Consider the following 64,790-nt stretch of genomic DNA (forward strand, 5'->3'; position numbering starts at 1 on the left):
ACAGAAAAGTAAGTTTGAAAATATATAGTTCAATACATCTATTTTTCTTTTAAAGCCCATACTGTAATATATTAGGTTATTCTAATTTCATTTCTGCTGTTAATTTTACGGGAAATCAGATCAAGCCTTGGCAAGGATTAGAGTGAATTCAGATTATCTCCAATTGCTTGAACTTACTGAAATCATTAACTTGATGGGAAGCTATATTTCCAAAACACAGACATTTATCTGGTAGCTTTAGCCATTTGTTCCCATTTTAGTTAGTATGTGGTTTAAACAGTACGATCAAATAATTGGGGCGGCAAGGTGGCGTACAATGCTTTATCGTGCAGGCGACCCAGGTTCATTTCCCGCAGCTGCCTGTAAAGAGTTTGTATGTTCACTCAGGCGAGTGGTCCCAGTAGGAATCCAGCAGGCTTCTTGCACACTTTCCATTCGTCCATCAAGCTAGTGTAACTCAGCTTCATAAAACACAGGCAAAATGCTAAAGAATTGGCAAGGTCACTGGCCGATGCACCACAAGGTTGGTAGATTAATTGTTCATTGATTAGGCAAGCATTAAATCAGAGATTGCTGGGCACCATGGGCCTACTCTGCGCTGTATCTCATTAAATAAGTTAAAGACAATTGAAAATATTAAGTGCTGGAAAATCACAGCTAAACTCCCAGCTCCTATAACGCAAAGATAGACATTAGGTTTCTTTTTTTTTGTTTGTTTATTTATGTTTAAATCCCAAGGGGGGATGTAAAGCATCAAATGAAACAAACACATCTGCATTCCGGTATCACCACACAGTTAAACACTGCTTCTGGCATGTTACTGCACAACGATTAGAGAAGGGAATCAGTTCTTAAAGGCGCACTCCAGTGGCAATAGACTTGAAGGACAGTAAGCTCTCAGTGCAATGTGGTCATGCCAGGAATGGGGTTCTGTGCACCGAGCTTGGCAGGAGGTTGTCCTCATCGGGTGTTAAAGCTGCCGCCCACATACTGGTGGGCACAGCAATGCCAGCAGATTCCAGTGCTTTGCGATACCATATTGCTCACTGAAATTGAGGCAAATGCAACCAAACTCTGAGAGTGACTTTTCTGATGCCACAATCAGCAGTGATTTGGGAATCATGCCAGAGATCCTGTGGGCTTCAAAGGTCCCACGACCAGGAAGGTCAGTCAACGCTACCTCATCCTCCACAAGGAGGAGGAGACAAGTTGAGTTGAATAGTCTAGGACTTATTTCCCTAGATGGGAGAAGACTGAGGAAGGTGTTACTGAGGTATGTCATACCATGAGGGATGTGGATGGGCATAGTCTTTTCCCCAGGATAGTCAAAATACAAGGATACAGATTGAGATGGGAAGGATTTAAAAGGGATCTGAGGGGCAACTTTTTCCACAGAAGGTGACATGTATATGGAACGAGCTTCCAGAGGAGTCGGTAGAGTTGACTATTATTACAAAGTTTAAGAGGTATTTGACATCTACGTGGACAGAAATGGATTGGAAGCATATGGGCTAAACACGGGGAATAGGACTACATCAGAGAGAGATCTTGATTGGCATGGACAAGTTGGGTGGAAGGCCCTGGCTGGCATGCAGTACGACTCTGTGACTCCAAGCAGAGAACGTGACAGTGCAGCTGAAGGTCTCTTCTGTGCTATTGGACTTGGAAAACAGAATGTATAATACTTTGCTCCTTCATGAGGTTTTGTTAGGGGTGAGATACCTCTATGATCCCCTGGAGGTAAAATCATTGCCAATGGGCATATCTTTATCTCCTGCCTGGAGGTCCTGCTCCCACCCCAAATAACCGAACAGATCTAAAGAAATGATGCCACAATAATGTATTCTGCAAGCAGCATTACTTCATGGGCCCCCATGCGTTTAAATCTCAATAGTGTATTTTGTGTGCTTCAGAGGAGTCCAAGCAACCTACAGTCAGATTTGGAGTCGTTGAGTCAGTTTTTCCATTATCTGTGAAGCATCCCATTAAACAGCAAGAAAAGCAACATGCTGATACGATTAACACTGTGCCATTGTCAGCCAGTTTGAACTCCTTTGTTGGTAAGGGCTAAATTGGGCATTGCATGATTAATGAGGTCACTTGATTCCAAAGCAAAATATCATCAAACTCCAGCACCCAGGGCATGCCCTCTTCTCACTGTTACCATCAGGTAGGAGATACAGAAGCCTAAAGGCACACAGTCAGTGATTCAGGAACAGCTTCTTCCCCTCTGCCATCTGATTCCTAAATGGACATTGAAGCTTTTGACACTACCTCACTTCTTCTTTATATACAATATTTCTGTTTTTGCACAATTAAAAAAATCTATTCAATATAAGTAATTGATTTACTTGTTTATGTATTATGTTTTATTTTATTATTATTATTATTATTTTCTCTCTCTGCTAGATTATATATTGCGTTGAACCGCTGCTGCTCAGTTAACAAGTTTCACGTCACATGCGGTAATAATAAAGCTGATTCTGATTCTGATTCCAAAGCAAAATCTCATCAAACTCACGAGCAGAGATTGCGTCTGAAAACACCCAGAACCGATATACCCGCTTGGGAGATATATTCCGGATAAAATCAAAACCAGATTGCATAATGATTTCATCAGTGCTTGGCAATCCAATTTTAAGCGTTATGATTCTGGTTGGAGATTATTCAATCACAAACCATGTTTGTTTCCACGCCTTCAGTAAAAGCAGCCAACAAACCTTGCAATAACGCTCTTGACACAATATTCCGACTGAGGCGACATCTCTTTTAGTTTTTTTGGATTCAGTCCCACTGGCAGAAGATCACAAATGAAGATAGAAACAGCGGAGTAGAACTAGAAGCCACTCCTCACATTGAACAAGACCTTTCATCTCAGCATCACTTTACTGCACTAATCATGTTTTCTTTGGTTCATTAGTATCTACAAAACCTAATTTATTTTTGTTTTTATCAGGGAAGACCTATGGTAAGTGATAACAGATCTTCTGCATTTTCCAAGCTCCTTGGGCTGTATATGGGGTGTAAACTATATGTGGATGTGGTTTATATGAGGCAAAGAAGGGGATTGCCTCTTCCCACTTGTTTAAACCTGGCCATGCTATTACTTGATCTTGGAAAATCCAGGAGCACTCTCCACTTATTTTCAGCAAGAATTAGAAAAATAAGAAAACATAGATGGAGAACTTTGATGAAGAAATCTTGCTAATCTGCTGTTCATTAGTGTGAATGGTATTAGAATTTTCAGACTTGCCTGATTGAATCTATCACAGAGGTAGTTTAGCACAGAAGGTAGCTGTTCGCCTCAGTGTCTCTCTTCCAGGGCCATCTGCACATCAAAGCTGTCACTTTAATCCTATTTCTCTGCTCTTTTTATGGTCATATTTCTCTTTTTCAAATGTTTGACTAATACCCGCACAAATGCTTTTGGAAATGCTTTCAAAGGCAAATGGAAGAGCGTTAGTAAAGCTAAAACCATCCATCGAAAATGAGGATACTAAATTCTTGCTCTCCAGTCTTGAACAATCTGCTGGAGTACTCCCAGTGATTGTTGTGCATGGTGCGTCTATCAGAGTAATTTTTGTTGCCCGCGTCGTAGAGCTACAGTGTTTAAATCGGTTCAATTAATTTAGCGTGGCCTTGCACCCTCTCAGACAGACAGACAGACATACTTTATTGAACCCGAGGGAAATTGGGTTTCGTTACAGCCGCACCAACCAAGAATAGTGTAGAAATATAGCAATATAAAGCCATAAATAATTAAATAATAAGTTAATCGTGCCAAGTGGAAATAAGTCCAGGACCAGCCTATTGGCTCAGGGTGTCTGACACTCCGAGGGAGGAATTGTAAAGTTTGATGGCCACAGGCAGGAATGACTTCCTATGACGCTCAGTGTCACATCTCAGTGGAATGAGTCTCTGGCTGAATGTACTCCTGTGCCTAACTAGTACATTATGGAGTGGATGGGAGTCATTGTCCAAGATGGCATGCAACTTGGACAGCATCCTCTTTTCAGACACCACCGTCAGAGAGTCCAGTACCACCCCCGCAACATCACAATGAGTTTGTTGATTCTGTTGGTGTCTGCTACCCTCAGCCTGCTGCCCCAGCACACAACAGCAAACATGATAGCACTGGCCACCACAGTGTCATAGAACATCCTCAGCATCGTCCGGCAGATGTTAAAGGACCCCAGTCTCCTCAGGAAATAGAGACGGCTCTGACCCTTCTTATAGACAGCCTGAGTGTTCTTTGACCAGTCCAGTTTATTGTCCATTCGTATCCCCGGGTATTTGTAATCCTCCACCATGTCCACACTGACCCCTTGGATGGAAACAGGGGTAACCGGTGCCTTAGCCCTCCGCAGGTCCACCACCAGCTCCTTAGTCTTTTTCACATTAAGCTGCATTAAATAATATTGTTAGGACTTAGACTGATTGATGTTGAATGCACTAAAATGTGCCTGTGATGGTGCTAACTCCTTTATACTGGGAATTAATCATGGGCTGGTAATCTAAAATGTTGTAGAAAATGCCAGAAGCACACAACTCATGCAGCATCAACGGAGAGTGAAACAAAGATTGAGAGGGGATGGTTGATTTTAAAGTTATCACAGAATAAAATACAATTTAACATTAACACTATTTTGCAGAAAGGATCAGAAGATTATTGCTTTTGTGGTTCCTTAAGAACACAGGTTTTTTTTAATAGAATTTGATAGAAATATAAATATGTAGGATTTAGATGTGCTGACCCACACTCCCGTTCAGAAGGTGGAGGTAATGCACCTTACAGTTGTTTGCCAACTGCCATGATGCCTCAGAAAAAGAAGAGAAATAGAGATAACATTGTAGATGATCTGCCCTTTATCAGGAAGGGGAAACAAAGGAAATGTCTGTGGGGATTAAGGTTGTGGAGGTAACATAATTGTTTTCAGTGTCAACTAGTTAACAGATGGATGAAAGCAATTAGAGAGAGAAAGAGAAGAAAGGGAAGAACACATTGGAACTTCAGTTGGTTGGACCACCTCCTGACTTTAGAAGAGTACAGCACAGGAACAAGCCCTTCCACCCATTATATCTGAGTTGACCAAGTTGCTAACTTATACCACACATCAGCCTGAACATGGTCTCCATCCATCCATTGCCTCTCTGTTCATACTTCTGTTTAAGTCCCTCTTAAAAGTTGCTGTTGTATCTGCCTCCAGCACCTCCCTGGCAGAGTATTCTGACTGCCCTGACTCTCTGTGTAAAGCAAAATGATTTGTATCTCATCTTTAAACTTCTCCCCTGTCATCTTAGACCTGTGCTCTCTCCTATTTGACGTTTCCACTCTGGGGGAAAGATTCCCACCACTTGCCCTTTCTAGGCCTCTCATAATTTTATATACTCAGCCTCCAGTGCTCCAGAGAAAACAATTCAAGTCTGTCCAGGCTTTTTTCCTGGTTAATACCCTCTAATCCAGACAACATCCAGGTGAACCTCTTCCGCAAAGCTCCATCTCTCCTTCAATTTCAAAGCATCACAAATGTGGTTCTGTATGTGATAAGAAGGCTAAGAAACTCATTTCATTGTTTTTTTCTGAATTACAGGTGCATTATAGGTGCATGAAATATGCATTTATCGATTTTTTTTTCAGATTCCTACCTTTGGAATAAAGAGTGAACTCTAAATAACCTTCACCTGTGCAGAACCCCATAACTTTTCCATATACCTCTGAACAGCGTTGGTTCAGGGTTAAGCCTTCTGTATGGGTTATTGGTCATGTCAAAATTTGAAGGCTGTTTGTACACTCACTGGACAATTTATTAGGTACACTTGTGCAGAAATATTCAAGAGGTTCAGATGTTGTTTAGGCCATACACCGGCACTGGGAAGAAATGTGATCTAGGTGACTTTGACCGTGGAATGATTGTTGGCATTAGAAGCGGTGGTTTGAGTATCTCAGAAACTGCTGATCTTCTGGGATTTTCACCCACAGCAGTCTCTGGAGCTTATCAAGAATGGAGCAAAAACAAAAAAAATAGTGAGCGGCATTTGTGTGGGTGAAAACACCTTATTAATGAGAAAGGTCGGAGGAGATTGGGTAAACTGGTTCAAGTTGTCAGGAAGACAACAGACCATACATTACAATGGTAGTGTGCAGAAGAGCATCCCTGAATGCATTACACATCAAACCTTGAAGTGGATGGGCTACTGCAACAGGAGACCACACCCGGTTCTACTCCCAAACTTAACAATGTGGCCACTGATTGTACTGTATATTTGACAGTGAATCAGTATTAATCAGGAAAATGCCTTGGGAATATCCACCTCATGTTGTGGTATCAACTCTGCAGAAACACAAGAAAGTAGTTCGTTCATAAAATAACATCACTGACCTCAACCTCAACCAAGATGGAGACACAAGAGACGGCAGATGCTGCAATCTGGAGCAACACACAATAAGCTGGAGCAGCTCATTGGGTCAATGGAAGGAAATGGACTGTCAAAGCTTTGGGATGAGATCCTTCTTCTAGACTTTTAGTGGAGCAGTGCATTCTGCGGGGGTGAATTTGCAGTGGGTAAGTGGAGTGGAGATTAGCAGTTTGAAATGAACTGCTCCACAGAGAGCAGAAGTCAAGAGGGGCAGTCCAAGAGGAAGATGACTATTCATGAGAAGGATCTAAATGGAACGTCTACCTCCCATTTTCTTTCATAGATGCTGCTTGGCCTGTTGAGTTACCCCAGTTCACCTTGTGTTTCTCACTAAAACAAGGTCTGACTCTCATCCCTCGCTACTACAGCTGAGCCCGCAACAGGAACACATCTCATTCAAATCAAACTGGCAATAAAAAAGGTCAGGCGGCTGTACTGTAAAGGCAGTCTGAGGCCTTCCCACATAAAGATTGACCAAGCTTCATATTGCACCATACTATGAAGAGCCGGGGTCTTCCAATTGTCTGTGAGCTGAAGGACATGCTGGAAAACTTATTCATGCAGAGAGTGATCCTAGGACATAGTGACATGTAGTGTTGGAAGTTTCTTCTCTGAATCCCTGTGAGCTGTTCGAGCAAAGACGTAAAATTCTGTGAGAAGTAACATCCACTGTTCCACCAAGTCTGAATACATCCCCAAAAGACCCCTCAGAATCCTAATGCTCAGTTCATAAAGCCGATCCATCAGCCTTTCAAAATTCTAATTAACCGAGAACATTTTCAATCAAAACATCTTTTTATGGTAGTGGTCAAACATGAGAACATTCCCTTGAGGGGAAAATAAACCACTCCACCAGCACAGGAGAGTGATGGGACCAGTCTGAATGACATTCACAGTTTATTCATTACGTCCCGTTTCATTTGATGTGTGTGACCGTGACAATGATTGTTCTCGCGAATCTTTCTACAGAAGTGGCTTGCCTTTGCCTTATTCTGGGCAGGGTCTTTACAAGATGGGTGACCCCAGCCTGTGGTGAACTACATATACCTGTCTGGACACGCCTCCCCCCCCCCCCCCCCCCGCTGACTGCTCCTGTGGCTCCTCCCACTGACCGTGGCTCCTCCCACGGACCCCGGTATAAAGGCGATTGAGGCCTGAGCCCCCGCCTCAGTCTCCAGGATGCAGTGTGATGGTCAATTGCTGCTTGTTCTTTCTTCCAGCCAATAAAAGCCTATATCTCGCCTCACGTCTCAGAGAGTTATTGATGGTGCATCACAGCCATTATCAATACTCTTCAGAGATTGTCTGCCTGGCGTCAACGCTCATGTAACTAGGACTTGTGATATGTGCCAGCTCCTCATGTGACCATCCACCTCCTGTTCCCATGGCTTCATGTGACTCAGGTCAGAGGGAGGGGGGACAAGCAAGAAACGATGCCTTCCCCAAGTGTGTCGTTCAGACTAGTGGAGGAAAGGATCGCTTTATACCTCCTTTGAAAGAGACATATCTCCACCCCCCCAAACATTTACAGTATTAATGTTAAAAATAGTACAATCAAAGGCAGAGTTGCTTGCCTCAATCAAATTGTCAAGCTTATAGTTTTTATATTATAAAACTAGGAGTGCTCAAGTCAAACTTTGGCATCTGGCAAAAAGATTCTGGTCGGGATCGGTCGACAGTAAACATGGGAACCTAAGGTTCTGACTGATTACTGTGTTTGAAGTCATCCAGAGCTAAAGAGAGAAATGTGCCTGTGAGTGATGTCTAAAGGGAACAGCGTGTTAAAGTGAATAACAGTTTAGATGTAAGTACAATAAACTGTTATAGAACCCATGACTCACACTGAGTTGGGAGCCTTGACCATTTTGTCCATTCGGATGAGTTCCAGAAAGCACCAGAAGAATGAGAAGCAGAAAATAAATTTATCCACAGCTACAGGAATATTATAAAACGATGCACACTAGACCCAATATTAACATAATCTAAATAACAGAAACCGGGTAGTCCATTTTATACCTTATCAATTTATAGTTTATAATTTTGTGATTTAATGCCTCCATGATTTCATGGTATAACTTTTATGTATTTAGTGAAGAGAAGAAACGTCTTCGATTGAAACTAGTTCTGATCCAAAACTGCTTCATTTACAACGGTCAGAGTGGCTTAAAAGTGAGGCAACAACAAATCAGCTGGAGAAAGTCAGCGGGTCGAGCAACATCTGCGGGTTGCAGGAATCGTTGACGTTTCAGATTGAAACTCTGAATTAGGTTTTGGTATGAAATGTCGACAGTTCATTTCCCCTTACGGATCCTGAGTTCCACCACCAGATCGTTTGATTCTCCAGATTCCAGCATCTTCAGTCTCTTGCCTCTGGGTTAAAAATGGGGCTTTTTTTTTTGCAGAAGATAAATATAGTATGAATGTTAACATTCCCTCTGTAATGTGGTAAGGAAAGGAACCTGGTGGCTTGGCTCATTACCAATCTAGGCAGCTTTTTATAAACTTGCTTGAGAAAATTATAATGCACGGCCCAAACTGCACGTTACAGAAATAAAACAGAATCTCAGGATACTCCGTATTTTTCAATTATTATGAACAATAGTTTTTAAATGACCTCACTTAGTAAACCTAACAACTCAGTTCATCAGGGTAATGTGTGCTTTAGCATGGAGCACACTCTTCCCTGTGTATACCTATAGAACTGTCCAAAAGTTTTAAGCACATACATACAGCTAGGGTGCCTCAGACTTTTGCACAGCACTGTAGTAATATTATGTATTGCATTGTACTGCTGCCACAAAACAAAATAAATTTCATGACATGTGAGTGATGATAAGCCTGATTCTGATATGGGTCTCTATTGTGGACTGAGATTGGGAAGTGGACAGGGAGAGGGAAATCATGGTTGGGAAAAGGGGAAGGAGCAGAAAGCACCAGAGAGACATTCTGTAATGATCAGTAAACCAACTGTTTGCAATCAACTGACTTTGCCTGTTGTCTCAGGGCTGGGTGTCTGCACCTGCACCACCCTCGCTTCTGACCACTCCTTCTCTGCCATCTGTCCCCACGGCACTTCACCCTCACCATTCCCAACATCCTGTGCTCCCGCCACACTTAGAAAATCACTTCCTGCTCCACATTGACGAATACAGTACCATGCAAAAGTCTCAGGCACCCTAGCTACATATATATATAGCATGTGTCTAAGACTTTTGCATAGTAATATAAGTGTTTTCAACGTGAGCCTATTGAAATGCCGAATTGAGCCGAACATAAAAATGATACAATCAAAGACAAGGTTGCTTGTCTCAATCAAACTGTCAAGGTTATGATATCTACAGTAACATAGTGGCTACCAATGTGCTCTTACAGGCCATTGCCCGAGTTCAGTTCCACCACTGTCTGTGAGGATTTTGTACGTTCTCCCCAAGACCGCACGAGTTTCCTTTGAGTTTCTACCCACATTCCAAGGATGTACTGGGTTAGTAGGTTAATCGGTCACATGGGTCTAAAAGGGTGTCATGGGCTGTCTGGATTTGAAGGGCCTGTTACTATACTGTATCTCTAAATAAATAAATAGGAGGTAAATCTTTGGTAACTGGCATGGAGATTGCACACGAGATTCATCTGTAGTAAACATGGGAACGAAATCTTCTAAATATTTACTGGGATAACGACATCCCAGAGCTGAGGAGAACTACACAAGTGAGGGATGTCTAAGAGGGAACACTCTTCTCAGCAGTAACACATCTGCTCCAAGGAATTTTATTTTGCATCGGGAGTTCAGTGTCAGGCACCACTATGGCTCAGCAGGAAGGACACCTTCGGTAACTCAGGTTACATCCTGACCTCTGCCCTCAGGGTCAGGGAGGAGGTTTGCAGGTTCTCCCCTAACCAGGTGGCTTGCTGCCAGTTGCCCTGGTTTCACAAAGACAGAGTGATTGCTGGTTAATGACTACAGCAAATTACCCCTGGTGGGAGCAGAAGAGAATGGACCAGGATGTTTCCTCTGATGGAATGTCTCAGTTACGTGAGACAGAATTGACTGGGTTTGTTTTCATTGGAGCAGAGAGACTAAATATGGACCCGATGAAGGTGTAGAAAATAATGAGGGGGATAGATAGGAGAGATAATGAGATACTTTTCCCCTCAGATTAAAGGGCAAAGTTGAAGAGCAAGAGCTCCAGAGGGAATCGGAGGAAGTTTTTTCATCTAGAGGGTGGTTTTTGTTTGTTTACTTACTTACTTAGAGATGCAGTACGGTAACAGGCCCTTCTGGCCTAATGTGCTTGTGCCAGCCAATTCCACCCACGCGACCAATTAAGCTGTGACCTCGTGTGTCTTTGGAATGTGGGCGGAAACTGGAGCACCCGGAGGAAACCCACATGGTCACGGGGAGAATGTTCAAACTCTTTACAGACAGCGGCAGAATTGGGCCCGGGTCGCTGAAGCTGTAATGGTTTTACACTGCTGTGATGCACCATCAATAACTCTCAGAGACATGAGGTGAGATATAGGCTTTTATTGGCTGGAAGAGAGAACAAGCAGCAAGTGACCACCACACTGCATCCTGGAGACTGAGGAAGGGGCTGTGTTTCCGATCGCCTTTATACAGGGGTCCGTGGGAGGAGCCACAGGAGCAGTCAGCAGGAGGGGCATGTCCAGACAGGTATATGTAGTCCACCACATGCTGTCAGGCTGACACTGCCTGCTGGGGACAAGTACCTTCACAGCATTCAAGGAGCATCTGGAATGGGACTTGAACTTCTCAGCTATGGGAGGTTACAGGCCAAAAACTGGCAAATGTGGCTAGTATAGATGGGCACTGATGGATAGCACAGACAAGGTGGGCTGATGGGCCTGTTTCTGTGCTCTATCACTCCGTGCGGGTGGTAAGGGAATCGGTGCAGCTGATCAGCATGAGAGAGAATAGGTTGCAAGAAATAAGAGGGGAATGGAATACTTGGTGTAGGCCCAATGAGCCAAATGGCCCGCTTCTGTGTCAAATAACCAGAGCCCTAACCTGTGAATAAAATGTGTGCTACCTTGTTTAAAAATGTCTTAAATATAGGTTATATTATTTGGAAGGCATTAAAATGAAAAATAATTTCCCTTAAACTCCCAAAGCAACTCCTGTCAAATAAAGCTGCAGTAAGTCTTGATTTAAATTAGTAAATTGAGGATAGGTAACACATAGGCAGGATTGTAACTATTATAATTTTGAATATACAACAGAAATAAAGAGGCACTTAGTGCATTGTTACTAAGCCATATCTTACTGGGCATGGCTTACCTCCAGAGTCATTACAATCCCATGCACACACTCTTAGCTCAGCTGATTATGCAGATTTGATCCCACTGCTATGCCAATATCAAGGCATAGGGGACATGATTCAATTAAATGTTATTCAATCCAAGTTTAAATACATTCTTCTGTTAATGAATACCCGTGAAAACAGCCAAACGATGCAGTGTTACTCCAGGACCAAGGTATAAAACACAGTACCAACAGTCACACACAGCACAAGCCACACATAACACACACAAGATAGCAAGCAGATGTACATCTCCGTAAAATACAGCCACACAAAAAAAAGTTCAGACCCTGAGTCCATGAGTGCCACAGAAATCTGCAGTCAATGGCAGCAGTGACTCGTGGTGCAGTGAATTTCTCTGATATTTGGAGGCAAAGAAATGGTATTACTTTGAAGTAAGTGTAGAAAGAAAACAAAAATTGTTTGAGAATAAAAGGCAAGGCTCAACAAAAACATATAAAAATAATCAGAACATCAAAATAATCATTATAAGTTGTCTACCATTCCATTTGCCTCCAAATTTACAACCTCGAAGCCCCCAGGTCACTAAAGCGATACCACCCCTAATGTGAATGGCCGCTTTCCGTCACACTGCTCAGGGATCCCATCACCTGACTTCATGTGGACTTCAACAGTGAAGATTAGTGGCAGATGAGTCGGTCAGCAGGCTCAGATCTTGTACAGCTTGCACAGAAGCCACAGATCTTAAGGATTTTCAAAGGAAGACTGCCAGAACTGTTGTCTCCAACCACTTAGATTGGTCATTTCCGGAACTTACTTTCCACTCCCCCTTCTCACTCTTTCTATTCCCCGTTATGGCTCCCCTCTCCTCACTCTGGTGCCGCTTCTCCCTCCCTTTCAACCATGGTCAGCTGTCCTGTCCTGTCAGATTCTTCAGCCCTTTATCTCTTTCACCGATGACTTTTCAGCTTCACATTTCATCCCTTCCCCACCTTCTGCACCCACTCACCTTCCCCCTCTCCTGATTTTGCCCGTCACTTGCCAGCTTGTACTCCTTCAACTCCTCCCACCTCCTTATTCTGGATTCTTCCCCCTTCCTTTCCAGTCCTGTTGAAGGGTCTCGGCCCGAAACATCAACTGTTTGCTCCCCTCCAATGATGCCGCCTGACCTGCTGAGTTCCTCCAGCATTTTGTTACTTTGGATTTGCCACCATTCGCGAGTCTTGCCACACCCGTTCTATCTCCCTCTGCTTCAGACAGGAACCAGATTGCCTCTCATAAAAGGTACAACCACTGCTGCCTTTCCAGCTTGGTAGAGAAAAACAAACATATAACGATTACCTATTTATTTATTTTCTTGTTCAGAAAATAAATGAAGTACAGTAAAACAAACATGATGTTAAATACATAATCACATCAGAAACCCACAATTAAGATCACAGAAATCAGACGTGCATTAAACAATGTTGTGCAGATTTGCCTTAATAGCTGGCCAATGCCACGTCCTTATTTTCAGAAACACTTTGCTGTTCAGAGACTTTCAGAGTCTGAGGTATGAGGAGATGTATTATAGCAAGCCATGCAACTAATTTGTCTGCCCACCCACTGTTACAACAATGAAATAATTCAACAGTGCAATGCAATGAAAAGAAGAATAAAACATTTTCAGCTTCTAGTCATGAAAAGGCAGCATCTTATTTGTGAAATTAAGAAGAGGAATGGCAGCTAGCGTTACAAAATAATCTTTAGGAAGGGAGATTAAGGGTGCTCTCAGCCCCTGTTTCTCCTTCAGTAGGTTTGCCTATACAACTGCACTGAAAAAAATCATTCATTGTGTTGGAAGTGCTTTGACATGTTTTGAAAGAAATAATACAGAGGCGTATGAATGTAGCTTTTGTTATCTGGCTAGGCCTTTACAACAAAGAAATGTCAGTCAACTACTTAACTACTCTCCGTAAAATCTAATGCTCCATGATGAGTTATTTTTCTTTCATTCACATTGTTTCCTAGTGATGGATATTGAACAATATATCATCCAGACTGGTGTGAAAGATCAGTTCACCCTCTTTCACAGAAAGCAGAAAATTCAGAATACCATTTCACAGGGATTATTAACAAAAGTTAACATATCGTGTCAAAAATATACCAAATAATTATTTCATTTTACTCAACGAATAGCTTCAAAATGGCTAGAAACATGGCTGATTTGAGTTGTTTTATGTCTTTCAGTAAAGCAGTGTACAATTTCCTAACAGTGCCCTCTGCTGGTGAACTACCCAATCTCCAAATGACACTCTGGAAATCATTCGTAGGAAATGTTAGGTTGGTTTTGTACTGGATCTAGATACTCCACAGCGATTAATAGAATACTGTAATTCTCTATTTTATTTTTAAAAGTACAGTTATAAATCTAGGAAGGATTCATTGCTTGTGAACTTTCTTGGTTCCTTCTACGTTTTGTGTAAAAGCATCAGCAACCCCATGAGGTTCTCAGAGGCTTTACTGGATGAGACAAAAGGGATGGCTGAGACACTGTTCGTGATTGAAAACCCTCTCAGCTCAAGCAAATTTTTTGTTGACTCAAATCTTTATATAGTTTTGAAAATTGTAATCATTCATCGTTATTACCCCAGCATAAGTGTCAGGTTAATAATCATTATTAACTGTTTCTCTCCTCACAGATGTTGCCTGACTTGCTGAGTGTTTCCAACTTATTGAATAAATCTAAGAGATATGAATTTTATTGTTTCTTGTCAGAATGTGCACACCGGAAATGCAAGCAAGTATTTCATTATATCTGCACCTCACTACATATGATATTAGATTTGACTTGATAAAAAATGGTGTTTGATTATAAGGGGAGCCAAGTCCTTTACATATAAGAATCAATATTACTCATTGGCTTGAATGTTGATAAGCAAGTGCTTGGAGGTATTTTCCAGGAGCAGGTGGCCATGGATATCCGACAGCACACACAAAATGCTGGAGGAACTCAGGGATGGATATCCGACATGTATTTTATGTAACCATATGAATAAGTTTATTTTCCTGTTCATTGACAGGATATAAATCTTGTTGACAATGTTGGCATTTAATGTTCATCAGTAATTGCCTCGGAACAATTTATGAGACATGCTCCTCGGTGGGTTTGGTGCCAGCCAGGTTAAGAATGGCAGATTTAATTTCCTGAAGATCAACTTTTTTTACAGCAGTGTACCCATTCTTGTGCTTACAATTGATTGAATAAGCTCAAGCATGAGATCAGCTAAATTCAGATTTCCTGATTAATCGTCCAGAACTCTGACGGCTGGTCACATAATTTAACTGCAATGCTATTGTGCCCCACCTAACTCTACAATTTGGAGCAATTATAAAGCATCAGTGTTTGCTGACAATGGTTGGTGAACCTAAAGAAGATTTAAGGATTAGCGTTATTTGCCACATATACCTGTATATCAGAGCATCAACACATACAGTGAAATACATTGCTCTGCATCAAAAACCATTGCAATCCAAGGAATGAGCCCTGGTCAATGATTGTTGGTGTAGTTTAGTGAATACACTAATTGCTACACTACCAAGCCATACTCGTTCATATATGACATTTTCTTTCCAGTTATTTTACCCAATTCATGTGCGTAGGCCATTGGACTGAACACACTGGTACTAGTCATTATTTTCTCTGCTTAGTGTTTTCAGGCAAGTTTCTTTGAAGTAAAAACATTATGTGACTCCCCCACCCCAGCTATTTTATTTTTCTACAACAGGAGGCCAACAAAAGAAATACTAGCTACTTATCTTCAATGTTCTTGATTATAATTTTATTGTGCAAGTTGTGAGGTAGTGTTCATGGATTCAATGTCCATTCAGAAATCAGATGGCAGAGGGGAAGAAGCTATTCTTAAATCATTGAGTGTGTGCCTTACCTTCTTCCTGATGGAAAGAGGGCATGAAGAGGCAAAGAAAAGAAGGCGTGTCCCAGGTGATGGGGATTCTCAATGATGGATGTCGCCTTTTTGAGGCATCGTTCCTTGAAGTAGTCCTGGATGCTGGGGAGGCGAGTGCCCATGATGGAGCTGACTGAGTTCACAAATTTCTGCAGCTTCTTTCGATCCAGTGCAGTAGCTCCCCCATCCCCCATACCCCATACCAGTCAGTTAAATGCTCTCCACGTTACATCTGTAGAAATTTGCCAGAGTCTTTGGTGACATATCAAATCTCCTCAAACTCCTAATGAAATTGAGCTGCTGTCTTGCCTTCTTTGTGGCCGCATTGATGTGTTGGGTTTAGGATAGATCCTCAGAGATGTTGACACCCAGGAGCTTGAAATTGCTCACTCTTCCGTTTATGTTGTGCACAGCAGATGGATAAGCCAGAGAAGCCTCTTTACTTTTGAGGGGCTGGTTTGGTTTGGGATTTTTTTTTTTTGTAAATAAGCATAATTGAACATGCTGGTTCCAATGCAAAATGGGAAAAATTGGTTAAAATCAGCCCACGCTGTAAGCATAAGTATATGGTCGACACTTATAGATCCCTTTGTTCTAGTACAGTCAGTTTTCCCATTCCTTACGCTAACAGCTGCTGTTTATTCACATCATGACACAAGTACAAAGGGGTCCAGGAGCTTCTGTTATTAAGAGCAACACCAGGAGGCTGCCCCAATGACACCTGCCTGTATTCAGCACAGTCTGCATCATGCAGATCCTGTGTGGGCAAGAGCTGTTCCAATCTCACTGACATCCTTGCGCACTTTTATTTATAAATGCTATTACAGGAAAATAACCAGATATTAAATCCAACCAAAAAGCACCCTCAGAAGACATAAACGGTTTTAATTGGATGTTACAGTGTGTAATAACTGCCAACATTCATAAGTTAAAGGGCACTTCTATTAAGTGTACTGTGTTATTGGTAATGAAGGAGCTTTCAAATGTTCCAGAACTTAAGGACTGGGGCAGGCAAATTTACATATTGTAAGCTCCCATGAACAATAATAACTAGAAGCTTAAGGTATAGAGAGAGATAAATATTAATTTATTTTAATTATTTATTTAGAGAAACAGCTGTGCTGCCCAGGAACCCAGCAACTTAACCCTAGCCTAGTCATGGGACAATTTACAATGATCAAATAACTTACTGACCAATATGTCTTTGGACCGTGGGAGGAATCTGGAGCATCACAGGAAGCCCGTGCACACACGAGAAGGGACACGCAAACTTGCTGACAGAGGACGCCAGAACTGATCTCCGAACTCTGACATCGAGAGGTGTAATAGCATCGCGCTCAATGATTCGCTACCGCAGTGCCCCGTATTGGCCAAAAAAAAACCCAGAGATGTTAAATAGAAATAAAACCAGAGAATGTTAGAAATATTATGAGAGGTATAGATAGGGTAAATGACAAGCAGGTTTTTCCCGTTGAGGTTGGGTGAGAGCAGAACTAGAGGTCATGAGTTAAGGGTGAAAGGTTTAAGGTGACCAGGAGGGGGAATTTCTTCATTCAGTGTGGACTGAGCTGCCAGCGGAAATGATGGATGTGTGTTTGATTTCAACATTTAAGAGAAATTTGGACAGATGATACATGGTTGGGGTGGGGGGGGGGGGTATGGAGGGCGGAGGGCTGAGCTCCGGGTGCAGGGCAATGGGACAAGACATTAATATTTCAGCATGGGCTAGATGGGCCAAAGGGCCTGTTTCTGTGCTGTAGTGATCTATGACTCCAAGACACTATGCATGTCGGGCAGCATCCTTGAACAGAGAAATGGAGTAAATGGCTCTTAATGCAGAGCCTCAACCCAAAAAAAATCAATTCCTTTCCTTCCACAGATGTTGCTCAACCTACAGTTTGCTTTTATACTCCAGGTTCCAACATCTACAGTCACTGCTGTTGCCTCCAGAGTTAAGGTTTCACCTTGATGGGTTTTCATTACAGGTGTCAACCAGGTGAACAGAGATAATCCAGAGCTCTTCTTCAAAATTACTGATGGTTTCATTCATGTTGATCTGATAGACCAGGCAAGACCTTGGCTGAAAGTCTCAGGTACAGTACACCAACCAGTGCCGCTCAGGAATATCAGCTCAAATGTTCACACTCAGGTCACTTCCAGGTCCTTCTGACACACTGTCATTAAAACACAGCCAGTCATTTGCATGAAGCGTAAAGCGGCACGGTAGCGTAATGGTTAGCACAGCACAGGCGACCTGGGTTCAATTCCTGCTAAGGAGTTTGAATGTTCTCTCTGTGACTGTGTTGGTTTCCTCCGGGTGCTCCAGTCCCACAGTCCAAGGGCATACTGGTCAATAGGGTAATTGGTCATTATATATTGTCCCGAGATTAGGCTTCAACTAAACAGGGGATTGGTGGGAAGCATGGCTGGGTGATCCTGCTTTTACTGGTGGATGGAACGCGCCAATCTACGTTGGGTCTCACCGATATGCAAGAGGCCACACTGGAGCACTGCATATGGTAGATGACCCCCACCAGACCCACAGGTGAAGTGACATCTCACCTGGAAGGACTGTTTGGGCACCTGAATGGTAGTGAGGGAGGAGGCGTAGGGGCAGGTGTAGCACTTGTTCCACTTACAAGGATTTGCAAAGAGAAAGAATTTCAGGATGTATATTGTATACATTTCTCTGACATTAAATGTACCTTTTGAAGTGCCTGGAGGGGGATCAGTGGAGAGGGACAAATGGACAAGGGAGTTGCATAGGCAGTGATCCTGCAGAAAGCAGAAATGGGCGGAGGGAGAGGGAAAGATGTGCTTAGTGGTGGGATCCTGTTGGATATCTCCCAGTGTCCCCCCCATTTTAATTCCACTTCCCATTCCCATTCCGACATGTCAATCTATGGCCTCCCCTACTGTCGTGATGAAGACACACTCAGGTTGGAGGAGCAACACCCTATATTCCGTCTGGATAGCCTCCAACCTGATGGCATGAACGTTGATTTCTTGAACTTCCAGTAATGACCCCCCACTCCTTCTCCATTCCCCATCCCCTTTTTCCTCTCTCACCTTTTCTCCTTGCCTGTCCATCCCCTCCCTCTGGTGTTCCTCCCTCGTCTGTCCTCTCCTATTAGATTCTTCCTTCTCCAGCCCTGTAATCTCTTTCACTAATCAACTTCCCAATGCTTTGCTTCACCCCTCCCCTTTCCAGTTTCACCTATCACCTTGTGTTTCTTCCTCTCTTACCCCACCTTCACCCCCATCTTTTTTTTCTGCAACCCTGCCAAAGGGTCTCAGCCCAAAACATCGACTGTACTTTTTGCCATCGATGCTGCCTGGCCTGTTGAGTTCCTCCAGCATTTTGTGTGTGTTGCTTGGATTTCCAGCATTTGCAGATTTTCTCTTGTTTGTGTAACGATTTAGAAAGGTATTTTCCATTGTTACTTGACATAATGAAGCAAAGAAAAATGGTACACTTTGTAATTTAAAAGTCTTTTTATTTTCTAATAAATAATGAGAAGATGCTTTATATACGGCATGATCAGATTTCACATGAACACTTTAACTATAAATATTATTCACATAAATATGGACATTGGAAAATACAGTGACTACAAAAAAATCAAATCAGAACAAAGACTTTTCAAGTTCTATGGCAAAGGGACGCAGCTTTGATATTTACTCGTGTGTTAGGCAGAATGATCCATTTTGGCAATTATTTGCTTAATTTTATTGTACAGTGTCTGCAGGTGAGGTCACCAAAGGGAAGGTTTTTCACTCAGTGCCCCTGCCAAGGCAGTGACTGCTCCTGCATTCATTGAATTCTTACTGTACTTTCTATCTGTCCTTGCAATGAAGAGTTTATCTTTGTTGATTTTATTTCATTTAGAGATACAGCAGGGTGCCAGGCTCTTCCAGCCCAAAGAGCCCATGCCACACAATTACATGCTAGAGGCCAACTATCCTGCTAATCCATGCATCTTTGGAATCTGGGAGGGAATTGGAGCCCCAAAATTAACCCTCATGGTCATGGGGAAAAAGTATAGACGCCTTACAATCCACAGTGAAATTGAACCTCAATTGTACCGCCCACATCTTAGGCCGATATTTATTGGTTTCATTTGAGTCTACATCAGGAAAACTCTCAAAATCACTGAAGAACCTCCAGTGTTCTGTTGTATGCAAGGCTCAATGCATTGTGGAATAGGCCCTTCTGCTGTGATCTTTCACCATTACTGAGATAGTGGAGTAAGCAATCTGGTAATAGGGTTGCTTGGGAGCAGATGATCCAAGGAGTTTTGCACAGATGATGGAACTGGTCTAGCGGATAATTGAGGCAGTTTGAGCCAAGCAGATGGCAGGGAGTGTTGAGGCGTAAAGGGCCGGAAGAGGATCAGCAATGACAGAAAATTAAAGCCAGAAGCCATCTGAAGGAAGATGGACCTTGGGATTTTGGGATTCTCCAACATGTTCTCAGAAATTTTGGAAGCCTGTAATTAGTTCCAATGCAGGCTTCAATTTTCCGCTTACAAGATCCTTCAGTGTTCTTGTGGGTGCATTGTAGAATATTACACAAGTGGCAACAAAGGAACATTCTCTCTCTCTCTCTCTCTCTCTCTCTCTCACACACACACACACACACACACACACACACACACACACACACACACACACACACACACACACACATACACACACACACACACACACACACACACACACACACACACACACACACACACACACACACACACACACACACACACACACACACACACACCTGGAGGAACTCAGCAGGGGCCAGGCAACATCTATGGAAATGAGTAAACAGTTGACGTTTCGGGCCGAGACCCTTCATCAGTTCCTGCATCTCCAATTCCCTTTGTGTGCTACGTTGAGTTGTTACAATTTAGGATATTGGTCTTCCTAATCAACATGAAAATAGCTTTCTAAGCTCAAAGGCTTGGACAGTCTGGAAACAGTTTCAGACTTTGAATATTATAAACTGTGCCATTTTCCTTTGGAACAGTCTGAAAACCACCATCAGTCTCTGCTAGTGAAAAGGACAGAAAATATTGGCAGTGAGTTTGGGATAGGGCACATGGGATGTATTCAGTACTCAGAAGACACTGAAGGATGAAAAGTGGAGTTCGGACAAAGACTGAACATGCTAGTATTAATTGGCAGAGTAGATTCAAGGGGTCAGAATGACTACTCAGGTTTTTTACATTCATGTATGACTTGAGGCATTAATCCAATAAATAATCTACTGATCATTCCAATTTATTAGCCAACCTCCAATCATTGCTGTATGATAACTGTTAAAATTGTTTAGCATGGACTAAATGGGTTGATGAGCCTGTTTCTGCACTGTACTTTTCTATGACTCTATAAGATTCACTATAGAACCTTTGAATAATTCCATAAAAAGTAAACTGGATAATCTTCATTTAGTGGCTTTGCCTCAATGTGCATGTGCCTATATGTGCTGGTTGTAGGCCCAGTTCAGAAGATAAATAAAAATGCAAATTTGACTTTACAGCTATGAAAATACAGGTCTTGAAAAGCAGAAACTTTCTGTGTCCTATAGAACAATGAAACTCAAAACAAACAAAATTTCAAACCTCTTCTAGCTAATCAACAGAACAAATAAAAATTATATTCAATTTTAGAAGAGTACAAAATAAAATTAACACATAACATAGCGAATAACAGACAGCTTGAGGGCAGAGCATTTACCAACATAATGGTTAGAGCTGATGTGTAATTAAATCACGTTGATATTGAATAAAATGAATGTATAGACGATGGGAGCCTTTGTTAATAAAAGCAGGTACTTGTGAAGTGACAACATGAAAGGACATAGAACAGAGGCTCCCATTCTTTTTTATGCCATAGAACAATACCATTAAGCAAGGGTTTCATGGACCCCACGTAGGGAACTCCTGATGTAGAGTAAAATGGGCAAGTTATGCTTGAGGAAGAGCTTATTAAGATTTATTTGGAGAGTAGAACTGTCTGGACTACTGCTGTTCTTAATTTTTATTTGTTCTGTTGATTAGCTAGAAGAGGTTTGGAATTTTGTTTGTTTTGAGTTTCATTGTTCTATAGGACACAGAAAGTTTCTGCTTGCTGAAGGTTTTCAGGTTTTACAAGCAGAAGGTGAAAGCTTTCCAAGTCATGTGTTTCAGGAAGTGACAGACATGCTATCCAATGTCCACATCAAGACCTGTATTTTTGTACCTGTAAAGATGATAGCCTCCATAGGTGATGCACCATCAATAACTCTCCGAGACGTGAGGCGAGATAAAGGCTTTTATTGGCTGGAAGAAAGAACAAGCAGCAATTGACCACCACACTACATCCTGGAGATTGAGGCCAGGGCTCAGGCTCCAATCGCCTTTATACCGGGGTCTGTGGGAGGAGCCACAGGAGCTGTCAGCAGGGGGAGCGTGCCCAGACAGGTATATGTAGTTCACCACAACAGGGTTTGAAGGCTTGTGTGCTTCAACGACCCAGAGAGGTATGTTGACTGGAGTCAGGGGCTTGTGCTTTGGCACTTCGTAGGGTCATCCACGCCAAAGAGGTCAAAGGGTAGAGGCCAGACTAAGAGTGGTCCATCGGTCCTCCAGGTCTGGGGCTCAATTCAGGGTTAACAATCCTGACTGCCAAAAAAACAATTGTTGTGGACACAGTAATGACGAATCCTTCTATACAGCAGAGATGGAGGACCTTCACTTCTGCCCTTAAAGCCAGCAGCAGTAGGTAAGTAAAGATGATGAAACAAATGCTTTAGGCTGAAAATAACAGAATTTTCTAGACTATACATGTACTTACTAACCATGAACATCTCAACATTGCTGTCAGTGATATTCCTAAATGTGCACTGTGTGCTGTTATGAAATTTGTTCTTATACGTCCAAAAGTCAAATATACGTACAGGGGTAAAAGTGTTCTCTGTATAAAATACTTTGAAAACATGATGCACTATTGCGTGGTTTGTAAGAAATATGCCATAATTACTGCTTAGTAATCATCTAGCTCTAAACTGCTGAATTTGTTAATGGGGATTATAAATCTATATATAACCATGTTATCTCCAAGGGCAATATAATTTAAACATTTTATTAGCTTATTTACCAAATGTTAGAATCCACCTCTATGTGTGAGTCCGTTTGTTTCATTCTCTGCAAAATGTCCATAAAGCATTGATGAATTTTACTTTTTAACTTCTTGATTTGCTGTCTGTGAGGATTACTCGTTATGATTGGCTGATCAGTTTGGGTCCCGTGGAACACGTCACAGGAACAATGCAGGAAAGGGATAGGCTCTCTCCGCAGGCATCAGGTCGTTGTGAGGAATTTTCAACAAATCTGCAATGCGAGTTTCTGCTTTAATGTCCCCACAAAATCAAGGTCAAAGGTCATGTGCCCAATTAATATGAATGGTAACAGATCTAATAATAGTAATTCCTCAACTAACAATTAATTCAGATAACCTGATGATTATCACATTGCCATATCCACCTAGTAAATGAGTGTTTTTCCCTACAATTACAGATCCAAAGACTTTCATTGGCCATAATATGCTTTTAAACACCCCCCACACCCAAGATCGTGAAGTATATTTTCATTCAATAGACCAAAAATTGCAAAAACTGCTTTGAGACCAGGCCCATGAGATTCTGCAGTAGTGACAATTGATAACACACCTCCCTCTCCTGCCCTGCCAAATCCCATTCAAGGTGATTGAAGAAGAAGAAGAATAGCCCTTAACTCGGCGGTGGAGTTATCGGGGCACCGTCATGACGGTGTTTCCATTGCAAGCTATTCTTGTTTTTATGAGGCCGAGTTGCTCGCTCGACACTCAACCCAACTTGGATTCGAACTCGCGAACCTTCGCTCCGGAGTCCGGCTCCACCAACTGGGACCAAGGTGATTGAGCCGGAGTATAAAATCAGAAGTTCCTGCAATTCATTTTGGCTGTGCTAACCCTTCAGATACAGTTAGTTCAACTCTTGCTGCAGCTCGGGTTGATGTCAACCCTACAGCCAATGAGATATAGATAGATCACCACCCAAAGGAGATAAGAGCATTTCAGTTCAGAATAAGTCTGAACATTCAGATATAAAGATTTCGGTTTAAAGATTTCATTCCAAGTTTCCTCGGATATTGATGTCTGTAAATCTTGTTCCCAGAGATTCTTAATTTTGTTTAAAGGAACATTCCTCGTCTCCAGTAACATACCATAAATATTAGATATAGAACCATAATAAAAATTATGTCTAGTAAGTTTTTATCTGAGCTTATAGGAAATGTGCATAATTGAGATCTTAAAAAGTCTCTGATTTGTAAATATCTAAAAAAGTGAGTTTTTGGTAAGATATATTTAGCTGACAATTGCTCAAATGAAAAAAGGTTTCCTCCAACAAACAGATCCCAAAAACATTTAATACCCAACCTGTCCCATTCTTTAAAAACTAAATCAGTCATGGAGGGTTTTAAAAAATTAGAATAAATGGGACTTGAAAGGGAAAATCTCAATAAACCAAAGTGTTTTCTAAATTGTATCCAGATCCTCAGAGTATGTTTAACTATTAAATTATCAAGCAAACACGAGGAAATCTGCAGATACTGGAAATTCAAGCAACACACACAAAATGCTGGTGGAACACAGCAGGCCAGGCAGCATCTATAGGGAAGAAGCACTGTCGACGTTTCGGGCCGAGACCCTTCGTCAGGACTAACTGCAAGGAAAGATAGTAAGAGATTTGAAAGTGGGGGGGGGGAGGGAAATCCGAAATGATAGGAGAAGACCGGAGGGGGTGGGGTGAAGCTGAGAGCTAGAAAGGTGATAGGCAAAATGGATAGAGCTGCAGAAGGGAAAGGATCATGGGACAGGAGGCCTAGGAAGAAAGAAAGGGGGAGGGGAGCACCAGAGGGAGATGGAGAACAGGCAGAGTGATGGGCAGAGAGAGGGAGAAAAAAAAGGAGGGGGGAAAAAACTAAATATATCAGGGATGGGGTAAGAAGGGGAGGAGGGACATTAACGGAAGTTAGAGAAGTCAATGTTCATGCCATCAGGTTGGAGGCTACCCAGCCGATATATAAGGTGTTGTTCCTCCAACCTCATTGTGGTTTCATCTTGACAGTAGAGGAGGCCATGGATAGACATATCAGAATGGGAATGGGATGTGGAATTAAAATGGGAGACTGTTTCGCTGAATGCCAACACTCTGTCCACCAGAGAAAGCAGGATCTCCCAATGGCCACACATTTTAATTCCACATCCCATTCCCATTCTGATATGTCTATCCATGGCCTCCTCTACTGTCAAGATGAAGCCACACTCAGTTTGGAGGAACAACACCTTATACACTGGCTGGATAGCCTTCAACCTGATGGCATGAACGTTGACTTCTCTAACTCCCGTTAATGCCCCTCCTCCCCTTCTTACCCCATCCCTGATATATTTAGTTTTTTTCTTCCCCCTCCTTTTTTTTCTCTCTTTCTGCCCATCACTCTGCCTGTTCTCCATCTCCCTCTGGTGCTCCCCTCCCCCTTTCTTTCTTCCTAGGCCTCCCGTCCCATGATCCTTTCCCTTCTGCAGCTCTGTTTCCCTTTTGCCAGTCACCTTTCCAGCTCTCAGCTTCACCCCACCCCCTCCGGTCTTCTCCTATCATTTCGGATTTCCCTCCCCCCCCCCACTTTCAAATCTCTTACTATCTTTCCTTTCAGTTAGTCCTGATGAAGGGTCTCGACCCAAAACGTCGACTGTGCTTCTCCCTATAGATGCTGCCTGGCCTGCTGTGTTCCACCAGCAATTTGTATTAAATTATCAGTTAGTTTACTTACAAATAAAGGAAGTGAGGATCCAAGAAGAGAAATAATAGAAAATTTATTAACAGAGTTAGCTTCTAAAGAAACCCATACTGGACAGTCTACATGATTAATATAATATAGCCAAAATGTAAGATATCATATATTAACTGCCCAGTAATAAGACCTAAAATTAGGTAAGGCTAAGCCTCCAGACTATGTGCTACGTGCTCGTCATCCCTCATACATAGAGCTCATATGACCAAGGATAAGCTATCTCGTTTTTATTCGGATATATCTCCCTACTGTGACAGATGTAATAATGGAGAAGCTTCATTAATTCATATGTTTTGGACATGTCCAAATCTTGAAAAATAAGTTTTTCCTTACTTTTTAACGTCAATTTTAAGCCTAACCCTCTGATTGCCTTGTTCGGCATTGTTGCAGGACAAGATATTAAGTTGAAGGCATCTGATTTACATATTTTGGGCTTTAGCTCTCTTATAGCCAGGAGGACACTTTTGTTTAAATGGAAAGATGTTTTTCCTCCTACTCATGCTCAATGGCTAAGTGACATTATGTCATGTTTAGATTTAGAGAAGATTCGTTGTTCAATGTCTGAATCTCGTCAAGACTCTCAAACATTGTGGGGACCTTTTCTGAATTATTTTCAAAACCTTCAATTCATTGTTTAAACTCAGATGTTGGCTATTATTAATTTTTATTATATGAGAAGGTATTTTACTTTCTTTTCTCTTTAATAAACAGCTTTGGACTTGGTAGGGGTTAGATTCTTCTGTTTTGTAATAAATTAGCATATTTCAATATAACTATTGATTAACTTACATGAATACAGGGTAATGAGATTGTTATTATGAACAGATATAATGTAATTGGTAGTTCTTTTATCTTTTCTGACCTTTTATATACACTTTTTTGTACTGTATTCTTCTATATAGAAACTACTAAAAATATTGGAAAAGAAAGATATAAAGATTTCAATATCTAGAGTTTGATGTTGTTTCCATTTCAACTTTATTTATAAATTTATATTAACAGGCCACTGTTATGACATAGACAGACAAGTTCAGTCAGTTGAACATTAAAATGATACTAATAGTTTTTTGTTCAATTTGTGTTTTAATTTCTTCCTTGTCCCAGAGTACCTCATATTATCTCAGGGCTATGGGACTGTTGAAGCTTACAGCAGGACTCCCTGCCATCAGCTGCAATGGAGCATGAAAGGGGTCCTGCCGAAGGGTCCCGGGCTGAAACATCATACTTTTTTCCATCGATGTTGCCTGGCCTTTTGTGTGTGTTCTTGTTTTAGATTCAATTCCAATTTGCAATGATAACTGTGTTTTATCATGGCACACATTTTGCTCTAAGATATCAGGGAAAGGTTACAGGCAGGCCCCACAAACACATTGTTTTGTTTATGTGAAGACTTAGCATTCTTCTGCTGAGGAGCAGGCGATGTCAATACTCTGAATATTCCTGTCTGGCCCAAGTTATTAACAAAGGTACAAAAAGGTCTGTAAGATAGTAGATTACAACATTACTATGCAATATGGAAAACACTCTGTTATCTCATAATTAATTAACAATTTCATTCCTCAATCTTTGAAATTTAAACATTTCATACCTCACCTCATAGCAAGCTTGAAAATGACAATCACCAGTTGCAGTGAAGTCAGAGCATCTTCTCTGCTTTCCATGGTGCAGACTTGTAAGATGCCTGATACTTGAGTACAGTCTCCTAAGTGAGAGTAGAACTTATTCTCTTCCCTAATTTTCTTTCCCTTACTAAGGTTGTTTTGTTCACTTTACAAAAGAGTATTTTTTTTTCTCATAATATCTCGAGAGTGTTTATTTTTAATGAACTACTTTTGTAGTTACATTAATTATTTTTATATTTAATATACACTTAACTGAAAGAGATTATTGGTATGGTCTTTCCATAGATTAATTCAGCAAAGGCTCTTGCTTTTGTTATCAATATGCCTCTCAAATAAACATATATACGGTCCCATAAAGTTCCAAAAGTAATAATATGCATTAATAAATACACAAAAACATTTAAATGTATAAAAGGTATTAGCTAATAAACTTCTGAAATTTGCAAGCAGTGATCGGTTTTGAAATTACAAGGTGCAACTCCATATTAGAACAGGATAGAAAGGGAACCCCTTGACACAAGTGGTTTGCAACTGGTCACCGTACTTGTGTGGATAACGATTGGTTCCTCATGTATATAATGTAAATAGAATTATTTTCACTGATCTTGTGAATCCATCGATCCACAGATAAGAAATCAGTGGAAAATAAGAGGGAGTATATTGGAGAACGATGAACTGGGAAATTCAGCCATACTGTATACTTCATTGATATATAATCTGTCAATATCCAAACTTCATTGGCTAAGTTTCAAATCATGATTTCTGAGTCAACTTACTGGAAAGATGGTATATTTTATTGGAATGATTTCCTTAAGTTCATTATGTTGATCTACATCTCTTTATCAAACAGTGTAAGTTTACTAGAGTTCTGCTTTAATCCTCTGCTTGATTCCTCGGAATAAAGGTCATTTGGAGAGTCTGTGATTCATTAGGATGGAAGGACAAGTGGTGAATGTATTTAATATTTTGTAGGTTGTTTCCATTATCTGAATGAACCGTGAATTGCTTTAACATTGTCACCAAGATACCTTTCATCATTACCATGGCGACATACTTTCCCACACAGGATCGAGGACCAAAGCCAAATGGCCGGAAGTAGCGATGAGGTACCTAAAAATACAGAATTGTTAAAACTGAATGACACTTGTGCGCAAATAGACGGAGATAGTATATTATAAACACAAGAAAGTTTGCAGATGCTGGAAATCCAAAGCAACCCGCACAAAATTCTGGAGGAACCCTGCAGGCCAGGCAGTATCTATGGAAATGAATAAACAGATGAAGTTTCAGGCCAAGAACCTGCTTCAAGACTGGACAGGAAGGGGGCAGAAGACAGAATATAAAAGGAAGGAGGCTGGCTGTAAGGTGATGGGTGAAGCCATATAGAGACAGTACACTATTGTTAACCAAACAAGCACTTTGTGTGTTCAGTTTGCTTAAACCATAGACATAGGAGCAGAATTAAATCTACTCTGCTGCTCAGTTACGGCTGACATATTATCCTTCTCAATCCCATTCTCCTGCCTTCTCCCCATAACCTTTGACACCCTTACTAATCAAGAACCTATCAACCTCTGCTACAAATCCACCCAATGACTTGGCTAGAGCTTGTAGTGAGGTTAAACCAGGTTTATGCCACTGTTTAGAATGGAGAGTCATATAGTTTTTTAAAAGATCTAAATGAATTCCTGGATTCACTCTGATTTTCTTTCTGAATCTGTACTTGATGGGAATCAAACATCAAAGTTCAGAGAGAAATATGTATGGAAGTAGGTCCTTTAACCCGACTCAATTGTGGCATCTAATCTAGTTAACCTCGTTAGGCCCGTATCTTTCAAAACCTTTCCACTCCATCTACATTCCCATCTGAATGTCTTCTAAATGTTTGTACTATACGTGCTTCAACTACTTTCTCTGGCAGCTTATTCCATGTACACAGCACCCTCGTGGGTGGGGCATGGTAGCGCAGTGGTTAGTACAATGCTTTCCCTGCATCCCAGGTTCAATTCCTGCTGCTTTCGGTAAGGAGCCTGTTCGTTCTCCCTGTGATCGTGTGGGTTTCCTCCAGGTGCTCCACAGTCCAAAGCCATACTCTCTGGTAGATTAATTGGTCATTTTAACTTGTCTCGTGATTAGGCCAAGATTAAACTGGGGGATTACTGAGTGGTGTGGCTGGAAATGCGAGACGGGCCTGTTCTGTGCCTGTAACTAATAAATAAATAAATAAACTATCTCCACTTATCTGCAACAATTAGTGCTGAAAGCAGTTACCGTGTTGAATAATTAAACATATTATTTGTGCAATTAATTGTGGTTAGGTTGTTAGAAGTTAATAAAACAGCGTTCCGGTGATAAGTCTGGCAAGCTGGGAAATAGCATGACAAGGACAAGAAAGCACACCTGTGGCTCTACTTCCTCAGGATGCTGAAGAAATTTGGCATGTGGCCTTTGACTCCCTAACATAGATGCGCCATAGAAAGCATTTTAACCAGCTGCATCACAGCTTGATACGGCAACTGCTCTGCCCAAGACTGCAAGAAACTGCCGTTAAGTTGTGGACACACGTTAGTACATCGTGGAAATTAGCCTCCCCTCCGTGGGCTCCTCTGCCTGCACTTGTTGCTATCTTGGTCAAGCCCCCAACATACTCGAAGACCCCACTCTCCTTGGCCATTCTTTCTTCTTTTCACTCCCATCAGTCAGAAGATATGGCAGCCTGAAAGCACACACCACAAGACTCAAGAACAACTTTTATCCAACTTTTATAAGGCTACTGAATGGTTCTCGAGAACAACTAGATGAACTCTTGACCTCAAAATCCACCTCATTCTGACCTTGCACCTATTTTCTACCTGCACTGTGCTTGATGTGGTACTGTAACATTCTGCTCTTGTTATACCTTGTATTACCTCAGTGTACTGTCAGGATGAATTGATCTGTACGAGTGGTGTGCAAGACATGCTTTCCACTCCAACTTGGTGCATGTGACAACAGTAAACCAATGTAGAGTCAAAATCCAGTTTAATGTATTGTGCTCCCTTTTTTCTCTTCTCCAATCCTGCCCAGCTGTCAGCCATTAATTCTTCCTTGGACTGAGGTCCTTCCTTGACCCCTGATTGCCTTCTGGATCCCTCTCAATCCCAGCAGTTACATTATATGAGAATCAGCGCACAACCTGGCATGCCCCACCCAAACTATCTCCGAGGCTAATGTCGTGAGAATTGTAATTGTCCATCCAATGTCCACCAGTATTGACAAAACAAGATGGAGAGAGGATACACAGAAGATCTTTCAGAACAGATTCATGGCAACAATTGAGGGAAGCAACGAGAGCGCCAAAGACAAAGCTGTCTCAAGTCTATGAGAGATAGTCATGGCCCAACTTAACTTAGGAATTGCTGCTTCTCATAATCAAATTGCTTGCTGGCCCCTAATGTCACAAATAGCAACGTCAAATTGGCTGAGGTGCTCCCCGTCGTAGGAGATGGAAATTGGTAAGGCCAGCCAACAGGGCTCTGCTGAAGTTGTCTACGCCAATCGCCTGTGTAGTGGGAACAACGGATTGCAGAAGCATTGATGAACTCCAATCATACCATCGATTTTGGACGATGGAGATAGGAGGTAATCGATGGCCTACGCTCCACTGGGGGCTAAGGGCCCAAGAAGAAGAAGAATTGGTTGAGGTATAGCAAGTTCATTAGCACCATGAAACTAAACTGTTGCCAGGTAAATGTTGGCAACAAAAATATCCCTAAATGTAAAAGGAATCACTAGTTCATTAATGGAGTTATCGAAATTTCATGTCTGTTGCTTTATGTTTTTGAGCCTTTTTGTTAGGAGAGGTGATGTACCTGTGCATGGTGCAGTTGGTTTACCAAGCACACCATACTCTCCAGAGAATGGAGCATCAGAACTAGTCATGAATCCAATAACGGGAAGACTAAGACGGTAATGCAAAAAGTACCCTGGAAAGTAAAGATGTCCTCTCTGTTGCGTGTGTGCAATCTTGAACTTGGATTGTTAACCCCATTTGGTTCTATCCTCTTGTGTAGGGTATCAACTACCAGCCCAGGCAGTGTATACCTGCAGAAGCTAATTTTATCTTCCTTTAGTATCTACAGAAACCCTCATATGTGTTGAGACTGCATTCCAATTCCTGATCTATCCAGGAGGTCACTTGGATCTCATTACACTCTGAGCAATGAATTTCTTCCTCAGGGGTTCCTCTGAATAGGACTTGTGGGAACATCTACACATTGACAATGGAGAAAACATATTGGAACATCAGCATCTCCATTAAAATTGCCTTTATACTGACTCTACACAGATAGAATAATGCATGTATGTTGAAAATGATGCAAAATACACCGTAGACCAGGCAACTTCTGCTGTGAGGAAGAGTTAATACTTCAAGTCAATCAGAGAGGCCATTAACTCAAAACATAACTCTGTCCTTTTCTATTGATGCTAACTGATCTGTTCAGTTTTTAAATCATTTTCAGTGATTATTTCAGATTTCTAGCATCTGCAGTATTTTGCTTTTGTTTGGAATTGCGGATTAAATTGTTGGGCTTAGCATCCTAGTGGAGATACTCACACTTTGGGTAAAATTTTCCAGGCTGAACTCATATGGCTTGAGAAAAAAATCATCTTTATGCATGCGGCCCAAATTAAGGATAATGTTGGTACCCTTCTTCACTAGGAAGCCATCGATCATATCGTCCTTCAGTGCCTTGCGCATGGTTATGTCCACCACCGGCTGATACCTCATGCTCTCATTGATAAAGTTCTCCAATATCTTCAGCTGCTGTAGGTCATTGTTCTGCACTTCCCTTTCCCCTGGAAATGAAGAGGGAAGTAGGAAATCTAATTTAGAATCTGATCTGTAGTCTTTATTATAAACTGCTGTAAAACAGTGATCTTAGGTCTCACTAAAGTCCACTTAGTGGATGTTAATAGGTGTCAGATGTTATGTCCATTCAGGTGGAGAATTGAAACATAGAAAACACGTAACATTAAAACACAGAACAGGCCCTTCAACCCATAACGTTGTGCTGACTTTTTAACCTACTCTAAGGTCAATGTAACCATTCCCTCCTACATAGCCCTCCATTTTTCTATCATTCATGTACCGTGATTCACTTGTCAACATATTTGAGTGATTACTGAGAAGCAACTCCATAAACACCCTTATTCCAGAATTGGAATATGAGCAGGAAGTCCTGGAGTATTCAAGGCACAGAGAGCAGCAAAGCCCTAAAGAAAGCTCATGGGATCTAAAGAAGCTTGACAATATAGATGAAGATGGGATTTGGGGGGGGGGGTTGACCTGTCAAGTAATTACGACTTTTTTTTCAAATTTTCTGTATCTAGATCTTGTAGCTTTGTGAGCGTACTTTAGAAAGCTGAAGTTAAGACAACCATAAGTTTGTGATATTAGACAGAAAATCACCAGCAACATGCCTTACGCAAGTTAGCAAGTTCAGGAAAATTTCTGGCTCAGTAAGTGGTGTCACATCACTGCGTTAGGGAGTCTCCAGAGCTCTGAGCACAGTGGTCTTGCCTGATGTGCACTGAACAGAACTGCACTGATGGATCAACGTCCTCAGAACATATTAAACTGATAGAAAAATAAACCTAAGAAACTAGTTTGAAGAATGGAACAGTTATCCATGGTGTCCAGGCCAATATGTATTGCTCAGTTAAAATTACAACATAACAAGTGTCCAATTGTAAATATCTAATCAGCTAATCACGAGGCAGAAATTCAATGCATAATAGCATGCAGACATGTTCAGGTGGTTCACTGCTTGTTCAGGCCAAACATCAGAATGGGGAAGAAATGTGATCTAAGTGACTTTGACCATGGAATGGTTGTTGGTGTCAGATGAGGTGGTTTGAGTATCTCAGAAACTGCTGATTCCTTGGATTTTCATCCACAACAGTCTCTGGAGTTTACAGAGAATGGTGCAAAAAAAAAAAATAAAAAAGCAGTGAGCAGCAGTTCTGTGGGCAAAAATACTTGTTAATGAGAGAGATCTGAGGAGATTGGTCAGACTGGTTCAAGCTACCAAGAAGGTGACAGTAAACCAAATGTTACAACAGTGATGACAGAAGAGCATCTCTGAACGCACCACATGCCAAACCTTGAAGTGGTTGGGCTACGGCAGTAGAAGACCACTAAGATACACTCAGTGGCTGCTTTATTAGGTACAAGAGGTGACTGTGTGTATCTGTCCATTGGCATATCCTTTTTTTTTGCAGGGACTAAATGGGCTGTTCCACTTCCTGATGTAGAGTAGTGCGAGACCTTTTGGCCATAGAACACTTTGACATGTTTTGAAAGTTACACAAAGGGACATTAAATGAATTAATGGCTTTCTTTCTTTCTACTGCATAGTGGTGCAGATATTAGCGCTTACTGCTCCAGCAAGCCAGTTTTGATCCTGACCTTTGGGGTTATCTGTGCTGACTGGTTAATTTTAATATCAAATATCTCCTTCATGTAATTTATTGGCAAAAAAATAAACCAGCCAATGAACACTCCCTCACTTATTTTGCTTTCTTTTGCATCATTTATTTAATTTCTGTATAATTTCTGTACAAGATATTAAGAGGAATAGACAGAGTGGACAGCCAGTGCCTCTTCCCCAGGGCACCACTGCCCAATACAAGAGGACGTGGCTTTAAAGTAAGGGGAGGGAAGTTCAAGGGGGATATTAGGGGAAGGTTTTTCAGTCAGAGAGTGGTTGGTGCGTGGAATGCACTGCCTGAGTCAGTGGTGGAGGCAGATACACTAGTGAAGTTTAAGAGACTACTAGACAGGTATATGGAGGAATTTAAGGTAGGGGGTATATATGGGAGGCAGGGTTTGAGGGTCGGCACAACATTGTGGGCTGAAGGGCCTGTAATGTGCTGTACTGTTCTATGTTCTATACAATATAATCTTAGTTTATATATATAATATTGTAATTTATAGTATCTTTTATGTATTGCACTGTACTGCTACTGCAAAACAACATATTTCATGACATGTCAGTGATAATAAACCTGATTTTAAGTCTGTAAAACATGAAAGGAGATTTGATGGGCAGGCGTCAGAGAGAATAAGTTACAGAGATGCAGAGAGATGAGACTAACGGGACTAGCTCCCCAGGAGCTGATGCGGATCCTGGTTTATGTGCCTCTGTGTCATTATAAACATTTGACAAAAGCAAGCCGCTGGAGGAACTCGACTAATTTGTCACACAGCATCTGTGCAGTCAAAGATGTGGTCCCTCCCTTAGGTCTGAACCCTGCCTCAGGACAAGCTGGGCCTAAGAAAAATGTTTTTGAACTCGAGGCAGAGAATGGAGAAGAGAAGACCCCATTTGAAATTTATCCCTGGTCACTGCCATGGTACGTTATGTGCAAGTGCACATTGTATTCAGTTACTGGAACTGGGCATTATAATCAGATGCCAATATGATGTCCCCACTGTGCAGTATGCTTAGCACAATGAATAAGGGATGTACTTATAACTACAGATGAGTTTCTACTGAGTTGGACCACTCTTGAGTTATTAAGGATTTAGGTACAATATGGACCAGGAGTGTTAATGGTCTCTCTGAGAGCAAAAAGTCTCCAAATGTTCATTTTTACAGCAGACTTAAAAGAGGAGAGGAGGATTTCCCATACTAGCAGTTTTTGGAAGAGGATTTTTGTGGAGAGGATGAGGGAAGCTGAATGACACATGGACATAGGCTTGGGGTTCAATAGATGTCACTCGTTACATTGATCAGTCTCATAAGAGGAGAAATCCAGGGGCTTTGCATAATGAGTAGAGGAGAAATGGAATTCCACAGCAGAACAATTTCAAGATTGCTGTATGTGGAGGTGATAACAAGAAAATGGAAATGAATGTTCATTTATTATATGTCATGTTATATGACGTGGACGATCATGGTCTTTCCATGACCATGATTGTTCTTTTCAAAATTTTATACGAAAATGCAGTGTCTTTACAAGACGAGTGACGCCAGCCTTTATCAATACCCTTCAGAGATTGCCTGACTGGCATCAATGGACGCATAACCAGGACTTGTGGTGTGCACCAGCTGCTCATGTGACCACCCACCACATGACCACATGGCTTCACATGACCCTGATCGGCAGCTAAGCAGATGCTACACCTTGCCCAAGGGTGAGCTACGAGCTAGCAGAGGGAAGGCACACTTCACTGGAGACGCATCTCCACCCCGTCACCCAAGAAGTGGATGATAATGTTTAAATTTCATTTTTATTTAGAAATACAGCATGGTAACAGGCCCTTCTGGCCCAATGAGCCTGTGCCGCCCAATAACACCCCTGTAACTAAGTAACCTACATCTCTGGAATGTGAGAGGAAACCAGAGCACCCAGTGGATTGTCACAGGAAGACAAACGTACAGACTCTTGATAGACAGTGATGGAATTGGACCCAGATCACTGGTGCTGCAATTGCTTTATGTTACCATGCCACCCCAGTTAATTTGATTTTGCCTCTGATAGGTTAGGGCCTGCTTATTGCTGTGTCCACTTGATTGTTTCAACCCAATGCACAAAACGAAATTCAGAGATATGATCGAAGCAGAAGCACAGCTCAAGGATTAGAATCAGCCCATGGTCAGTCAGTTGCTTTTTTTTCCTCCTGTTTCACATTCATACCTGTAACTGTCTGAATCTCTTCCATTACTTTCTTCTCCACCTCGGGATGGTGCACCATGAGTAACAACATAAAGTAGATGCTGACTGACATTGTGTCAGGTCCTGCTATCAGAATTTCTAGCAGGCTCTGTCTGACATTGTCTGAAGTCAGCTCTCCATGTGTCTACAGAGACAGAAGAAAGGCAATTTTATTTAAGTACTGGGTGACATAAAGTGAACTTTGTATTACCAAACAAGATAAAATATGACAAGATTGAAGGCAACACGAGTGAATCTGCAGATGCTGGAAATAAATAAAAAACACAAAATGCTGGCAGAACTCAGCAGGCCAGGCAGCATCTATGGGAGGAGGTAATAACAACGTTTTGGGCCGATGCCCTTCATCAGGGGTTTCGGCCCGAAATGTCGATATTACCTCCTCCCATAGATGCTGTCTGGCCTGCTGAGTTCTGCCAGCATTTTGTGTTTTTTACAAGATTGAAGGTTTTGTTGTTTATAAAAATGCATCCCCAGAAGGAATTTTGCTTCCAAATCATTTACCATCTCACAAACAGATACGTTAAGCCCAGAGCTTCTGTGGGTGTGAACTTCCCTCCATTGAGGACATTTACAGCAGCAGGTGCAGAAAGAAGACCTGGAAGATCATCGGGGACACCAGTCACTCCAACCATAAACTGTTTCAGCTTCTTCTGTCTGGCAAACAGTACTGCAGCATTAAAGCCAGAACCAACAGGCTTCTTTCTACAAGCCATTAGACTTTTAAATTCACATGTCTGTACATTGCGATGGATTCGTAACGCAAAGATTTTTTCTCCCTCACATTGTGGGATAGATGCAAGATTTAAATTAGTTCTAATTCTAAAGTGAGTTTATCACTTATGTAAGATGAATCAACAAAAGAGATCGTTAACAACAGAAAGCAAAATAATATGGAAAATGCTGGAATTGGAAATAAAAACAAAAGTGTTGGAAGAGCTCAGTCATCCAGCAGGATCTGTGGAAAGAGAAACCATTTAACACTTCAGATCAAGGAGTTTTTCTCTATGAATGGTAGAATTTTGACTAATTTAGGCATCTGGGTTGGTGTGCAATTTCTTCTGTACTCAAGTCAATGCAGCCATCTTATTCACATTATGTCAAACCAGAGCTGCCACTAAAGGTGAAAGATCTCTGCTTGACACATGCTAAGTTATGAGTTAGTCATTCAAACTTAGATATTTATTGAAATACAATGTGGAATCGGTCCTTCTGGCTTTTCAAGCTGCGCCACCCAGCAACGCCCGATTTAACCCTAGCCTAATCAAGGGACAATTTACAATGGCCAATTAACCTACCAACGGGAACATCTTTGGACTGTGGAGGAAACTGGAACACCCAGAGGAAACCTATGGAGTCATGAGGAAAATTCACAAAAATACTTAGAGAGCAGCAGGAATTGAACCTGGGTCACAGGTGCCGTAAAGCATTGTCTGTTAACCACAACCGTGCTGTCCCTTTTGCCTGATAAGTCTCGACTACAAGAATAGGCACACTTCAGTTTTCTGTTCCTTATTCCATCATTGCTTCGGACACTGTTTTTCCATAACAAGACACTTCACCTTCAAACTTTCAGTGAATATTGTTGTCACAATCTACGTTCTCCACATGACCACGGGTCGTCCACTGAGTGTTCTGGATAATCATTAGACCATAACCTCCAAGACCACAAACTTGTTGTTGGGTTTGGAGGCTTGCGTGCCTCAATGACCCAGAGAGCTATTTTGGCTGGAGTCGGGGCTGTATGCCTTGGCTCTTGGTAGGGGTCACCCGTGCCAAATAGGTCAAAGGGTAGAGGCCAGACTAAGAGTGGTCCACCATTCTTCTAGGTGCAGGGGTTCAGTTCAGGGCTAACAACCCTGACTGGTAAAACAAAAGTGTTAATGGAAACAGCAATGAAAATTTCTTCTACATCTGAGTGCATCAATATTCCTGAGTCTCCAGCCAGGACTTGTGTGACTGATGGTAGTAAGAGCTGACAGGAAACTACTGACATGATGAAGGAACCCCTGAACACAGGCAGAAATGCAGGACCTTAATTGTTGCCCTAAATGCCAGTGATGTAATGGGCAGTAAGTATAAGTAAGCTATTAAGCTATAAGATCATAAGATATAGGAGCAGAATTAGGCCATTTGGTCCAATGAGACTGCTCCACCTTTTCATCATGGCTGATCCATTTCCTTCTCAGCTCTAATCTCCTGCCTCCCCCCCCATAACCCTTCATGCCCTGACTAATTAAGAATCTATTCTTCAAATGTTTCCTGCCCTCGTCATTTTGCTCCAAGATGGATGCAAATTTTCTTGCACCCTGTGTTTCACTTTGTTAACACAAGTTATTTTGATAACTGAAGTTATGCAAGAGTCCATCGTTTTCTCATCATCAGATGAGTACAGTGAAATTTGGTAGCTATGCATATCATCTTGCACAAATACTGTGAAAATGATCATTTGAATAATATATTTCATTAAACTTAATGATCCGTAAGAATAAATAGGCTCTTTGTGTGGAAATGATTCAAATAAGATTCCAGGTACAGTTTATGCTCTGAATTGAATTAGCTGTTGTCACTGTGAAGGTACAGTCAGTTCTGGTGTCTGAGTGTGGGGACAATCAGCTTGGTCTCAACATGTTTATTATTACTCTGCTGGGAAATAAACTGAATTGTGAGAAAAGCCATGGAAACACATACAGGAAGGAATGTTGCTGCGTGAATGAAGCCACAGGAGAAAAGTACTGGCAGATACAAAGCAGCTTCTTTATTTGACCAAACAAGGTACGGCAGGCATCGTATGGAGATACTTTTGGCTGAAAGGTCTCATGGCCCTACGTGGGGATCGATATTTTATCAGTCAAATATCAAAGGACAATTCCATATTTACAATGCATGGACAATGCTTTATTTGAAACTACATACAACCTTCATACTTCCTGATTTGCATCCACACCACAGATAACCAAATTAATTTTAATCAGCATTGGCTGGTCTGGGATTCACAGCCTTTAGGAACCCATTGTTCAGAGCTGCACTCCAAATTAAATGCAGAATGCATTTTCAGATGTGAAGACTGGTAGCCAAAGTCAGTTGCTAAATGGTTATGTCCTAAAAACAAAAAATGCTCTAACAGGCAAAATAACATAAACGCTTCATTTATTTCAAATTGAATAGCACTGAAAGGTGATAGTAAAAGTAAAGGGAAGACTAAGTGAAAAGGAATAATTTGTTGAAAATAAAGAAATAAAATTAAAATAGTTCAATAGTTCTATGGTTCTGTTTAATATCAGAGTAGAAAATAGTGAACAATAATTAAAAATAAGAAATAAAGAATAGTTAATTAAGTATTACTATAGAAAGGTGTTGGGATTAAAGTATTAAAGTAACCCACATTTAAAAGTAAGAAATAAAAAAAATTAAAAATCAAAGACTAAGGCAAAAACATCAACAAAAAAGGTAAAATTGTTCAAATTAAGTGAACGGGAATAAAAATATTAAATTCTAGGAGAGTAATATTGTTAAAAATAAAGTTTTAAGAATAAAAGGAAAAATGTACTAAAATAGAAATATGAAGAGAGAGTTAAATAGAAATGGAAAATTAAAGGATGAGACAACAGGACGAAAAATTGAAAACCAGAATGCGTAAAGGAACAAAATAAAAAAGTAAATCTAAATGAAAGAATGGCAGCATTAATAAAATGGAACAGAGTGAACAAAAAGAATTGAGAATAAAAGAAATGACTGAAAAAAAAGCCCTTAAAAATTATGAGCAGGGCAAAGAAAACGTTAACAGGATACAAGAGAGTGAAGAAGAAAGTAAATCATATTAGGATGCCCAGCAATGAAAGACAGAAATTATATTTCAAGTCACAAATATTCAGAAACTGACATCCGTTCAATACTCAGGTAATGTCATTCAATCCTTATGGTGAGAATGTCCGTAATACACGATAACTAAATGGCAATTTAATACTTAATGGAATTTTAATTAAGTAGGGTCTTACCTGTGCAAAAATCAAGTCAGTTGCAAAGTCAGTAATGTCATGCAATTTCTCAGTATCTCTCAGCTCTTGTTGCTTCTTCAGTAGCAGCTCTTCTACTGCATCCTGCAGATCCTGACTGAAATTCGAGAACAATGGGAATGAGCTTGACAACATATGAACATAAGAAATAAGACCAGAAGTTGGCCATAAGGTCCAACATTCAAAAAGATTGTTGCCTAAGAAATTGGATCCATTTACATCTGTCTGACATATGTAAGGTGTACATAAAAGAAGTTGCATATATTTTAATATGATTGTCCATTTGAAGAGGAAGTCTCATCCGTTGAGCAATTGGACCGGACACACCACGTAAGCAGTGTTGCCATTTCTGTGGTGGCATTCGTGAGAGATGACAGAATCATTTTCTCAGTTTCTCATTCTCAGTTAAAACTCGTGCAAGAATATGCATCCTATGATCACTGTCGCGCAAGGAACACTGCACCCATTCACTAGCCAATTACGACTGGAAGTATCTGCACTCGGGCATTGATGTTCTGCTCCCTAATTGTGTATGCCTGACTGATCACGATTCTGCTTGTGCGTCAGATCTGCTCTGTGCTATTTGTATCCACAACAACTTTATGCTTCTGAGCTCAATGCTGTGATACGTACCTGAAAAGCTGTTCAAGTGCTGGGATGACACAGTGTGTGGTGATGCATGTGTGAGCATGGTCTTCAGGTACTGGGAAGGAAGGGGGCCTGTGAGCAGTTGCGATGAAGACCCATGCTCCAGCCGTCTCCATAACAGATTTTTTTTGGTACCGTACTGTGGTTACCATGGTGAGTGTACTTTAAGACACTGACACATTTCCCAATGGCCAGCACAGCAGGTGAAAGCTCTGCTTGATGAAACCTTCAGCAGCTGAGCAGGCCGTACTTCAATGTAGAAGACTAGGGAAAAGCAGGTTTTCCTCAAATTAAAAAAAAGGTAAATTTAATCAACTTGACTTTCTGTTTTTAAATGGGTCAATCAACTGCGCAATAATGCTAACTGAAAACCTGTTTAAGCAACCAAAATCAAATGAAAACCAATCAAGGCTAAAGGCTCATTTGATCACGGGCTTCAGCTCCTGTTCCCATAACCACTAATTCCCCTGTAGTCCTAAATCTATCTATCTCCAGCTAATTATATGTAATAACTCCACCTACACAGCTCTCTAGCATTAAGAATTGCAAAATTCACTGTCTAATGTGAAAACAAATTCCCACTCGATCTTATATGATGGCTATTTACTCTGAGACTCGCCTACTTTTTCAGGTTTTTTTCAGCTTGTGGTGAACTACATATACCTGTCTGGACACGCCCCCTGCTGACTGCTCCTGTGGCTCCTCCCACTGACCGTGGCTCCTCCCACGGACCCCGGTATAAAGGCGATTGGGCCTGAGCCCTGGCCTCAGTCTCCAGGATGTAGTATGGTGGTCAATTGCTGCTTGTTCTTTCTTCCAGCCAATAAAAGCCTATATCTCGCCTCATGTCTCGGAGAGTTATTGATGGTGCATCAATTTTATTGGCTGGAAGTTTTAAAACATGGGAAGTATTTTAGTCCGGAAAAATTAGACTTGGACCCCCAAGCCCCAGAAGCAGCTCTTGCCTTTGAACTCTGGCTTGCATGCTTCCAATCATACTTGGAAGCGATTCCAGTGACTGAGCCTGCCACAATGTACAAAATCCTACTATCCAGCGTAAGTCGGAAAGTATTCTCCCTTATCAGAGACCTGCTGACCTACCAAGGGGCACTGGACGCCCTCAAAAAACAGTACCTGCGGCTGGTGAACACCGTCTATGCAAGACATCGCTTAGCGACGCGGCGATAGCGACCCGACGAGTCGAGCACTGAGTTTCTCCGAGCCCTACAGACACTCGTGCGAACTTGCGACTGCAGAGGACTGACGGCGGAACAACATGTGGAGCTGCTAGTACGAAACGCCTTTGTTACAGGGATCAGGAAGTCTGCCACTGGGACCACCCTACCAGCTTGGCTGACATCCCCAGGGCCAGTGCTGCTCCGGAAACATGTGAGGAGCAATAAATACTCCCCACTGGTTGAGAGGGTTCACCTTCTACATGCGAACCCCCAGTATGCCTACGTGGTCTTACCTGATGGGCGAGAGGACACGGTCTCCGTCCGCGACCTGGCGCCCGCAGGAGCAGCAGACCACTACCCCGAACACTCCACGGTAACTATGAACCCTGTGCCCGAGGTGACACCACGCACACCGAGCCCTACACAGACTCCTCACGACACTCCTATACCGGGCGTCTCGCACGCGCATATACCAGGCGCATCGCACACGCATGAGGGATCACTGACGCCTAGTGGGCTGACACCTCCAGTTAGGCCAGAACCAGCACAACCACCATCTCCGGTGCAATCACCACCGGCACCTGTGCAATCACAGCCGGTGCTACGTAGATCGCAGCGACAGATTCGACCACCTGATAGACTTAACCTGTAAATATACTTGTAAGAAACTTCGCCCCATGGGGACTCTCTTTTCAAACAAAGGGGGGGTGAATGTGGTGAACTACATATACCTGTCTGGACACGCCCCCCCTGCTGACTGCTCCTGTGGCTCCTCCCACTGACCGTGGCTCCTCCCATGGACCCCGGTATAAAGGCGATTGGAGCCTGAGCCCTGCCCTCAGTCTCCAGGATGTAGTGTGGTGGTCACTTGCTGCTTGTTCTTTCTTCCAGCCAATAAAAGCCTTTATCTCGCCTCACGTCTCGGAGAGTTATTGATGGTGCATCACAGCTCTCATTCTGAACTGTACTGGATCAATGGCGAGAATGTGGTGGGTGCACGTATCCAGTTGATATCATGGTAAATCGATTGGCCTCTCACACAGGGAAGACTAGATCACATAAAATATAAATTAAATATTTCCTTAGAAGACAACCACTTCCTGACAGGAATCAATCTGCTGAACATATGCTGCACTACCTTCAGAACAATTGTCTCCTTCCTGATAGCAGACTTGAATTTGACATTCAGGCTTGGCATAACTAAAGCCAGATGGGTCAATGCTAGAAAAAAAAGAGATCCTGGCTAACATTGTATCATCGTCTATAAATGAAAGGAAGAGGATTATTTGCTTTGTTTCACTTTATCTGATGTCGTGTGGGAGTGTGGCTTATTTACTGGTCGAACGCTGCTTCAGTCGTTGATTGGCCCGTTTGAAATCTGTAGCTGCTCTTTTCTATCAGTTGCCTTGTGGGCCGCAGCACTGGTGTCTAGTTTCAAACACCTCAGGTATAAGAACAGCACGTTGAAAAGGCTTGCTGTCCCTCATTCCTTTGCCCAAGGGCACGCTTCACAGTACCATTGGGAAGGAATGCTTCAGATTTAAAAGATGTGCACTCTCTTAGCTAACATCTGTTGAATATTTAGTTTTGTGCAATATGGGGGACTTATACAGTTGACTGAATCTTTTGTCGTTTGTAAATAAAAGATTAATATGCATATTCATAGTCAGTGCTTTCTGTCTTGCTCACCAAATCCATGAACCTGCTTCCATGTTACTTATCTCCATGAAAAACAACATACATTCTAGCTATCGTTTAACTAAGTTACCCTTGAATGAGTTCCGGATGTCCGTTTTCTCTATTCTACTCCAAGGCAACCTCAACCTTAATAGGCTCAAGATGGAGTTTTCATTGATAAAGAAAATAATACTCACGCAGCCTTTTCATACTTCTTGTACATACATTTGAATTTGAAGAAGATATCAGGTTTCAGTAGGAGTGACTGCCAGGTGTCAAAGTACTTCTGAATTTTGGCCACAATTTCTCCCTCTACAAAATCAAAACAACTTCTCAAAAACTCGTAACTGCAAGACATTCTGCAGGTGCTGGAAATCTTAAGCATACACATGAAGTGCTGGAGGAACTCAGCAGGTCAGTCAGCAACAATGGAGCAGCACAAACAGCTGGCATTTTGGGCTGAGAGTCTGATCAGGACTAGAAAGAAATGGGGCAGAAGTTAGAAGATGAAGGGTGTCAGGCTGAAATGTCTGCTGTTTATTCCCCTCCTTAGATGCTGCCTGAGTTGTTGAGTTCCTCCAGCATTTTGTCAGTTTATGAAAAACTTCATGGTTCCTTCTTTAAAAACAAACAGGTAATCTAGGAATGAATGCATGCTTTTTGGCTGGTTTAAGTATCCATGCCATTCACCTTCCACCAAGTTTTTTCCCGTTCTCAACCCTTGCCATACAAGAAGGAGTGAGAGGCTACATATCAATATCCTGAAGGGGAAAATTTGCTTAATTCAAATCCAAATCTGCCCACCAATATTCTGCACTGTTTCACTTTTCAATTCTTATCCTGGATTAAGATGCCAGAGGAACAGTGGTGTGAAATCAACCCGTGCAAATTTCGTAATGAACTGGACCTGCATGAATTTTGGTGAATATAGATAATTGGTTTGTGAATGGCTGAATTAAAGTGCTACAGAGGGATTTGGTTTGAGCATTCATTATCCTTTGACTAATGTGCCACTTAATCTTGAGCTGTATCGGATTGATTGCAAGGACATGACATGTGCTTCTCCTACGATAGTGCACGGAATCGATTGGGCTTCCTGTGCATGGAGGGCTCGCTAACTTTCACGCAGACTTTTGAGGGTGCATGAGTTCATTTTGGGTAGGCTCAGTTTGTAACTCCTACACTGTGAACCATTCGGTGATTCCAAGAATGGATTCGCTATACAACCTGAAATTCCTACTCTTTGCCGACTTCCACGAAGCAGAAAAATCCCCAAAGAATAAATGACGGAAACATTACTAATATGACTCAGTGAAAATATTTAATCCTTCTACTCTATTGTCATTCTTGCTCCGCTGGTACATAAACAGACCCCCATTGCCGGAGCAAGAGTCATAGAGAAGTACAGCACAGAAACAGGCCCTTCAGTCCATCTAGTCCATGCCAAAAACATTTAAGCAGCCTACTCCCATCGACTTGTGCTGGGCCTATAGCCCTGCATACCACTACTATCCATGTCCCTATTGAAACTTCACTTAAACGTTGAAATCGAGCTCGCATGCACCACTTGTGCAGGCAGCTCATTCCACACTCTCGCCACCCTCTGAGTGAAGTGCTAATAGGATAGAAATCAACCGTGATGAGCAGCAGCAAAGAGCATTCTAATTACTTCAGTCATTTTTGCATAGAAGAGGGCGACTTGCACAGCACCCACATTATAAAAATATTATTATTACTGTCCAAACCAGATGATTGCCATAAACCAGGCCACAAATTGGAATTACCATGCAGAGGCACTCGGAGGAATAGACGGTTGGCGATGTCTAATGTGATGGCCCTCAGGAAGAGCAGAACATCTACTCTGGTGGCATTGTTGTTCCCTCCTAACAGCTTCTCCAAGTGATCACGAGTAGACTCCACAGTCATCGCAAGAGTTCTCTGGAGAATGGGGCCGGTTAGGGCTGAAATGGATAGACAGACCACTGAGAACAAATCTTAAAAACCTACACCGTTGACAATAGAGAAAACATATTCACTTGTAATTCAGTTGAATTATACTACAGTATTAGGAAGAGCCTCACATTCGTGCAACAGACCTAACACAGAACACGTAGTGTCTCCTGCAAGGGGGAGGTGAAGGCATAAAGCAGAAATGCATATTCCTTCAGGAGTGTTTAAAAAATACAACACAGAGAAGCTTCAGCAAAATTGCACCATCTAGGGGCTTACAGAACAAATTCTTGTAAAGGACTGGGGGGGCGTGAAGGATGGGCAGTGACTCACTTCTGGAGCAGCCCAGAACAGGTTTTACTTCAGCAGAAAATATTGTAATTGATTAGCATCAATTATTCTGTTATAAATAAGCAAGTGAAATAGGTGAGTATCTGTCCTGTAACTAACCCTGCTCTGGCTCCCAGCCTTTACTGGGACAGCAAATGGCTTGATTTGTGATCATTTGGTTCCTGATTTGCAAAGGAAGCCAATATTATTCCTATGGACTTTCAAGCCAAAATATGAAGAGCTTAACACCATCAGAGATGATCTTTGACAAGCACTCAGCCCTTCCTCTCAGGAATGTGCCTCGCACGTGTAAACTGACAGAACAAGTGTCGAACTCCTGCTCGTATCTCACAAACCCGACATGCCTACTGCCAAGATTGAGAAAGTGCCTGGCGTTAATGCATTATTTTGAGTTCTCTCCTGTGGAGCAACCAGTCCACTCTATCCCCAGATTTCTTGGTGAGTCACTCAAGACTGGAAGTAATGCAGCCTCTGGTCATGACTTGAACTGTACTCTAGTGGACTGACAGAAAGATATTATTTAAACTTGAATAAAGTGTAAACAAGTCCATGAAAGAAAAGTTGTAATCATTTAGTAAAGGAAGATAATACAGAATAAAATACAGTACGATAATTATTGAAAAAGAAAGATAGACAAGAGGTATTAACCCAGAGATCTCTAACAGATTCAGGCAATACTAGTCTCTGAGTACTGATCAAACTCTGCTTTCGCACCAAACCAAAACATTATTAAAAGTAAAGCTAGTTAACCTATAGATGCTGCCTGACCTGCTGCGTTCCACCAGCATTTTGTGTGTGTAACATATCATGTACTGAATATAAATCCAATATTAATTCCATGCAAGCAAAACAAAATAACAAGTGAGGAATAAAATGTATTATTGTAACTCAGTTTGATTTTTCATCCCTAGTATCACACTTGCACGTAAAGTCTATCATTCTTCAAGAATGTAAATTTTCCCGCTGTTATAAAACTTTAAAACTAATCTTAAATCACTGCTTCTTCTTCCATGGATTTCTTATTTTGGTGATGGCAAAACTTTCAAGCAGAAGATTTTTATTAAGTCAAAAATCTGCCTTAAGGACTTGTAACTGAAACTTCCCGGAAGTATGTAATCTCATGGATTAATAGTTCAAATATCGTTCTTCTACATAATAGTTCATAGAATATTATCTATATAAAACTACTGTTGGTTACATTGTTCACATGATTGGAGATATTTCAAGATTAATGGTTCAAGACTGTTTATTGCCAATCTTCAGTATACAGACTATGGGAAAAGAGAATTTATATCAATAATATAAATACAGATAACACTTTTTTCTATGTCATTGTCACAATTTTAAGGATTAAAAGAAAATATAATGGATTGACACAATAAATTAATTCTTTCTTTATAATCATATAGCTCTAGCATTTCCAGCATAATTTTTTGTCCCCATTAGTTGACCTAAGGACAAAGAGCCTTCTTGAATCTTATAGCTTTTTCCTTGCAGACTAATGGAACTGAGTGGTAGAAGAATTGCCAAGTTTAATGACTTACTTTCATAAAATATTGTATGTTATGTGTACCACTGTGCCTTGCACCCTGATTTGAAGAAATGTTAACACGAGGAAATCTGCAGATGCCGGAAATTCAAGCAACACACACAAAATGCTGGTGGAACACAGCAGGCCAGGCAGCATCTATAGGGAGAAGCACTGTCGATGTTTCGGGCTGAGACCCTTCGTGAGGACTGTGTGTGTGTGTGTGTGTGTGTGTGTGTGTGTGTGTGTGTGTGTGTGTGTGTGTGTGTGTGTGTGTGTGTGTGTGTGTGTGTGTGTGTGTGTGTGTGTGTGTGTGTGTGTGTGTGTATATATATATATATATATATAGTTAAATGACAATCAACTTGACTGTTGGGGTTTTTCAGTTCAAATCTTCCTGATTATTTGAAAGATGTTGGATACTTACTTGAACAATTATGTTTATTTTTAAAAGTTCAACTTTCAAACTGGCATTGTGTAATTTGATCAAACATCCTCCCAGTTGTTAATCTATTTTTGAAGTAGCAACATAGCATCACTGCTGGACAATTGGATATATATTAATTGAGTGCAAGAGATTTTGGGATCAGAGCAGCCATTTAATACAATGTATTCTTAAACATCCATGATTGAGCCCTTTGAGAAAGACTGAGGCAACACTTCAGAACAAACACGCCAAAACATCTTTTACCTTTAGCAAAATAAGACCGTGTCTGCTTCCAGATGGAAGGATTATTATTGAAAATGATGCCATTTTCATTCATACCAATGCACTGAAGGGCATGCTTGCTTCCAAACCTGGAGATGTAGTGACCTTTCTGCATCACATGGTTGACAGCAGAGGATCTAAGAGAAAAATCAGAATTGTGAGGAATTTAGTCACCCATCTGAAAAGTCCAGTCTAATCCTGGCCAACAGTACAGATCAGCGTCAATGGCAAAAATCATGATGTACCTGCTTATGTTTAACTGTAAATGAAAAGACTGATACAACTTTCCAAGTTCAAGGAAGTATATTATCAAGGTATATATATGTCACCATATACTATTCTGAGATTAATTTTCTCACAGGCATTCACAGGAATACAATAGAATCAATGAAAAACAACCAATGTGAAGAAGACAATCTGTGCAAATACAAAGAAATAAATAGTACTAAGAGCATAAGTTGTAGCGTCCTTGTTCTATGTTGTGAAGAAGAACTATAGATTGTGGAACTGGTTCACTGCTGTGGTGAGCCAAGTTATCCACGCTGGTTCAGAGGGTCTAGACAAGAAATAAAGTCTGGATAGTGTCTGTACTGCAACCAGGCTGTTCCACAAACCAAATAAATGCCTGTTTAATTTTATTGCAAAGGTGATTTTCTGTCCTTTAGCATCAGTGCAGTTAATATGGTTCATGGCAGAGTATTATTCAATAGACTATTAACTTCCTGAGAACTTGCAAATGGATTTACCTGCTAATAATAAGTGTTTCCTCACCATGGATCCACACTCTCACTATCCCGCCATACTTTGCATTATAATAATTGCTGGCGCTGCCAATTCCCATCCACAAGAATCTACCATAAGAGATGAGAGGTCCAATGCCCAGGCAAAAAGAAGGACCTGCATAAAGACATTGCACAGTTAGCAATACTGGAGTGATGGCTCCTTTGGTTAACTCTCTCGGATGGAAATGTTTACCTGGCAAGGTTGCTTTCTTTTGAGAGAGCTTGACAAAAATGAGAAGCAGTCCCAGGAGAAGCAGCAGAGGAACTGTGGCCCTCAATGCCATTCGAGGCACCACCTCAGCTGTTGCATTTTGAAAGGCTGGCTGGCTCATCTGCAACAAATTCTTGTCCGGGGCAAACTCCCTCATTTCCATGTGAGCTGAAGTTTGAAAGAAAGAGGTTGCAAGCCACGTCGAAGACCGTTTCTGTGAATGAATCTCGCACAAGACGAATTTTTATATGGCCGCATGGGAGGAGTTTAAACAGGAGGGACTGGAAACAAAGTCAAAATAAAAATGATAAAGTCACTTTCTCAAAGGGCAAAATTCCACATAACCTTGGTATAAAATCAAATAAGATGCTGCTTACAATGCTAACTTTAATCTGTGATTTTGTCCTTGAACACTTATTGGTCTCCTTGGTACAGACTATTTACCAAGATTGATCTTAATTAAGTTATGTAAAATGTATCAGACAAGTCTGTAGATTTTACAAGCTGCATTTTATTGCATTCCTTTACTAATCGGTTAAAATAGGACTTTCCTTTTGATCCCAAGCATTATTCTGTCTCCTGTTTATTTGATTGCTGTCAAAATAATTTCTTTCCCCTACGATCACAACTTCATACCTGTCTTTATTTGAAGTGCATTTTGCATTGAGTTTCCTCTTTCGTTTCCCACCTTTGAGCATAGCATAACCCATAATAAAACCGAACTAGTATATTCTTGTTTTTATTCCATGTAGGCATCTGAACATAATTATGTCAAACTTTTAGTGTCAAAACCTGCAACATTTTGTCTAAAATGGAGCAAAAAGTTGAGAATTTGAATATTCCAACTTTGCATTCAAGCTGTGACACGATATGTACACTCCTAGAGGGAGACATACACCTCATGCTGTCAGCTTTGTAGTTTACTGGCTTAGAATAACGTGTATTGAATCACACCCAGTTTCACGTACACTTGAACCTGATAGATGACATCTCTCCTCTGAACCCACACATAGAGGTTCCCCTTAATGCTTTTCTGGCAAGATTATCCTCTGTTCATAATGTACTATAGCCTCTTTCAGAGAATTCTAACCCATTTGATATTACGATCAAAGGCTCCTCTAACTCAAATAACTTAGTACAAAAACACAAAATAGTTCAGTGTGTGGGACTTATTGCTTGCAGAGTATAATTTAAAATCTTTTAGAAAATATTTGCCAATATAACACAATGCCCTAAAACACAACCAAAACACATTTGAAATTTAATCCTAATCTATTTTAGTATACAATTACTGTATATCTTCTGACACTGTGAGAATGTTCTAAAATGCAACAGCACTTTATTCTTTAAAATTCTAGCATGGAGTAAAATAATTGTGATGTTTGTCTTTGAATAAATATAAAATTCAGTATTTTGTGGAAACAATTCTTCCTCACAGGTAATTCATACTTGTGACTGAAGCATTTTGGATTAAATTAAATTGCATAGGTTCTCTCAAATATTTCTTACAAATTACCTTAATTGTCATCCATCAGTGATGTAGAATTTCTGCCGATGTATTGCAGTTCAGATGGTAGCTTTATTTAAAAATATCTCTCATTCAGAAATACCTGGGACTTGAGGAATATTCCTTTCCTGATCCTGCGCCAGCCGTTTTGAAAAATGTTTTGCTTTGTAGCCCCGTGTTCAGAGTCTTTCCTTTCAATGGCGGGCTCAATTTTGGTTGCTAAGACCAAAGTTGCCAGGAAACAACACCAAGAAAATAATGACAGCTCCTGTCATTGGAAGAAACCTGCCTTTGGGGGTTCATCTCTTTTACTTTGGGCTATTAGTTTCAATGAAAACACACGACTGAAAGATTAGTCAGGAAATTACCGCTGAAAAGCATCTCACAAGTTAGAAATGGAATACAGTCCCGCAGTCTATTTCTGGTCTAATTGAAGTTCATTTTCTAATGACTGTTCCCACAAAAAGCCTTGATTCTCTTCAGTTTTTGAACAAAAACAAAATCTTATTTAATTTGAATGATTTGCCTCAACAGCTGCTTAGAAGAAGTTTCCATGACAACTGGATTTGCTCTAGATTATCCTATCAAAAAAAAATTGCTGCAGTTCAAAAGGCTTTGTGCAGTTACCATGAGTCAGTTCCATGAATTCAGGAGCAAAACAGTTTAATAATTAACAGTATAGGTGAAAACAGGAGCAACTTAATGGAAACAAGATTACAATTAAGGACCCTAAATGAAAAAATCTGGGTCGATTGCTGATTCATCATCAACTCATGAACTTCACTCAATGTGAGTATCTGTTTTCTGGATTTGGCCTATTATGACATAGAATCATTATTAGGTTCCCAATATTATCATGCTCATCTAACCACTTTCAATTAAGGGTTGATAGACACCAAGAAAACATTTCCTACACCTGGTGTTTACTTGGTTATATTTGGAGGTTAAGTACTTAACTGAATTATGTGTGAAGTACCCATTTTTGGGTTTCAACCCTTTCCAAATCTATGGGATGAGAACTTGGCCAATTGGTAAAATGGTTTATTATTGTCGCAAGCGGTGAAAAATTTTGTTTTGATTGTTGTTGATACAGATGGTTTCATCACATCGGTGCATTGAGGTAGACGGTAGGAAAGGCAATAGCAGAATGCAGAATAAAGTGTTACAATTACAGAGAAAGTGCAGTACAGGCAGACAATAAGGTGCAAGGCCATGACGAGGTAATTTGTGAGGTAAAGAGTCCACCTTCTTGTACAAGGAGACCATTCCATAATGTTCCATAATTCTATCCACTCCATGATGTACTGGTTAGGCACAGGAGTACATTCAGCCAGAGGCTCATTCCACCAAGATGTAACACTGAGCATCATAGGAATTCATTCCTACCTGTGGGCATCAAACTTTACAACTCCTCCCTCGGAGTATCAGTCACCCTGAGCCAATAGGCTGGTCCTCGACTTATTTCCACTTGGCATGATTAACTTATTATTATTTAATTATTTATGGTTTTATATTGCTATATTTCTTCACTATTCTTGGTTGGTGCGGCTGTAATGAAACCCAATTTTCCTCGGGATCAATAAAGTATGTCTGTCTGTCTGTCTGTCTGTCAATAGTCTTATAACAGTGGGATAGAGCGAGGTGATATGTGCTCTTAAGCTTTCGTACCTCCTGCTCGATAAAAGGGAGGAGGGAAAGTAAAGAATTTCTGGATTTGGTGGGATCTTTGATTACATTAGCTGCTTTACCAAGGCAGAGAGGGTCCATGAGGGGTGTGTGGGGGCTGTTTATGTGATGTGCTGGGCTGTGTCCGCAACTCTCTGCTGTTTTTTCCAGTCGCCATGCCAAGCCAGAGAATACAAGGAATCTGATAGGAGAGGAGAGTGGACTGCAGGAGAAAGGGAAGGAGGTGGGGTACAAGGGGGAGGTGTTAGGCAGGTGAGAAAAGGTAAGAGGCCAGAGTGAAAAATAGAAAAGAGGGGAGGAGGGATACTTTTTTAATGGAAGGAGAAATCAATATTCATTCATCAGATTGGTGACTACCCAGATGAAATATAAGGTGTTGCTCCTCTACCCTGAGGAGGAAAATAGCAAGGTGATTCCAATGGATTCATGGTCCATTCATAAATCTGATGGAGGAGGGGAAGAAGCTGTTCCCATAACATGGGGTTTGTGTCTTCAGGCTCCTGTACCTCCTGCTGATGGTAGCAACGAGAAGAGGGCCCATTTCCTGGGCTTTAAAGCTAATGCATGCCCAAGATTTTTTAAAGAAGTTATACATTAAGTAACCAGGAGTCAGCTAGTACAATGGTGATAGAGAGTGGGATGTGATACGAAGTGGGATCCATTTTGAATGACCTCCAAGGCAAACAGAGGAGCTGAGGTAGCAAAGGATTAGACAAGAATTGCTAAGTAGTCAAGAGGGAACAGACTGTCCCCAATCTGAGTAGTTGTTGGACACAGTCTAAAGTGCTGTTTCTGAAAGATTCATAATGCTCAGAGAAAGAGGCACCTAAAGCAATAATGACTGCAAGAACACTCAGAGTCAGAGCCACAGCATCTCAAATCGAAAATGAAAATAAGAGAAACATGAACTATGTGCCTGGAGATTCAAACGTAAAGCAGCTCGGCCAGCGTACTGAAGTCTATTGAGTTAGATTCACACAGTTGGACAGTTACTTATTGTATGAAATCTGAGCAGTAACCATGACAAAATGTGGGAACTAATTTATCTGAGTGTTGGGGAGGTAAAAACATCCAGACGAGAGTCTGAGTAAATAAATAGAACATCAAAAGATTAAACCTTTCATCTGGGAACTAATGCACAGAATCGTTCCTATAATTGATAACTGCTTTCCCTTTTATTGGAATTACTTTGCAATATCTCTTCAGCTATAACACTCTTTTATACAACCTCTTCTCATAACTATACAAGCCTCCGGGGTTTAAAAGGACTAACAGTTTATGGCAGAGCCATAGAATTTTCAAGCAGAGTAGAAAACCATTTGGCTGATCACATCATTGCTTAATCACTGAGATTAATGGTCAGTTAAAAAGGAACAAATCTGAATCCTGGGGATTTTCTTCCATTATTCTCAGATTTCGGGAGACACTCGGAAGAAAATGTATTGCCCAACCCTGACTGCCCTTGAGAAGGTCACGGTACATCTTGTGAAAGTGCTCCCACAACGCTGTCAGGGCGGGAGTTCCCGGATTCAAACCCAGCGATGAGCTAAGTTGGTACAATGTGCGATTTGATGGGGAACCTGTGGGCAATGAAGCCTTGTGTCTGTTGTCCTAGTTCTACTGAGGATCATCGAGGATGTGGGCTGAAGGAGGGTGATAATAAAAAGTTTGCACGTTCTTCCCATGAGCACATGGGTTTCCTCTGGGTGCTGTGCTTTCCTCCCACAGTCCAAAGATGTACAGATCAGTAGAATGATAGGCCATTGTAAATTGTCCTGTAGTTAGGCTAGGGTTAAATAGTTGGATTGCGAGGCGGTGTGGCACATGGGGCTGGAGGGCCTGTTCCATGCTGTATCTCCAAATAAACAAACAAACAAACAAATAAATAGATGGATACATAAATATATATGTAAATAGATAAATAAATGATAACAGCTTTTCATGCAGCTGATGTAGTTCAAAGTACTTTACAATGAGATAAGCTGCAAACATGAAAGCAGAAGAAAAAAAAAGTTAAAAGCAAGGTTAAATAAACAGGTTTTGAGCTGCCATTTTAAAGTGCCAGCTGAGTCTGCATCCCTCACAGTTTTAGGTATTGAATTCCACAGTTTAGGAGCTGACCTCCCAGTTATCTTTTGAGGGAGATTGTTGGTGCACAGATGTTGTCCACACTGTAGGTTGTAGACAGCATACACTGCAGCCTGGTGGACTGGTGGTGGAAACTGTGTATGTTTAGAATATTAGTCTGGTACAAATCAAACAGGCTACTTTGCTCTAAATGGTCTAGAATTCTTTGGGTGTCGTTGGATCTGTTCTCAGCTAGGCAAGCAGAGAATATTCCATTATACCTCTGACCTGTGCTTTGTAGATGGTCAGTAGGTCCTTTGCAAAAGCCTTTGACAACTGTTCATTTAACAGACCCAGCTGAGTTCTGGGGAACCTTGGATCGCTGGAGGGTTGGTTATCAGGAACTTGGCCACACCATTGAATGCCACTGCAGGTGGTCACTTCTGGCGCTGTGCACAGGAATACTATGTGTCGCTTATCAACCAAATTCTGCATGCACACAGTCATGGACTACCTAATCCTTTGAAGAATTTTGCATTGAGCAGACACCTGTGAAGTTCCCTTCTTCTGATCATATAGAATTCAAAGTCAGAGCAAAATTTATCATCAAAGTATGTGTATGTTACCATTTACTACCCTGTGATTAATTTTCTTACAGGTGTTAAATGGGGCAGGTCCAGCTCACTGCACGTTGTTTGAGCAGATTTCCTAGGAATTCTTGCAACTTTGAATTCCTTTAGTGTTTTCCATGAGGAGTGTGATGTTGCAGTAAAAGTGCTGTGGTCAATTACAACGGACACGCAGTCTTTTTCTAGGGCTGGGGAATCAAAAATTATAGAGCACAGTTTTACAATCAGAGGGGAATAATGTACTATGAACCTGAGGGGCAAGCTTTACACACAGCAGGTGGCAGCTACAATGACAATGTTTGGATTAGACAATAGACAGTAGGTGCAGGAGTAGGCCATTCAGCCCTTCTAGCCAGCACCGCCATTCACTGTGATCATGGCTGATCATACACAATCAGTACCCCATTCCTGCCCTCTCCCCATATCCCTTGACCCCGCTATCTATAAGAACTCTATCTAACTCTCTCTTGAATGCATCCAGAGACTTGGCCTCCACTGCCTTCTGGGGCAGAGCATTCCACATATCCACCACTCTCTGGGTTAAAAAGTTTTTCCGCATCTCTGTTCTAAATGGCCTACCCCTTATTCTTAAACTGTGGCCTCTAGTTCTGGACTCACCCATCAGCGGGAACATGCTTCCTGCCTCCAGTGTGTCCAGTCCCTTAATAATCTTATATATTTCAATCAGATCCCCTCTCATCCTTTTAAATTCCAGTGTATACAAGCCCAGTCGCTCCAATCTTTCAACATGTGACAGTCCCGCCATTCCGGGAATTAACCTTGTGAACCTACGCTGCACTCACTCAATAGCAAGAATGTCCTTCCTCAAATTTGGAGACCAAAACTGCACACAGTACTCCAGGTGTGGTCTCACCAGAGCCCTGTACAGCTGCAGAAGGACCTCTTTACTCCTATACTCAATTCCTCTTGTTATAGATGTACATAGATGAGAATGATTTAGAGGTACTTAATGGCTGAACATGGGCAAACAGGACTGGCTTCGATGGGTATTGATGGACAAGTTAGAACGAAAGACCTTTTTCAGTGCTGCATGACTCTGTGAAGTGTCATGGTTTGTGATTTCCCTTCTCAGTTAGAAAGCCCAAAATTGTAGTCGTCTGTGCCGGGAAAGCTACCAGACTACTTGGGGAACTGTCAACTGTTTCCTGTGAAAAGCAGGCCGATATTTCAAATATCTCAGCGTGCAAAACAAAATTTGAGCATGCATATACGCTAAAAGTAAACTCTGAAAGATAACGAATGAGAACGGAGCAGAAAATACTGAAGACAGAGAACTTCTGTGGAGAGGGAAGGTGATTTAATATTCAGGTCGTTAGCTTCTCATCAAACAGAAAAGTTTAAGTTGTGGAGGAGGGAAGCGTGACAGCAAAGTGAAAGAGGTGGACTGACAGGTCAAAGGGCAGTTGAGGTCAATGCTACCAGTGGCAGTGAAGCAGGTTGTTAGGGGTGGATGAAAGACAAGATTCTGAGGAAAGTTTTGACTGAAGTATATTGGAGCAGGTAAATAAAATCTGAAAGAATCAAAAATAAAAATAAAAATAAAATCACACTGAAATTTGTGCATCAGAGAATGGACTCAGTGGCTGTTTTATTAGGTACACCTGTGCAATTACTCGTTAATGCAAATTTCTGATTAGCTAATCGTGTGGAAGCAAGTCAATGCATAAAAGCATGCAGGTATGGCCAAGGGGTTTAGTTGTTGTTCAGACTGTCAGAACGGAGAGGAAATGTGATCTAAGTGACTTTGACCGTGGAATGATTGTTGGTGCCAGACGGGGTGGTTTGAGTATCTCAGAAACTGCTGATCCCCTGGGATTTTCACACACAACAGTGACAAGACTTTATAGTGAATGGTGCGAAAAACAAAAAAAAAATCCAGTGAGCATGAGCTCTGTGTGAGAAAATGCCTTGTTAATGAGAGAGGTCAGACTTGATCAAGCTGAGCAGAAAGGCAGCAGTAACTCAAATACGCACGCATTACAACAGAGATGTGTGGAAGAACATCTCTGAATGCACAGCACGTTGAACCTTGAAGTGACTCGGCTATAGCAGCAGAAGACCAGGAACATCTGCTCAGTTGCCACTTTACAGGAGGTTCCTAATTAAGTGGCCACTGAGTGTACAGAATATATAATTCACTCAGCTAACTTAAAATTTTAGTTTTATTTTTGAAACAGAGTTTTCTAAGAAACAATAACAAGACTGCAACCTCATGTAATACTTTACGATTAACAGGGTATTTTTGAAAACAAAATTAAATCACAAGAAAGGATCTAGAGCTTTCCCGGTGTATATGACACGTAAGCTTTTCTCGGGCTGCCAGCCACGTCCTGGTGTCAATTTTAACTGATGTTTCAATAACAGACTCCATCATCTTCATCAGGGATGATGCCAAGGCATGTCTAGTCCGGTGGTGTATATATATATTCAACTCCCATCGTCCATTGTAATCGTCCATCCCAAGTTTTCCGCTGTCCCACCTTGTTTGTAATTGTGTTCCGGTTTTTACTTAGAGTGAGAGCTTCATCTTTGTTGAAATTCTTACAGTCTAGTCTTATTTCGATGGCTTCCTTCACCAGGTGGTCCCAAAAGCCATTGGTGTGGCACAGTAGTTCTGTTCCATCAAAGTCAATCCTGTGGTCATTGTGTATGCAATGTTCTACTACTGGCCAATTTCTCCGGGTAACCCAAACAGATACACCTCCTAAGCTCCTTGATACAGGTTTCCACTGTACATCCCATCTTTTCATAATATGGTGCTCTGCATTCACCGGGAATCCTGTAATCACCATTCATCCTGAGTGCCAGGTCATCTTTGACCCACATAAACTGGAATTTGAGCTTCCTTACTTCACAAATGTGTTATATTCTAATTCAGGCAATTTTCCCTCGACACCAGGGGAAATATAAACAGTATAGCCCATGTGAGTAAGGATTCAGCCATTGGATGGCCATTTCTGTATTTTCATTTTGAAGCATACAGGCATGCTCTTAACTTCCTACAGTGAAGTTTCTGATCACTTTTTTATTGCTGTCTCAAGATGCCATACAAATGAAAGTTGTTGTTCTCCCATGCCACTCCCAGTAGGCAATATCCAATTCTAGTGATGGATACTCTGAGTAACTATGGTGGAGGGATTGCTGGAATGGGGCAGGGATGATATTGAGAGCGGCAAACAGGTCACGTTCACTATTCCTTTTGTAAATATGCAGAGCAAGAATTTCACCTAACGATGCTTCTCAGTATGAAGTTAAGATTTTGTAGGACCTCAGATAGGAAGGTATGAAGAAGCTAGTCAAGTACTTGAACTTCTTTTGGGCAATGTTTGAATCAGGGTGGCCTGCAGATAATGAATGCTGAGCTGAACTGCACTGTACTGAAATATGCCTTTCCATTTTGTGTTTTTATATTCTGTGTTTTCACTTGTTTTTTTTTTCTGTTTCAGTTTGCGCAACTTTTTTTGCATGGGGGAAGGGGAGGGGTTTGAGTTTGATGTTTTTCTTTGGGCGGGTTGGTTCTTGACTCAACACCTCCCTTTACAAATGAATCATTGGCTTCCTGACCAACAGACCACAATCAGCAAGGATAGACAACACCTTGACATGATTATTCTTAATACTGGTGTCCCACAGGCTGTGCCCTCAGTCCCTAAATTTACTCCCCATCTACTCACAAATGTACTACCAGATTCTGCTTTAACTCAATTTAATGCTCAAAGTAAACTTATTATCAAAGTACATGTACGTATGTCATCTATACAACCCGGAGATTTATTTTCTTACAGACAATCCCACAAGAACCACAATAGAATTAATGAAAGACCACATTTAACAGGATGGACAACAACCAACATGCAAACACAAAACAAAAGAACGTGAAAGGAAATATTAATAATAATAAATAAATAAGCAATAGATATTGAGAACATGAGATGAAGAGTCCTTAAATGAGAGTCCATGGGTTGTGAGAACAGTTCAGTGATGGGGTGAGTGAAGTTGAGTAAAGTTACCTCCTCTGGTTCAAGAGCCTGATGGTTGAGGGATAATAACTGTCCTTCAACCTGGTGGTGCAGGTCCTGCAGCTCCTTTGCCTTCTGCAAGTCCATCTACAAGTTTGCAGATGACAAGAAGAAGATAAAGTGCCTAGATTTTTATTTATTTTATTTTTATTTGGAGATACAACATGGTAACAGAACCTTCTGGCCCTATGATCCTACACTGCCTGATTACACCCATGTGACCGATACATCTACTAAACTGTAATAACATTATGCCACCTTGCCAGCAATGGTGTCATGATAACAACCTTTCCTTCAATGTCAGCAAAGCAAAAGCGCTGACCGTTGACCTCAGGAAGAACAGCGGCACACGCACTCCTGTTTACATCAATTGAACTTTGGTCAAAAGGGTTAAGAGCCTCAAGTTCCTAGAGGTGAACATCGCCCCTGGCATGTCTTGGCCCAACCACATTGATGCCACAGACAAGAACGCTCACCTGCATCTCCACCTCCTCAGGAAGCTAAAGACATTTTGCATGTTCCTTTGGACCCTGACCATTTTTTATCACTGCAACATAGAAAGCATCCTATCTGGCCCCTTACCTTTCCTACCCCCTGTCTTCAGCTATCACCTTGTCACTATCCTCCTACCCCTTCTCACCGTCCCCTCAACTTTTTATTCTGGCATCTTCCCCCTTCCTTTCTAGTCCTCAGGAAGGGTCTCGGCCCGAAACGCTGACTGTACGTTCATTTTGATGGATGCTGCCTGACCTGCTGAGTTCCTCCGTCATTTTGTATGTGTTGCTTTCTCTTTCTGGTAATCTTTTTTCCCTCACCCTTCCCTCTTCCATGCTCTGCTGTGGCCTCTTACCTCTTCTCCTCACCTGCCTATCACCTTCCACTGGATCCCCTCCTTCTTCCCTTTGCCTTTTCCACCTGTGCTTTGATTTCCAGCATCTGCAGAATTTCTCATGTTTCTACCTTACTACTTTTGCTCTCTTTTCATCTTTTAAAAAGAGATAGCATAGATTGAATGGATACATTTAAAAATATAATGATTTTCTTTTTATTGTGTTTAATGCTGTAATTTTTGACATTTCAGTTACATCAAAGGTTGGTGAATGAATCTTTTTGCAGCGATAAGTTTGTTGGTTCAGAGTTTGTGACTGTACTCATTGAGAAACTACCAGCACTCACTCTCATTAGAGCATAAAAGTGACAGTAACTTCTGGAGAATGGGGAGTTTAATATGGACATCCAGAAATTCATTGCTTCTCCCCAGGGTATTCCATTCTGAAATCCTTCCCAAAATATATCTCAGATATCTTTTAATCAATAACAACTTCAACTGGTTATAAATTGTTACCAGGAAATTAATACACCTGGATTTATGAGATATAGGCACATCGTAATAGTACACAACTCTTCAAATTGAGTTGACATTCAATAAAATCATGGCTGATCCATTTATGGTCCCAACACTATTTTTCAGTTATTTCTCCTTACCCCCTTGACTCTCCTGCAATTAAAATGTTGGTTAATCCATACATTAAATATAACTAATAAATCTGCCTGGACAGTTCTCTGAGGTGGAGAACTCCAATGATTTTCAATCCACTAAGAGAAAGAATTTCTCATCTTTGGTGACATCTCTTTCTGAAACGAACTTCTACATTCACCCAGTAAGGGAAACATCCTTTCAGTATCTTCCTTACCATCTCAGAATCTTAATATGGTCGGCTCTCACTCTTCTGAACTTGGGGAAGTATACGCCCAACTTGCTCAATTTGCATTACATATTTCATTCCTTTTAACCAATGAAACAATCTGGTGAACTATCTCTACTGTGCCTTCCTTATGAGTATATGTCTACTTAAAAATGGAGATCAAAACAGTGCAACTGCTCGAGGTGTGATCTTATCAGTGTCCACAAACATTGCAAAATAATTTCCCTACGTTTAGGTAGGGATCTACAGATCACATTGGAACACAGCATGCTGTTATTTCATTCCAATTTAAAGATAGGGCAACACAAACAAAATGCTGGAGGAACTCAGCAGGCCAGGCAGCATCTATGGAAAAAAGTGCAGTCGACGTTTTGGCCTGAAATGTCGACTCTACTTTTTTCCATAGATGCTGCCCGGTCAGCTGAGTTCCTCCAGCGTTCTGTGTGTGTTGCTCGGATTCCCAGCATCTGCAGATTTTCTCTTGTTTCCAATTTAAAGATAGTTTTCTTTTCAGCTACATATATTGAACAAAAATACTTATTCATTTGTGGGATGTGACCTTTTATTATCCACGCCCAGTTGTACCAAACTGCGGCAAGATTGGTCAGTTTCCTGTTACCCATCATCCCAGACTAGGCCAGTATAGCAAACATTCATCCTGTCATCAAGCATCCATCATTGAGGAGCCCCACCATCCAGGCCATGCTCTCTTCTCACTACTACCATCAGGAAGGAAGTATGGGAGCCTTAGGTCCCACATTACCAGGTTCAGGAACAGATGTAACCCTACAAACCATTATGTTCCTGGACCAGCGGGGATAACTTCACTCATCACAACACTGAACTGATTCCACAACCTACAGACTCACTTTCAAGGACTCTGCAATTCATGTTCTCAGTACAATTTGCCTTATTTTGCAAATTAGTTGTCAGTCTTGTTTATGCATATTTTTTCATAAATTCCGTTGTATGTCTTTATTTTCCTGTAAATTCTTACAAGAAATCAGAATCACAATCAGAATCAGGTTTATTATCAATGGCATGTGACGTGACATTTGTTAACTTAGCAGCAGCAGTTCAATACAATAGATAATCTAGCAGAGAAAAAATATAAAATAAAAATGATAATAATAAATAAACAAGTAAATCAATTACATATATTGAATAGATTAAAAAAATGAAAAATAGAAATACTGTATATTTTTAAAAGGTGATGATGATGATGTCGACTCAGGCCTGAGAGGCCAGCATCAGGCATTTTCATGCCTTACAAGGCGCGGAACAAAAGTCTATGTGGCGCGCCACTCCTCACACAGACATTTCGCAGTATTTTTCTTCATTTTACGAGGTCAAGTTGCGAGCTCAACACTCACCCGGCCACGGATGGAAAGCTTACATGGGAACTGCCCGACTGGATTTGAAACAGAGAACCTTCGTTCCGGAGTCCGGCGCTGATGTCACTGCGTCACCAGCCGTCCTAAAAAAGTGAGGTAGTGTCCAAAGCTTCAATGTTCATTTAGGAATCGGATGGCATAGGGGAAGAAGCTGTTCCTGAATCGCTGAGTGTGTGCCTTCAGGCTTCTGTATCTCCTTCCTGATGGTAACAGTGAGAAAAGGGATGCCCTGGGTGCTGGAAATCCTTAAAGGACACTGTCTTTCTGAGACACTGCTCCCTATAGATGTCCTGGGTACTTGTAGGCTAGTACCCAAGATGGAGCTGACTAGATTTACAACCCTCTGCAGCTTCTTTCAGTCTTGTGCAAAAAGTAGCCCCTCCATACCAGACAGTGATGCAGCTTGTCAGAATGCTCTCCACGGTACAACTATAGAGGTTTTTGAGTGTATTTATTGACATGCCAAATCTCTTCAAGTTCCTAATAAAGTATAACCATTGTCTTGCCTTCTTTATAACTACATCGATATGTTGGGACCAGGTTAGAACCTCAGAGATCTTGACACCCAGGAACTTGACTCTGCTCACTCTCTCCACTTCTGATCCCTCTATGAGGATTGGTATGTGTTCCTTTGTTTTACTCTTCCTGAAGTCCACAATCAGTTCTTTTGTCTTACTGATGTTGAGTGCCAGGTTGTTGCTGCGGCACCAACCGCAGTTGGTAGAGTGAGAGTAGAGTAGTTGGCATATCTCACTCCTGTATGCCCTCTCGTCACCACCTGAAATTCTACCAACAATGGTTGTATCATCAGCAAATTTATAGATGATATTTGAGCTATGCCTAGCCACACAGTCATGTGTATATAGGGAATAGAGCAGTGGGCTAAGCACATACCCCGAGGTGCGCCAGCATTGATCGTCAGCAAGGAGGAGATGTTATCACCAATCCACACAGGTTGTGGTCTTCCAGTTAGGAAGTCGAGGATCCAATTGCAGAGGGAGGTACAGAGGCCCAGGTTCTGCAACTTCTCAATCAGGATTGTAGGAATGATGGTATTAAATGCTGAGCTATAGTCAATGAACAGCATCCTGACGTAGAAATGAATCTCTAGGCTACATATCTGAATATATACTTTGATAATAAATTTACTGTGACTTTTTGTCTTTTGACATTGATCCCTGAAAAATTATCTGAACACTAATATCCTTCTTCACTGCAGGTTATTCATAAACCAGAATTTTTTTTTTAGAATGGTAATCGAGTGCACTTATATTAATGTCAGTGCGACAAATTCCTTATTAAGTTCAAACCATTATCTCTGGATTGATAGTCCGATATCCAGATTGCAAACAATATTCAGTACTGCACTTGCAATCATCATCTCAGCAATCATGTTTCTACACCTCGACTGAGTCCAGCGCCAACTGCTCTGAGGTGAAGAGAATGTGCTATATCACTTTCTCTTCCCGGCTTCATCGATAATAAAAACGGATGGGCCTCCTCTTGGCGCTGAAGAGCAATTGTAAATCAGGCAAGACGAGTCATGTTGAAGCTGCGCTTTTATATTCACATGTATATGGGAGTGAACTGTTTGCATTCTAAATCGCAAGGCAATTTACTAAACGTGCACAAAATATCCACACACACACACACAGGTTATGCAAATCCACTGCCGCAATCTCATGCATTAGGCATTTTCGTCAGGCACTGTGTGCTCTGGATAGTAGTGTTGTCTGAGTCTGGGAACAAGACTTGGGCAAAGATAGACCCATCTCTCAACTCTCTTGCATGTGCAGTAAATTAAGAAGTAGGAAGTTTCAGGCACCTCCTGTTGGACGGTTTTCGAACTTCAAGGACTGGATGCTCTTAATAGATGTTGTTAATGCACTTAATGTGATGTGGTGAAAAGCAGGTAGAGTGATGGAACAGTCTTAAAGGGCTGAATGGCCGTTCTCCAGCACCTGGTTCAAATTAACTAGTACAGGAAACCTTTTCAATAGGTTTCAATAGGTACATTTAACGTCAGAGAAATGTATACAATATACATCCTGAAATTCATTTTCTTTGCAAACATCCATGAAAACAGAGGAGTGCCCCAAAGAATGAATGACAGTTAAATGTTAGAGCCCCAAATCCCCCCCCCCAGCTCCCCCCTCCCATGCGTAAGCAGCAGCAAGGCCACGACCCCCTCCCCCACCAGCAAAAAAGCATCGGCTCCCCCCACCGAGCGCTCAAGCGTGCAGCAAAGACACAGACTTGCAGTTCCCCAAAGACTACTCGTTCACCCGGTAATTTGATGTACCACAGGCTCTCTTTCTCTCCCTAATAAGGGGAAAAAAGGTGTCTCCATTTCACAGCGAGAGGGGTGACGTAACAAAACAACTCACTGATTAATGATGTTGAAAGTCTGTTGCATCACTTTTTCTGAGCCCTCTGCCCAAAGAACTTGGGTCTCTGAGCACATAGCCAGCAGCCAGCCCACTGCTTCTGATCTTCCGTGTTCTCCCCCAACGCATCAGTCGGTGGCACCCGCCTCCAGAGCCGCGAAAATCCGGAACCCTGAAGGAGCACTCATCTTCTAGGCTGCGCCCTTGGCGTGTCGAAAAGCGGCTGGTCGTGAGGTCCTGAGAGTGGGTCCCATTCCCGCAAAGAACTGAAGTCAGCGTGTAACTCCAGGTCAGGAACCTTGGAAGGGAAAAACAGAGATATCAAAGATAGAAATAAAGCTGTTTCCAAAGATGCAAGCAAAGGCGTCGCCATTTAGCGCCATCATAACTAAGCTCCACCCTCCAGCATATTTTGATACCTCTTGTCACGGATTGACACAAGGTAAGCTTCTCATGTTCCACAGCT

At 41.4% G+C, this 64,790-nt stretch overlaps 1 protein-coding gene across 1 annotated transcript; it reads right to left on the reverse strand.

Moving 5' to 3' along the window:
• Positions 1-26,523: 26,523 nt before the first annotated feature.
• cyp19a1a (cytochrome P450, family 19, subfamily A, polypeptide 1a) lies at positions 26,524-50,885 on the reverse strand. Its single transcript, XM_073033157.1, has 10 exons — positions 50,425-50,885; positions 48,891-49,189; positions 48,662-48,812; positions 47,898-48,052; positions 45,162-45,338; positions 43,575-43,689; positions 39,857-39,971; positions 35,823-35,985; positions 31,735-31,976; positions 26,524-28,247 (listed from the first exon to the last, which is right to left on the reverse strand). The coding sequence occupies exons 2-10, from the start codon at positions 49,069-49,071 to the stop codon at positions 28,011-28,013; spliced, it is 1,536 nt and encodes a 511-aa protein (XP_072889258.1). The 5' UTR covers positions 49,072-49,189; positions 50,425-50,885; the 3' UTR covers positions 26,524-28,010.
• Positions 50,886-64,790: the final 13,905 nt, after the last annotated feature.

Source organism: Hemitrygon akajei, chromosome 30, assembly GCF_048418815.1.
Source record: "Hemitrygon akajei chromosome 30, sHemAka1.3, whole genome shotgun sequence".
Lineage (NCBI taxonomy): Eukaryota > Metazoa > Chordata > Chondrichthyes > Myliobatiformes > Dasyatidae > Hemitrygon > Hemitrygon akajei.

Excerpts from the sequence above, each read along its gene's own strand:
- cyp19a1a (XM_073033157.1), bottom strand. The coding sequence starts at position 49,071 with ATGGAAATGAGGGAGTTTGCCCCGGACAAGAATTTGTTGCAGATGAGC. Across the intron at positions 48,053-48,661 it reads GAAACACTTATTATTAGCAG|ATCCTCTGCTGTCAACCATG; the intron begins GTAAATCCATTT and ends TTTTTCTCTTAG. Across the intron at positions 35,986-39,856 it reads CTGACTTGATTTTTGCACAG|ACACATGGAGAGCTGACTTC; the intron begins GTAAGACCCTAC and ends CTGTCTCTGTAG.